Source organism: Gossypium hirsutum, chromosome A08 (genome assembly GCF_007990345.1).
Source record: "Gossypium hirsutum isolate 1008001.06 chromosome A08, Gossypium_hirsutum_v2.1, whole genome shotgun sequence".
Classification (NCBI taxonomy): domain Eukaryota; kingdom Viridiplantae; phylum Streptophyta; class Magnoliopsida; order Malvales; family Malvaceae; genus Gossypium; species Gossypium hirsutum.
This window is the reverse complement of record NC_053431.1, coordinates 11,155,729-11,227,817: the sequence shown is the minus strand read 5'-3', so window position 1 is coordinate 11,227,817 and position 72,089 is coordinate 11,155,729. Positions and strand designations below refer to the sequence as shown.

At 33.4% G+C, this 72,089-nt stretch overlaps 2 protein-coding genes, 2 long non-coding RNA genes and 1 other non-coding gene across 5 annotated transcripts; 1 reads left to right on the top strand and 4 right to left on the bottom strand.

Annotated features, from left to right (window-relative positions):
- Positions 1-47,718: 47,718 nt before the first annotated feature.
- Positions 47,719-47,791, bottom strand: TRNAK-UUU (transfer RNA lysine (anticodon UUU)). Its single transcript has one exon. It is a non-coding gene; the product is annotated as a tRNA-Lys (tRNA).
- A 97-nt stretch (positions 47,792-47,888) lies between these two features.
- Positions 47,889-51,198, top strand: LOC107950887 (pentatricopeptide repeat-containing protein At3g63370, chloroplastic). Its single transcript, XM_016885810.2, has one exon. It carries the CDS (start codon positions 47,921-47,923, stop codon positions 50,768-50,770), a length of 2,850 nt encoding a protein of 949 aa, XP_016741299.1. The 5' UTR covers positions 47,889-47,920; the 3' UTR covers positions 50,771-51,198.
- A 1,064-nt stretch (positions 51,199-52,262) lies between these two features.
- On the bottom strand, positions 52,263-56,125 carry LOC107950868 (calcium-transporting ATPase 12, plasma membrane-type). Its single transcript, XM_041075848.1, has one exon. The coding sequence runs from the start codon at positions 55,800-55,802 to the stop codon at positions 52,611-52,613; it is 3,192 nt and encodes a 1,063-aa protein (XP_040931782.1). The 5' UTR covers positions 55,803-56,125; the 3' UTR covers positions 52,263-52,610.
- Positions 56,126-61,234: 5,109 nt separating this feature from the next.
- On the bottom strand, positions 61,235-61,771 carry LOC121204961 (uncharacterized). The gene is made up of 2 exons (XR_005900138.1): positions 61,626-61,771; positions 61,235-61,353 (listed from the first exon to the last, which is right to left on the bottom strand). It is a non-coding gene; the product is annotated as an uncharacterized lncRNA (long non-coding RNA).
- A 5,053-nt stretch (positions 61,772-66,824) lies between these two features.
- On the bottom strand, positions 66,825-67,592 carry LOC121204960 (uncharacterized). Its single transcript, XR_005900137.1, has 2 exons — positions 67,447-67,592; positions 66,825-67,175 (listed from the first exon to the last, which is right to left on the bottom strand). It is a non-coding gene; the product is annotated as an uncharacterized lncRNA (long non-coding RNA).
- Positions 67,593-72,089: the final 4,497 nt, after the last annotated feature.

Sequence of the window (72,089 nt, the reverse complement as noted above, 5' to 3'; positions counted from 1 at the left end):
CACTCCCCAAATGGCCTATTTGCACTTTAAAGACCTCCAATTTTGTTTCTCTAGCTATTTAACATATTTGGGTAGTAAAAAAAAACTTTTGCCTTTGTTGCGATTTAGTCTTTTTTCGCAATTAAGCTCAAAAATGCTAAAATTAATTCACCAAAATTTTCATGCACTCATATAATCATGCTATAACACAGAAAATAATATTAAAATAATTTTTCAACCTCGAATTTTTGGTTTTGAAACCACTATTCTGACTAAGCCCTATTTCAGGATGTTACAATTCTCCCCCTTTAGGGACTTTCGTCCCCGAAAGTCTTACCGAAAATGTGGTGGAAGTCGCATAGACTCCATTATTCACAACATTACTAGAGAACTCCCCATACTAAGATTGAATTTTTGGTTCTTAACACTTCAATCTTTCGTACCAAAGTCATGAGCGGTTCTTCATCATACAACACATCAACTAAATCTTGATCTATATCGGAGAACTGATATACGCAAAGGGTACAATCCATACCGTCATATCACATATACACATAACACATTTGAATCTTCTCAAATTCGCATGGTAAAGCTAGTCAGTACATCACTGGCCTTATACTCTATTACCTCATACGGCCCAATAGTTTAACGAATTCAATTCTCAATTACTCTTAAATTTTGAAACACGGAAAGGAAACATATTGTAAAAAATCTAAACCAATCAAACAGAAAATGAAATGCGGTGCCAAAACACAACCACGCATTCAAAGTTTTCTATGAAATCTGACAATGTCAAACACAAGCAATTCAATTACTCTATTAATCGAGAATTTTGTACATGTTAAAATAATTTACAGATCTCATCAATTACTTAATCATAAACCCACATAACACTTCTCTTTTCTAGAGACATGAATTATCTCGATAGGAATTCTATAATACTTTTTCTCACCTCCATTCTAGTACCAACACTGGCTGAAGTAGTATTGAAGAAACTCAATATTCGGCTTTAGTTATGTTATTACTCCAAATATTCATGCCCAAAATTAGAGATATCGAGTCCCAAACTCGATCACTAATACATTATTTCTATGAGTTTTCTTGCAACATTTCTGCATAGGTTCTGGGTTTTCTGTTACACAAATCTTTACTCTAATATAATATCATTCATCAGGTCTGACCTGAAATTTACAACCAGATGTCGACTCTCACGGTACTCAATTAGCTTACAATTCACTAACACTTTTCTCAACTGCACAGGTTTGCAATGAAATTTTAGTTTTCAGTCTTGAATTCGGCTAAGACTGATCTTGTCAACAAAAAAATTCAACCGTGTAGCCATCATTCTCAAAGTAAACGGGGTTTTCTTAAACAAACACTTGTAACTGCTTTTAACCTTTCTCAAAGATCAACAATGACTAACTCGAAATCTTTCAATAGCTCAAGTCACTTATGTTACCTCAGACTCAGATCTCTATCCATGGCATCGGATATTGTAATCTATCACATTGTCTTATAGTCTCAAAATACATTAAGCTGAACTAAATTTAATACCTCGGTTAACAACACTTCCAACCATTTAAAACTCTGCTAGCATATATTAGACCATTTTAATTTCCCATGAAAGCGATAACTTTTTCAATCCGAACAATTTTAACTCATGTCATGGTCTTATAAAATATGCATTTTTTTTATTTAGACTACTCGTCTTTTTACCATGAAGAAAAGAAATTTCGTTCCCAGACCTGAAAATAAACTCGGACATAAATATCTCATTTAACCTTTCAAGCAAGTAATCCGCACAGATTGAATAACCGAATCACCTTCAATCATCAATCACTAATATTTTGAGAAATCTCTTCATGCTAATAACAGAATAAGTCGAACATACATCCCTTTTATGATTCTTTTATAACACAAATCAAAATTCTCTATGAACTGGTTTCGTTTAACTAGACCATATGGTCTCTTGCTAATCTCGATAGAAATCAAGATTACCAGTAAATGAAACTCATTACACAATCTGGACTTGAGCTACCACAATCTATAAACTGGCAAATTTCAACCCTTTTTTTATTACAAAAACTAGAAAACGTCACATCAATATCACCTTATTTTCGTGATCAGGCTAAAGGCATAATCATAATAAACACTTTTAACTCTGACCCAAGAATTTCCCATACAATGAACCATGTTTGACACATATTAACAACAGGAGTGACCAGAGATTCAAGACATTTACTTTCAAGATATGAAGACATACAGAATTTCCGAAATCATAGTCCAGATGAAATAAATAACAAAGATCTTAACGATCCCCCAGAGAAAAGAAATCTAGAAGATGATACTATACAGTCTCACTGGAATCAAATGCAACAAGGACCACATCCTATTCATACATATGTACCGAAATAGAGTACCATCCAGAAGAAACAAGATCATAGCTTCACGCACATTTCCCTCATCAACAATTTTTGTCATCACAAATCCCATATTATTCTTTTCACTAAAGAAGATCAGTTTTGAGGAGATCTCAATCATTACATTTTCTCGACCTTGTACCTGAGTAATTCGATTTACCAAAGTAAATTTATTCTCTAACTGTGACAGTGCAATACTCAAATAATCTTTTTGTCAATCTAACACTTTTCTAGCTCTTGCTTACTTATCAACTCATTCTCAATCTCTATTCATATTTATAGTTATTCCTCCACTGAACTCTTTGGTTTCACACTTGTGAGTTTATTCAACGCAACTTTCATCATCATTGCAACATCATCAAAATCATATCATTCACTTCAGAAAAACTAACATTCATATTCGTTTTACGCCAACTTTCCAGTTATCTCATTTAGACAAGTACACTTATGCATGCACTCTATAAATTTTGAATAACTTTACTTATCCCATTCATTTAATCAAACAAGTCAAGTACATAACATCATACAAGAGCCAACCAACATGGATAAGTATATTCCAATCTATACTTTCATCTCGCACATCATCGTATGCATATCATTACAAACAAGTAAATCAATCCAAGCAATTTAACACTTATACTCAGACTATGTGAACTTACCAACCATATTCATTCAAATAAGTATACATGAACATTCATTCTACTTGTATTTTTAGTAAGTTATCTAAACACATGCATTCACTTGAACAAATCAATCATATACACAATGGGATTGCCAATTAACAATAGATAAGCTCATTATGCCATGTACACATTCTATTTCATGTTTCTCATATCATAATCATTTACATATACATTTCACGAATTCTTATTCGTACCTTTCCAAGTTTCAACTCTTCATAACTGTAATTTATTGAATACTTTAGTACCATTATCTACGTGATCGGGTGTAGCTCGATTGGAGAGTACCTTGCCGACACAAGATAGTTCTCATTCGCGTCGGGAGACATCACACTATCACAAACTTGTGGCATGTATAGCTAGACTCTTACATTTGCTAGGTTAGTCCGAGAACCATCTAAACCATAGCTCTGATACCACTAAATGTAACACCCCTTACCCATGTCTGACTCCAGAACAGGGTACGAGGCATTATCGGACTTAATCATTCACATACATGTAAAAACCGACTACAGAATTTCTTTCGTATCCAAACTTTTTATGCACGTGCATAATGTCCCATACACTGGCCTACGAAGCCCTAGACAGGCATTGAAAGTAGTTAGCGACTAAACTGAGAACCTTAGAAAGTTTTGGGAAAACTTAGAAAATTTTTCCATGACACAAGGTTACACGCCAGTGTGGACACAGGGACATGCCCGTGTGCCTTCGACACACTCGTGCCTTCAAGCCGTGTAACTCTTTGACTATGACGTCAGTGAATAATTTGAACCACACGGCCAAGCAATATGTCTATGTGCTAAGGCTGTGTCCCCCACACGGTTGAGACACACACCCGTGTCTCAGCCCATGTGGCCAACACTTAGGCTATTTTCCAAGCCTTTATGTTACTCTTAATCTTTCACATCTTTATACACACCGAGGACACATATCATGAAACCATTTTAATGGTTTAGCATCTCATATTAGACATATTCATAACATGAACACCAACCATATAAGGCCAACAAGCATAATCACATCATCTCATCACAAGCATTAGAACATAGCATAGATAGATAGGTTCACAAACCATAATCAATATGAGACACACCTCTTGGCCATATACCAATAACTCAATAGACCAATACATTAGACTAATCATAATAACACATATCATAAAAACCTAGTCCCTATACATGCCACTCACTTAAACATTCTTAACAAATATCAATATTCTAAAGGTGATGGCTTAATAGTATGATACTGCCTCCGACAATCTCCAATCCCGAGCTAACCTAATAACACTAAAGAAAAGGAAGGAAGGGAGTAAGTTTTACAGCTTAGTAAGACCGTATGAAAATAATAAGCAATTTATCAACTTGCTTCTCAAGGCAATACAACCATATTTGTACTTTTATTTATGTTCAGGTCAATCTATTTTCTCGAGTTATAGTCATTAAATTATTTATATTTGGAGCTACGAAACTCCAAATTAAGTTCCAATAATTTTCCCTCAACTAGACTCAAATATCTTCTTACCATAAAATTTTCAAAATTTTTGATCAATCCAATAAATACAATTTATTCTTTAAAGTCACCCTTATTTCGCTGTCCAATAGTTTTGACCTCTCTTCACTAAAAAATCATTATCTCCCTATACGGGATTTGGATGATGTTTTCGTTTATTTATTTTGAAAATAAACTCATTGAGGATTTTAAACATATAAATTATAACCCATAACTATTTTTTTTATAATTTTTAATGATTTTCCCAAATCAGAACAGGGGATTTCGAAATCATTCTAACTTTGTCTCACAAAATTTCAAATATCTCATAATATGAAATTCTCTTGCATGCATCGTTTCCTCTATGTGAAACTAGACTAATTAAGATTTAATTTCATATGTATTCAGCCTCTAACTCAATTTCCACAATTTATGGTGGATTTTCATAGTCGGACTGCTGCTGCTGTCCAAAACCGTTTTAGTGTAAATTAATGATACTAAGTTTATCACACCTTATTAATTCATTTTCACCACATTGGTAAAAATACATATTTATACATCATAAGTATAGACCTATAATCACAAGGTCATCACAAAATCATTCTCATAGGCATGAGTTACGCATGTACATCTTCATCAAATGTGCATTATAAATCGAAATCATTTCTCTTGAGCTTGGCATACATACCTGTGTTACTTAACATGATCATATTCATTCCTTACTAATCATACAACATGAATTGAGTTCACATCTCATCAATTTCATGTAAGTACCTGTAGCACTCACAACATAGCCATAAGCTCTATCATTTCTACTTAAACCGTAAATTTCCCGTTGAACCATTTGGAATACTACAAGATAATCACTAGGCCTCAAATATAGGGTACGATGCCCATGCCATGTTCCAAACATGGTCTTACACTGGATCAAACATCTAAGTCGATGCCATGTCCCAGACAGGTCTTACACTGACTTTCATATATCGAGGCCGATGCCATGTCCCAGACAAGTCTTAAACTGGCTCTCATCTATTGGTGTCGATGCCATGTCCCAGACAGGTCTTACACTGACACATGTCAACCTGATGCCATGTCCCAGACAGGTTTTACACTAGCTTGCATATCTCGAGGCCGATGCATGTCCTAGACATGTCTTACACTAGCTCTCATCTTAATGCCGATGCCATGTCCTAAACATGGTCTTACACTGGCTCTCATAATGTGGCCGATGCATGTCCCAGACATGTCTTACACTAGCATACATCCATAACACCCAAATGTCATGGCAAGGATATTCAATCTATTCCTAGGGTTCAATCGAGAGTTTTTGCCACATTAAATCTCACCGTATATGCTCATAGGTACATTCAAGCATTATATACATAATCAAATATTTATTGCATAAAGACGACTAAGTTGAATTATTTACATACAACTTACTCATTTCAATGGAATATCACATCCCATCAAATTTCCAATGTATTCAGTCATCACAAAAATGTTATTAACATTTGGCATCACTTTCTCATACATAACTCCATCAACATATAATTCAATACAATCATAGCAAAATAGATATCAAGTATATTAACAATAACATGGATAACATGTTTATTTAGTCACACAGACTTACCTCGAATGCACTTTCGGCTAATTACTTTATTTTAGTCCATAACCTTGTACTTTCCGATTTAAGCCTGAATCTCGGTTTTATTGATCTATAATGATAAAATTCACTACTTTAATCATCATAATAACCAATACATTCCATAATTTATACTTTGGAAAAATGACCATTTTTCTCCTATACTCTCATAAAAATTATGATTTTACCCCTAAGCTCGTAAATCGATTTTTATCGAATTTTCTCCCTTACCAAGCCTAGCCGAATTATTTTTATAACCATAGCAACTCACAATTTCAATTATTTCACACATTTTCAACCTATTTAGAGACTTCACAAAATAGTCCCTTTAGGTGTTTTTCATGAACACCACTTCACAAAAGTTGTTTATTACACCACCATGAATTATTTTCTTCCATAAAAATTCAGAAAACAACATAAATATTCACATGGAAAAACCCTGGACTTTCAACCATTTTGCAAAATAATCTCCCCATTAGCTAGATTAAGCTATAAGGGTTCCAAAAATACAAAAAACATCAAAAATGACCATCAAAATCACTTACTTGTAAGGGAACTAAGTGGCTTAAAATTTAAACTCTCAAAACCCCATGTTTTTGCTGCCATTTTCTGTGGAAGAAGAAGAAGAAATGAAAAATATGACAACTTTTTCTTTATTTTATTTTATTACCAAAAAAAGTCACCTAATGTCCACCAAATTTGACTTTTCAACTTTCTTGTCCCCTCTGGCCGGCCAACACTTCCAAATGGCCTATTTTCACTTTAAAGACCTCCAATTTTGTTTCTCTAGCTATTTAACATATTTGGGTAGTAAAACAAAACTTTTTCCCTTTATGCGATTTAGTCCTTTTTTGCAATTAAGCTCACAAACGCTAAAATTAATTCACTAAAATTTTCATGCACTCATATAATCATGCTATAACACAGAAAATAATATTAAAATAATTTCTCAACCTTGGATTTATGGTTACGAAACCACTATTCTGACTAAGCCCTATTTCGGGATGTTACACTGAGTGTGAACAACTTAAGTGTTAGGTGTGAACATGATTAAGGCTAGTGTGAAACACTTTTTGTGTCGAGTTAGAATGGCCATTTTAGGTGTTATATAAATCGTGTAAAAGGACATTTCATGGTTAGACCATTTTTAATACAAAAAACTTTATTTATGAGATTCTTGTCTCGAAGGTTCTTAATCGAACCTCATTCGAACTTATCAAACTTTATGAGTTTGTGGCATTCACCAATTGTCTTATCATTCCATAACTCATCCCATGGTGTGGCGACTTTGATTATACTAAGGTTTGAGTATTTGCCAAGTTTAAGCGGGTCGAGTTCTATCATAACTTCAATTTCTTAAAGTGTTCAAGTGTTTTGGGTCAAGGTTTTTACTCTTCTTTAAACCATTCAACACGATGCTCCCCTTTAAGCATTTTTTTTAAATTTCCAAGTCTTAGGAAATCATATTTAATGGGTTGCCTAAACTCCAAAATATTTTCTTAGTTAAAGGGCTCAAAGTAAATCTGATAAGTTTTAGTCAATTATATGATCAAGGCTACAAGGTAAACTACTCAAGAAGAGGTTGCAAAGTTAGCAACGCTAATGGACAATGTGTCAAGAGGGGTGCAAGATCTTTCGATAATTGTTACAGACTGGTAAGAAATGAAACATTCAAGAAGGCATATGTTGGAGACTTAAAGTTATGGAATCAAAGGTTGGGCCACATCAATTACAAAAGCCTACAGAGACTAGTTAGACATGGGGCGACTCGAGGTCTCCCAAAGCTTATAGGATCTATCACAAGTCCTTATAGGATTTATATTAAGAATAAACAACATCAAATTGCCTATCCCATTTTAAGGCATGTTTCCACGACAAGGCCTTTAACGCTTTTACACATGGACTTGATAGGGCCTATGCGGAATGAAAGCCTTGGTGAAAAGAGGTATGTTTTCAGTTATTTTGATGACTTTTCTCTTTTCACTTGATTTGTTTGAAAAGAAAAGAATGAAAACTTTGATACCTTAAAGAGATTATGCCTCAAGCTCATTAATGAAAAAGAAAAATAGTTTGTTAAGATTATTCACATTAGAAGTGTTCATGGTAAGGAGTTTGAAAACCATGAATTTTCTAACTTTTGTAATCTTGAAGGAATAGTTCATGAATTCTTAACCCCTAAAAAACCTCAATAAAAGAGGGTTTTGGAATGGAAGAACAAGAATTTACATGAAATGGCACGACTCATGTTAAATTCAAAATATCTTTCACACAACCTATGGACATAAGCAATTGACAACTTGTTTTGTCTCTAATCGAGTAATCCTAAAGCTACACTCCAAGATAAAACATTACGAAATTTGAAGGGGTAGAAAGCCTATGGTGGCTTACTTTCGAACCTTTGGAAATTTATGCTATATACTCAAGGATCGTGATCCTAAAGGAAAGTTTGATGCAAGAAATGATTGTAACATCTCGATTTTGGGCCTACTTGGAATAGTGGTTTCGGGACCACAAATCCGACATAAGAAAATTTTATTTTTTTGTATTTTTATGGTCTATGATTTCACAGAATAAATTCATGAAATTTTTGTTTAAAAATTTTGACGTTCGGGCACTTAATTTAGTTAAAAGGATTAAATCGTAAAAAGTGAAAAATATGAGTTCTAGATGTTAAAGGTGTCAAATTGTTATGGACTTTAAATTAGAGGTCTTTATATAGTAATTTGAGCATTGGAAAATTGTTGGACAAAAATGGGCATGCGATAGGTGAAATAAAAAATTTTTAAGTTGGAGGCATTTAGGTAATCTAGTAAATAAATGAATTAAAATCCCAAAATAGCCAAAATTGGCCTCCATCTTCTTGCTCCAGCCAAAATCCCCGTGGAAGCCATGGCTAGGGTTTTTTTCAAGCTTCCAAGCTCAATAGGAAGTGATCCCTAGCCCCGTTTTCAAAGTTCTTTACATTTTTGAAGTCCCCGTAACTCGATTTACCTATTTCTACCATTATTTTCAGCTAGAGTTCATGTCTAAAAATTTACCCATGAATGACATGCATATGTTTTGATGCCTAATGGTAGAAAATGAATGTTGGGTGTTAGATAAACATCTTTTGTTAAGAAATTTTTGATGAAAACGTCCAAAAAGGACAGTTTTGAGAAAGTTATAAAATGTGTAGAAAGAGTGTGTTTTGATGAAAATTATGAGATGCTATAGTTATGAAAATGGTTTGGCTAGGGTTGGGTAACAAATAAATTAAGTACATTTCATTTTACGAGCCTAGGGGCAAAAGTGTAATTATAACAAAGTTTAGGGGCAAAAATGTAATTTTTCCAAAATATGATATTTGGACCACATTGAATAATGTGACTAATAATTAGGCTAAATGTGACATTATAGATCAAGGAAAATGAGGTTCGAACCTAGAACGGGGAAAAAATGAGGAATTGATGGTTAAGTCTATTTTTGATAACCTTGGTATCGAGGTAAGTTCATGTGTAAATGATACTACCTTATGTTATGTATTTTATATTTTGATATTGCATGAATTATACATTTGTTTCTATGAAATTTATCAATGACGATTTTGACGAAGTTTTAATAAATGAGAAATCTCGAATGAATCTTAGAGATGAATAGGGTACAAATGTCAAACCAATGAGGTTATTAAGATTCTGTATAAGACCATATCTAGGATATGGCCTCGGTATGTGATTTCGCATAAGACCATGTTAGCGACATGGTGTTGATATGATATTTCATGTAAGACCATATCGGGGATATGGCATTGAAACGATACTATATGTTTGAGATTTCCAAGTAACCCTTGGTATTCCGAATGATCCAATGGGTAAGTTCAAAATGAGAAGGTATGTGACTGTATTACGAGTGGTACAGGTATGTACATATAACTCATGTGAAGTGAATCTGATTTATGATGGATTATTGGTAAATATACGAATGAGTAAGACATGTATTTATACCATGATGGTTGGAATGATTTGTAAAAGTGTTATTGACTTAGTTATCATTATTTTACCCTAAAACAGTTTTGGAAAGTAGCAACAGTCTGACTTTGAAAATCCACCAAAAATTTTAGAAATTGAGTTAGAGGCTGAATAAAATATTAAATTAAAGCTTAATTAGTCTAGTTTCACATAGAAGAAGTGGTGTAAGCAAAAGAGTTTCATATTATGAAATATTTAAATTGTTGTGAGACAGAGCCAGAACGATTTTGAAATCCCCTGTTCAGATTTGGGAAAATCATTAAAAATTGTACAAAAATAATTATGGGTTATAATTTATATGATTAGATTATTTAATGAGACAAACAGAAACATCATTCGAATTTCGTATGTGGAGATAATTAATTGTTAATGAAGAGGGGTCAGAACTGTCAAACAGCAAAAAATGGGTAACTTTGAAGAATAAACTGTACTTATTGGATAAACCAAAAATTCTGAAAATTTTGTGGTAGGAAGATATGTGAGTCTAGTTTTAAGGAAAATTAACAGATCTTAATTTAGAGCTCCATAGCTACAAATATAAATAATTTAGTGACTATGACTCGAGTAGGCAGCTTGACTGAAATTTGAAGAAATAGTGGAATAATATGCAATTATAATTGTGATACCTTGAGAGCATGTTGTAAGAGTTTGGCAAAAACATATTAATAAAATTGCTTATTATTTTCATATGAACTTACTAAGCTTTATAGCTTACTCCCCTCCCTTTCCCATCTCTTATAGGTTAATTTTTGCTAGCTCAGGTTGGATATCACCGGAGATGTCATCACACTATCAAGATATCACGTTGGGTAAAAACGGATGCAACCTTCTTAAGTTTATGGCATGTATAGGGACTAAGTCATTTTGTGTATATGTCATTATAAGTTATCCAAATGAATTGGCTTGTAAAGGTCAATAGGTTGATGTTGTGGTAGCCCTTCAAATTTGCCTATATGGCTTAAATGGTCTTAAATCAAATTGTGTATAAATGTATGTGCCAATGCTTTGATAATGTGGATTTGTTATAAGGCATGAATGCTTGAAGTTTTAAATTATATCTTTTGGCATATTGATAACTAAGATATAAATGGATAAATTGGAGTTAAACCAATTATATATATATTACATGTGTTTTGGAAGTTTGGACTTGAATAAGAGAAATGTCATGTGCATGCATGTGTTGTTATGAGAATGCAATGCTTGAGCCTTGATTTGTGGATGTATAATTGCTCAATTAAGTATGTTAATTGCCATAGAGATGTATAAGTGTACGTATACAAATAAGAGTGACAAATGGCTTGGAAAATAGCCTTGTATTTGTCCACACGGGTAGACACACAGGCGTGTGTCTAAGCCGTGTATGACACACGGCCTGCCCCCAAGGGTGTGTAGTCCGGTCTTTTGTTCCATGCATCTTATACTTTAACCTCGAATTGGCCACACGGGCTAAAACACGATCGTGTCTCTCGGCCATTTGAGGGACACGGTCTTTGGACATGGGCATGTGCTTTGGCCGTGTGCCCCTAATTTGGTGATGATGTTATAGACAGAGAGTTACACGTGCTGAGGACACGGGTGTGTCCCAAGCCACACGGGTGTGTGTGACCATACGGCCTACCCATACAGGCGTGTGACCTTGTCTTATGGTGAAATTTTCTAAGTTTTCCCAGAGGTTTTTAAAGTTTCTGGTTTAGTCCCGAATCATCTTTGATGTGTGTATAGGGCCTCGTAAGCCCGTTTAAAGGATGCTATTCATATGTATGAATGTTTTTGATTTGGATAAAATTTTATGGCCTGAATTTGTGCAATTATATATTTTTAAGTTCGGTAATGCCTCATATCCTGTCCTGGCCTTGGACACGGGTAAGGGGTGTTACATTTAGTGGTATCAGAGCTATAGTTTAGTCGGTTCTCGAACTAAACTAGCTTATGTGATTCTAGCTATACATGCCATAGTACCACTCGTGATAGTGTGATATCTCTCGGCTATAACGAATTTGTTTTGTTAAGACAGGAATAACTTCAAATCGAGCCATTTTATTATAATGCTAGAAAATGATATTGAGATGATTGAAACATGATTATGATGTGTCAAAATTGAAAAAAGGTACGAATAAAAATTCATGATATATATATGAATTGTATTGGATAGTGATGAGGAAGTTGTATGTTAATAATGCAACTCTATCTTTATGATGTGCATTTGTATTGATATGGCATAAATTGCTTTGATTTGAAATATGAGAATACATGTTGAGAAATGGACATAGTAGGGATTTTCGTTGAGCATTTGGAATAAACTTGGATATTGGTACCCTGATATTGGGTGATATGTGTGCTAGTGTAAGACATGTCTGGGACATGCATTGGCCTCGAGATATTTAAGCCAGTGTAAGACATGTCTGGGACATGCATCGGTGTTGAGACGAGAGCTAGTGTAAGACATGTTTGGGACATGCATCATCCTCATGATGGACAAGCTAGTATAAGATGTGTCTGGCACATGGCGTCAGCTTGTTGCGTGTCAGTGTAAGACCTGTCTGGGACATGGCATCGACACCGATAGATGAAAGCCAATGTAAGACAATGTCTAGGACATGGCGTCGGCATCTTAGCCCATGTTAAGGCTATCGAGTATCCGATAGTATTCCAAATGGTTCAAAAAAGATTTATGGTTTATATAGAAATGAGAAAATTTGTGACCATGTTGTGAGTGATACAGGTACCTATTTGAAACGTATGGTATGCAAGCTCGATATATGCTATATGAATTGAATTGGAAAATCAAATTGAGTAGAACACATGAAATGAGTACAATCGTTTGGTGAAGAATTGACGGATAAGACCATAGTTGGACCATAGCACTACTTGTGGGTACATGTAAGACCATAGCTGGGCTATGGCATCGATATATGAGAACCCATGTAAGACCATGTCTGGGACATGGTATTGGCATCTTATTATGTGCATGAGATTTTGTGTAAGACCATAGTCAGACTATGGCATCAAGTGAACGATGTACTCCAACCCGTAAGACGTTCTTTAATTTGACAAATGTTGGTAAGTAAAATTAAAGCCAAGTGTTGGAACTTAATTAAATGTTAAATTTTAGTTCAAATAAATGAATTTGTTGTATGAAAATTTTGGATGACAAAGCATTTGTAGAATAAACGAGCATGTTAACTTGCTTGGAGTGCACCATGTGATTGTCATAATATTATTGATGATAAATGTTGAGTCCTATGTATGTGTTTGTGAGAGTTAAGTTAGAGGCATTACAACCTCACCCCCTTACCAGTGTTGCTTCTGTGACGAAATTTTTACAAGAATTATGGTTACTAAGATCATAAGTAGGAAACTAAAGAGTTCGGTAGTGAAGTGATAAGTAGTAATGCATTCAGAAATGATAATAGTTTGGAAAGTGAAAATAGTTTTGGATGGAATACTAAAAAGTGTTAAAGACTATCCAGATTTTGTAATGACATAGTTAAATAAGAAAATTTGGTCTCGGTTATTCGACTCAAGTGAGTATGAAGTTTAAAGATGTGTTTACAAAAAAAATCCGAATTGGTTTTTGTTAGTAAATATTGCAATACAGAGTTCACGATAATGAAACTAGTCAAAGAAGTGAAAATTGAGTTGATAAGATGTCTGTGTGTGACAGTTATGGTTAAATGGATTTTGATAACCTTATCGGGATATTATACGCATTCCTCGTTCTTAGAGATAAGTGTGCGATCGTTCTCTTTCTGACGAAACTTTTATTGTATAACATGCTAGCTGACTCTGATATTAAATGAAATTACTGTTAGTCTGATTGGGTCATCATCAGTATTATTTTATCTCTCTCTTCAGGACTCTATTCTAGTATGTTCGGAATTAAGTTGATGTGAAAAGTTTATATGAAACTATTCTTCTGTTTCTATCAAATGTTGTTTTGTCTTATGTAAAATATTTGGAAAGTGTATTATTTCCATTATGATGGGATTCTGGAAATTGTTGAGTATTGTCTTCTTTTGGTTTTCTCTCTGAAATTATCTAGATCTTCATTATTATTTTCTTATGAGTTATGTTCTCGGATTTCTGATGAGACATCGTACTTGAGGTTTCTTCATTCTTATTGTGCGGATTATCTGACATGACTCATTTCTAAAGTATGTTTCTTGGTCTGTTATGACTATGTTTACTATGATAGTATTTTTGGATTCGATGATAAGAATGTGGGATTCTAGTACTTGGATTTCTCTGATTTTGTGTCAAGAAATGTTATCGATGAAGGTATGTACGAAAAAAGTTTAAGCTTGAATTGTATAGTGGTTTTCTTTTTCCCGGTGAGTATGACTAAGGTCGGTAAGCTAATCGGAATATCTTGGTTTCCCTGAATTAATATGTTGCAGGACCTTTGATTAGCATGATATGAGAATGTTAAAAAGATTGTCTATTCAAGCTATTTTTCTCAGTATGTAGAAAAGGGTATTTTGATATATTATTATTTAATAATTGAGATCAACTTAGTTATTTCTATCAGAGTGAGGTAATTTGTTGAAATGTGATTCGAATTATGTGTGTATAAATATGTCTTCAGCTAAGGGAATAAATTTTGTGCATTCATAAGAATTTATATAGACGGATAGTCTAAAGGAAGAAATTTTATTCTAGAAATTTTATTCATAAGAAATTTTGTGCACACATGAAAGTTTGAATGATCTGTGCATGATAGCAAAGTTAAAAAGTTTTGAAATGTGTCAGTGAGTGGAAATTTAAATGAGTTCAGAATGAGACTACTTCTGATGTTGAAATTGCAAGTCAGATTTGAATTCTGCTATTGTTGTTGTTACTGTTATTGCATGAAAGAATTTGCGTACAAATGAATCCAGAGCCTATATAGGAAATCTTGTGATACGAGACTTAGTGGTAGCTCGTTTGTTCATCCTAGAGTAATGAGTTGTGAAGTTGTATTAAGTAAATGATTAGGTAGAAGTGTTTGTTACATGATATTTTTCAGTTCACATTCAGATATTGATTGGTCAGCAGATGAAAACCAAAAATCAAGTGTATTTAGGACTGATGCAGTCAGTGATGATACTAGTGTGCTATGAGATAGAATCATTATAGATTCCTTATCAAGATTATCTTATTCGGAAAAAGGAAGATGATAACTGGGTGGTGATTGAACAATTGACAAAGGAAGATCTGTATAATCATTTCAGTGTGTACAGAGTTTATTGACAAACAAATTGAGTGTATGCACTACTGTGAAAGAAATTGAAATCGTGATGATATGTTTTGACACAGTGTGCTAAAGTTTAAAGGTGACTTGGAAGGGATATTCAAGGTTAGAATTGACTTCTGATTTTTAGTAATTGGTGAAAGTGCTTCATAAGAGTGAAAGCAACATTTTCTGGTAAGATTTTCGGGGACGAAAATCCCTAAAGGGGGAGAGTTGTAACATCCCGATTTTGGGCTTAGTCGGAACAGTGGTTTTAGGACCACAAATCCGACATAAGAAAAATTTATTTTTTAATTGTATTTTTATGGTCTACGATTTCATGGAATGAATTCATGAAATTTTCGTTTAAAAATTTTGACGTTCGGGCACTTAATTTAGTTAAAAGGACTAAATCGTAAAAAGTGTAAAATGTGAGTTCTAGATGTTAAAGGTGTCAAATTGTTATGGACTTTAAATTAGAGGTCTTTATATAGTAATTTGACCATTGGACAATTGTTGGACAAAAATGGGCATGAGATAGGTGAAATGAAAAATTTTTAAGTTGGGGGCATTTAGGTAATCTAGTAAATAAATGAATTAAAAGCCCAAAATAGCCAAAATTGGCCTCCATCTTCTTGCTCCAGCCAAAACCCCCATGGAAGTCATGGCTAGGGTTTTTTTCAAGCTTCCAAACTCAATAGGAAGTGATCCCTAGCCCCGTTTTCAAAGTTCTTTACATTTTTGAAGTCCTCGTAACTCGATTTACCTATTTCTACCATTATTTTAAGTTAGAGTTCATGTATAAAAATTTACCCATGAATGACATGCATGCGTTTTGATGCCTAATGGTAGAAAATGAATGTTGGGTGTTAGATAAACATCTTTTGTTAAGAAATTTTCGATGAAAACGTCCAAAAAGGACAGTTTTGATAAAGTTATAAAATGTATAGAAAGAGTGTGTTTTGATGAAAATTATGAGATGCTATAGTTATGAAAATGGTTCGGGTAGGCTTAGGTAACAAAGAAATTGAGTACATTTCATTTTACGAAACTAGGGGCAAAAGTGTAATTATGACCAAGTTTAGGGGCAAAAATGTAATTTTTCCAAAATATGATATTTGGACCACATTGAATAATGTGACTAATAATTAGGCTAAATGTGACATTACAGATCAAGGAAAATGAGGTTCAGACCTAGAACGGGGAAAAAAACGAGGAATCGATGGTAAAGTCCCTTTTTGATAACCTTGGTATCGAGGTAAGTTCATGTGTAAATGATACAACCTTATGTTATGTATTTTACATTTCGATATTGCATGAATTGTACACTTGTTTCTATGAAATTTATCAATGACGATTTTGACGAAGTTTCGATGAATGAGAAATCCCAAATGAATCTTAGAAATGAATAGGGTACAAATGTCAAACCAACAAGGTTATTAAGATTTTGTATAAGACCATGTCAGCGACATGGCGTCGATATGATATTTCATGTAAGACCATATCGGGGATATGGCATTGAAACGATACTATATGTTTGAGATTTCCAAGTAACCCTTGGTATTCCGAATGATCCAACAGGTACGTTCAAAACGAGAAGGTATGTGACTGTATTACGAGTGGTACAGGTATGTACATATAACTCATGTTAAGTGAATCTAGTTTATGATGCATTATTGGTAAAGATACGAATGAGTAAGACATGTATTTATACCATGACGGTTGGAATGATTTGTAAAAGTGTTATTGACTTAGTTATTATTATTTTACCCTAAAACAGTTTTGTACAGCAGCAACAGTCCAACTTTGAAAATCCACCAAAAATTGTGGAAATTGAATTAGAGGCTGAATAAAATATTAAATTAAATCTTAATGATTCTAGTTTCACATAGAAGAAGTGGTGTAAGCAAAAGAATTTCATATTATGAAATATTTAAATTGTTGTGAGACAGAGCCAGAACGATTTTGAAATCCCTTGTTTAGATTTGGGAAAATCATTAAAAATTATAAAAAAAAATAATTATGAGTTATAATTTATATGATTTGATTATTTAATGAGTCTATTATCAAAATAAATAAACGTAAACATCATTAGAGTCTCGTATGAGGTGATAATTAATTGTTAGTGAAGAGGGGTCAGAACTGTCAAACAGCGAAAAAGGGGTAACTTTGAAGAATAAACTGTACTTATTGAATAAATAAAAAAATTCTAAAAATTTTATGGTAGGAAGATATGTGAGTCTAGTTTCAAGTAAAATTAACGGATCTTAATTTGGAGCTCCATAGCTCTAGATATAAATAATTTAGTGACTGTGACTCGAGTAGACAGCTTGACTGAAATTTGAACAAATAGTGAAATAATATGCAATTATAATTGTGATACCTTGAGAGCATGTTGCAAGAGTTTGACAAAAGCATATTAATAAAATTTCTTATTATTTTCATATGAACTTACTAAGTTTTATAGTTACTCCCCTCCCTTTCCCATCTCTTATAGGTTAATTTTTGCTAGCTCGGGTTGGAGATCGCCGGAGATGTCATCACACTATCAAGATATCACGTTGGGTAAAAACGGATGCAACCCTCTTAAGTTTATGGCATGTATAAGGACTAAGTCACTTTGTGTATATGTCATTCTAAGTTAGCCAAATGAATTGGCCTGTAAAGGTCAATAAATTGATGTTGTAGGTAGCCCTGCAAATTTGCCTATATGGCTTAAATGGTCTTAAATCAAATTGTGTATACATGTATGTGCCAATGCTTTGATGATGTGTGTCGAAACCATTTTTTAAAGGGATGTTTGAAAAATGGGGATCGACTTTTGAAAAATGAAAACAGGAGTCGCCACCAACCTTTTTAGGTGTGATTGGATCACCTTATAAAATGTTTTGGTCTACGAAAATTAAGAAAACAGGTTCAGGAGTCGGTTACGTACGACGAAGGATTAGCATCCTCGCAACGCCCAAAATTGGTACCAAATTGAATAGTTTTCTGTCTTAATGTCAAAATTTTGAAAGGATTTAAAAATAGGATCCATTTTTTAAAACCAGAATTATTTAAGTTGAAAAATCGAGATTCTTTAGCTCCGAAAGAATACAAACATCACATCCAGCATGATAGGACACGATATTCTTAAACTCTCGTAACTGAAATCATCTCGTGATTTACAAAATCTATTTAGAAGGATACTTTAGGCATTTAGACAAACGGGAAATCGCAACCCAGCATGTTAGGGCACTATTTCCCGAATTCCTAAATACGAAAAACATTGCCTCATTTTAGAAAAACTTTTGGATAAAATATGACAATTAAATGAAATATATTTTTTAAAAAAATGATTTGAATAAAATTTAAAAAATAATTTACTAAGAGTAATACTAAAAAATTATTAAAAAATGAAAGAGTTTGATATGATACTAAAATTATTAAAAAATTTAAAATATATAAAAAAATCAGGGAAACATGGATAAAATCAAAATAAAAAGGGTTGAAAAACGAAGATGAACAAAGAATAAAATAAGAACAAACCGTAGAAAATAAGAACGTAAGAGAGAGAAATTTGAGTGAAAGCTCTCAAAAATTTTTATTGTTTTCCAAAACTCTAGTGTGTTTACAATGAAGGGAGAGGCCTCTATTTATAGTTGAACCTCCTCAAATCCAACGGTACAGATCAATTACATCAACAATTAAGATTAAAAGGTATCTTCAAATTAAATCTCTAAGATTACAAAATCATATCTTCTAAGATTGCATATCATATCTAAGATTGCAATCATATCTAAGATTGTATCATATCTAAGATTGCATATCATTGAAGATTATATTTCAATATGAGTCAAGCTTGTAGATGGACCTTAAATCTTTTCAAGTAATGGGCCATTCCGATCGGGCCAATTTATATTTGTAATTCTGGACTGAACTTGGACTTCGTTTTTTTTTTGGGGTTTATTATTTTTGTTTTTGGACTTATTTCTGGGCCTGGGAAAAATTGAGTGTCTACAGGTGCCCCTCTTTGCTCATTGTTGTGTAACAGGAATAGAGCAAAGACTATAAAAGGACCAGTTTTGCTCGGGCTCGCCGAGTTTTGAGTTTTTGATCCTTGATCTTCTTTAAATGGCCTCTTGACGGCTTCAATCTGCTTCACTGCAACTCAGGAAGGCGATATCTGCTATCTTTGATCTGCTCCCCGTCTAATACAGAGACGCCAAATCTGTTATCTTCGATCTGCTCCCCATCTAATACAGAGACGCCAAATCTGCTTCTTCAATCTGCTCCCCGTCTAATACAGAGATGCCAAATCTGTTATCTCTGATTTGCTCCCCGTCTAATACAGAGATGCCAAATCTGTCATCTTGGATCTACTTCGATGTAAACACATGAAGGTCAGATCTGCTACGTCTTCGATCTGCTCCCCGTCTAATACAGAGATGCCAAATAATCTTGGATCTGCTTCAATGAAGGTCCAATCTGTTATGTCTTTGATCTGCTCCCCGTCTAATACAAAGATGCCAAATCATCTTGGATCTGCTTCAATGAAGGTCAGATCTACTGTGTCTTCGATCTGCTCCCCGTCTAATACAGAGATGCCAAATCATCTTGGATCTGCTATGCCTTCGATCTGCTCTCCGTCGAATATGGAGATGCCAAATCTGTTTCTTCAATTTGTTCTCTAACAGTACAGAGATGCCAAATCATCTTAGATCTGCTTCAGCGTAAACACGTGAAAGCCAAATCTGCTATGTCTTCGATCTGCTCCTTGTCAACGCAAGGATGCCAAATCATCTTGGATCTACTTCGATGTGAAAACATCTGAAGGTTAGATCTGCTATGTCTTCGATATGCTCTCCATCGAATATAGAGATGCCAAATCTGTTTCTTCGATTTGTTCTCTGAAAATACAGAGATGTTAAATCATCTTGGATCTGCTTCAGCGTAAACACCTGAAGGTCAAATCTGCTATGCTTTAGCCTGATACCCTACTGCTTAGGGGGTTAAGGCGCATCAATCTTCATTGTCCCTTGAAGGACATAACCTGTATAATGTGTATGAGTTCATGCCTAATGATTAGGATGCTATGATCGAAGTGAGTCAAATGCTCCTAATTAAACCTGTTATAATGCAAAATGTTTATGAATATGACCCCTATTCCAGACGTCACCACTCATTCTTTCGTCGAAGTTTATCCTTATTTCTCTCGAAGTATCATTCATACTCAGCCTGTGGGTTTATACCATTCTTCAAATGCTATGACCCACCAAAAATGTCTGTAAGATGATCCTCTCTTAGGATCGAATCATTTGATTTGTCCAATCATCATTTTGGACTAAAGAAAGAATTTCCTCGAGTTATTTCAAACCTCACTTACATGAATTCTTCGAACAATTGTTCTATTTTAGTTTCTTGTATTATCTAGAAATTTCCAGAGTAATGAGCAAAACTTCATTTGTGAAAATTATTTAGTTCATCTATCATTATTTTAATGCAACATACTTTAAGAATAATGGAAGATGAATTTAATCTTGAGAATAATTAGATTTGAATAAATTTTTCAAAAATACAAAGGAAATTAATCTGCAAGCCTATCTTTGAGAAGAAAAAGAATCTAAAGATAGCAAACAGAACAAAAGTTAGATGCCCTAGATATTGCCGCTTCAGCGTTTATATGTCAGCTCCATGAAGACTTTCTTAAATTCAACATGTGTTTAAAAGATCCAAAGTACTTTGTTGATGCCCCGATATTCAACGCAATCATATCTAAGATTGTATCATATCTAAGATTGCATATCATATCTAAGATTGCATATCATTGAAGATTATATTTCCATATGAGTCAAGCTTGTAGATGGACCTTAAATCTTTTCAAGTAATAGGCCATTCCGATCGGGCCAAATTATATTTGTAATTCTGGACTGAACTTGGACTTCGTTTTTTTTTTGGGTTTATTATTTTTGTTTTTGGACTTATTTCTGGGACCGGGCAAAATTGAGTGTCTACAATGTGGATTTTTTATAAGGCATGAATACTTGAATTATATTTTTTGGCATGCTGATAACTAAGATATAAATGGATAAATTGGAGGTAAACCAATTATATATGTGTTTTGGAAGTTTGGACTTGAATAAGAGAAATGTCATGTGCATGCATGTGTTGTTGTGAGAATGTCATGCTTGAGCCTTGATTTGTGGATGTATAATTGCTAAATTAAGTATGTTAATTGCTATTGAGATGTATAAGTGTATGTGTACAACTAAGGGTGACAAATGGCTTGGAAAATAGCCTTGTATTTGTCCACATGGGTAGACACACGGGCGTGTGTCTAAACCGGTATGTGACACACGGCTTGCTTCCATTGGCTTGTAGTCCGGCTGTGTGTCCCCTGCATCTTATACTTTAACTTTGAATTGGCCACACAGGCTGAGACATAGTCATGTGTCTCGGTCGTGTGAGGGACATGGCCTTGGGACATGGGCGTGTGCTTTGGCCGTGTGCCCCTAATTTGGTGATGATGTCATAAACAGAGAGTTACACGGGCTGAGGACACAGGCATGTCCCAAGCTACACGGGCGTGTGTGACCACACGGCTTACCCGTACGGGCGTGTGACCCTGTCTCATGGTGAAATTTTCTAAGTTTTCCTCGAGGTTTTTAAAGTTTCTGGTTTAGTCCCGAATCATCTTTGATACGTGTATAGGGCATTGTAAACCCGTTTAAGGGACGTTATGCATATGTATGAATGTTTTTGATTTGGATAAAATTTTATGCCCTGAATTTGTGTGATTATATATTTTTAAGTCTGGTAATGCCTCATATCCTGTCCTGGCATCGGACACGGGAGAGGGGTGTTACACTGATGATGGGATCCTTGTTGGATACTCTACAAAAAACTGTGTTTACAAGGTATACAACATTAGAACCAAGACCGTTATGGAATCTAGTAATGTAATTATTAATGACTTTCCAGGTGATAACTAAAATTGAAAAAGAAGCATCAGATGAATTTCCTATCCAAATAGATGTTTAGAAAATTGTCCATATAAATGTTTAGATAGGTATCAAGACAACAGACTAGATAGATGATGAAACAAAGTTTGAATAATTTAATGATGATTCAAAACTGATTCCTTTTAGCATGAATTATAAGAAACCATCCACCAAAGAATCTAATTAGAAGAATGAATTAAGGGAGAAGAATAAGGAGCAAGCAAATTAACTTTCAAGACATGATCAAAACAAGCTCTTGTGTCAACTGTTGAACCTAAGATAGTTGAGCAGGCATTGCAAGATGAACACTAGTTGAATACTATATAAGATGAGTTGCAACTGTTTGTTCAAAACGATGATTGGACATTGGTTCCTTGACCTGGACGATGCAATGTGATAGGAACCAATCGAATAATGAAAATAAAAATGATAAACATGGAAATATTACTAAAAAAAATGCTCGATTGGTAGCATAAGGCTACACTTAGGTGGAATGTGTGGATTTTGATGAAACCTTTGCCCCATTAGCCATGATAGAAAATGATTATAAAAAAACTATCATTATTTAAAAAATAACTAAGAGTTATTAAAACTAATAAAAATTATTAAATGCAACATCCAAAATGAATCTGGACAAATGATTGTCCAGGTTAGAACAAAGTTATTAACTAATTATAAAAACTATTGAAAAATGTATAAAATTAATAGGATTTTAATAATTTCCTTTAGTTTTCAAATAAATTTATATAATTATTTTAAAATATTTTTAAAAATGGTTTACTTTAAAGATTTTTTATTCTTTTAAATATTTGATGTGGTAAAATGACATTTCAACAAGAAGTACACGTGACACACCATGTGTTGTTGTCTAAGTTCATATTGTTGTCTAGTTGCTTCGTTAGCCATGTCATAACTTAATAATAGAAGTGGATAAAACTTTTAATAAAAGGACTGACTTGCTTTTTGATCTATATATAAAGACTAGTTTGTCCTTTTTTGAGTAGAGTGGGTAAAATGCAATTCAACTCTTAGTACAAGGGCTTCCATGGTAATTTCACTTAATCCTACTTATCCTTTAATCTCACATCACTCGCATAAAATAATTTTGAAAAATCCAAATCATCACTTAACAATACAAATGGATGGAATCTCCCGAAATCTCAAAAACATAAAAATTTCAAGAAACGAATTTAAAATCACGTACCAATTGAGAGATTAAAATTGAAAGGCTTTGAAATGCTATTCTTTCTTCAACAATTAGAAAAGATAAAAGAAGATGCTAAAATTTTCTTTTATTTTTATCTTATATACTTAGATTAATAGCTAATTAATATTAATTAACCCAATTAAACCTTAATTAATCAAACATTAAGCATCATTAAGCAAATATAAGTGGAAGATGATGTAAATATAAGTGGAAGATGACATCATTTTCCACTATTCACTAATAGAAATTGGCTCAATTGTTTAATTGGTCTCTTAGCTAATTAAAAATCTATGGTGATTAAACTTTTAGCACTTTTTTGGTTTAATTCTTGTACATTAATTAATTGTCAATTCATCAAAATTATTAGACTAAACTTTAATTTACCATTATACTAACATCGTAAATATTAAAATAATAATATTTACGGACTTAATCATCGAAAATGAGATTTTAAAATTACCATTTTTAACGCCACTAAAAAATAGGTTGTTACAAAAAAGTATAAATAAATTACAAATAAAAAAAGAAAAACATATTTATTAAAAAATATAAAAAAAGGTAAAATATATCAAAGATTCAAAAAGTTTGAGAAGTGAAGTCGGACATCCCTATAGGATATGAAATTGACAAAGTTATCTCATTTGGTTTAATTCAGTTTGTATTTTCAATTACTGGACTAAATTTTTTGAGGCTTTATTCGTTTGACATTTCAAAGTTTGGACTACTCAAGTTTAGAAGTTATTAATGACATTTCAAAGTTGACAAATATAAGGTGAGAAAAAAACTTTTGTATGTTTTTCATTTCACGAGAGATTTCATATTGCATTGTTTTCTCTACTCGAATATTAGATCTATATATTTTTAAAAATAAGAAAGATTCATAATAATTTTTTTTGATAGTTTAAAAAACTGTTAATTTTTTAGAAAAAGTTAATTAAATAAATAATATATTAATCTTAAATATGACACTTAGATAGTTGGGTTTAAACCAACTTAAATTTTTTACCACGTCCACGAAGGTGACATTAGTTTAAAATGAGCACAATGACAATGATGTTAAATACTCTTCTTGTTCAACGGGTTCTAAGAATATATTAAGTAATATTAAAAAATGAATTTTTCAAAATATTTTCCTTTTTTTAGAAAATTTTACAATTAGAATTATGTAATACCCCAAAATTATGCTTTCTAAGAAAAGTTAAATGAAATTATGAAAAATGAAATTTAGTAAGGGCTAAATTGTAAATTTTTAAAAGTTGAAAGACTAAAAGTGTAAATTTACCATTTTGAGAAAAGGGGGCAAAAATTTAAGAAATATTATAAACAAAAATATTAAATAAAAGATAGATATGAGAATATCAGTATTTCTATTACATTTTATACTTTTTCATCATACTTACAAGTAGTATACTCCACTATATATAACTATGGAGATTAGACTTTTCATATTCTAATACATAAATAAGAAAAAGGGGTTACAAGGAGATGAAAGATGAAAGGTTGAACATCTATTGAATGACATTCATAACACCCCCCCTTGGATGTTCATTGTATAAAAGATAAGCCTCATTAAAAAGCTTACTAGGAAAAACCTGTGGGACAAAAACCTAGTGAAGGAAAAAAAAGTACATAATCCTTTGATATACAGTATGTCACAACCTTAAAAGAAAATGTAGTGAAAATTTACTCCTCTTCATGTAAGCATCACTAAAAATCTTTAAAACGACGCAATTCAATGTTGAAAATTAACTTCTCAAATGTAGCAATAGGGAAAGCCTTAGTAAAAAGATCTGTCAAATTCTCACTTGAAAGAATCTGTTGAACATTTATATCCCCATTCTTTTGTAGATCATGAGTGAAGAAAAATTTTGATTATATATGTTTTGTTCTATCACCCTTAATATATCATTCCTTAAGTTGTGTAATGCAAATTGTATAATCTTCATATAAAACTGTTGGAGCTTCTTTTTCAGAGCATAAACCACAATTTCTTTGTATGTGATGAATTACAGACCTTGGCTACACACATTTACGACTAGCCTTATGGATTGCCAAAATCTCAGCATGATTAGAAAAAGTAGTAGAAATTGTTTGTTTCATAAAACACCAAGAAATTGCAATACCATCATATGTGAAAATATAACTAGTTTGTGATCTAGCATTATAAGGATCAGATAAGTACCATGCTCTGCCAAACCAGCCAATTCTATTTTGGGTAGGTTAGGGAAAAAAACTCATATTTCTTGCACCTTAAAGATAACAAAAAATATGCTTAACCCCGTTCCAATGTTTTCGGGTCGGACAAGAGCTAAATCTTGCTAATAAGCTGATAGCAAATGATATATCAGGTCGTGTATGAGTAGCAAGATACATCAATGTACTAATAGCACTTAAATATGGTACTTTAGGACCAAGAAAATCTTCATCATTTTCCCAATAATGGAAATGGTCTTTATTTACATCAAGTGGCTTAACAACCATTGGGGTGCTCAACGGATGCAAATTATTCATGTAAAATATTCTTAGCACTTTTTCTATATATGTTGTTTGATGTACAATGATTCCATTATCTAGATGCTCAATCTGTAACCCTAGACAAAATGTAACATCCCAAAAATCAAGGGTTAGTAAAACCGGGTTTGTGAATCGACAGAGAGTGATCATGCCTTAATTTTTGAAATTTATCTATGCATTTTTAGGAAATAAATGAGGTATTGGTTTTTTGGTTAAGTGTTAGTGAAATTTTCCTTGAAACCCAAGTTCAATTCCCTTCTCTCTCGCCATTTTTATTATTTTGCAAATTTTGTCTTAAACCCTAGTACGCGACATGCCTTGTTTTTAAAATAAATATTGCAAAATTATTTCAAGAATAAGGAAAAATCCTAATGGTTAAAAGAAATATGAGAAAGCATGGAAATTAAATGAGGTCCCAAGTACGTAACATGCCTTGTTTTTAAAATCCCTTGTTGTTTTAATGTGTGTGCCATCCATACCCTTTAACCCTAAGTATAAATATAAATTTTTATTGTATTTTTCAGCCTTTAATTCAAATTTTACCTACCCTAGCCTTTCACCCTCTTCCTCTCCTCTTTTCTCTTCAATTTTCTTTCTTTCTCCCATCGTTGTCGTCGCCTACATCTAGTTTTACCATTCTTTTCTTTTTCTTTTTCTTTTTCTTTTTGCCACAAGATTTGTTAACATATTCTCCACCATATTGCTGTCATTTTTTATCTTTAAAATCAGCCCCAAATCTGAAATATTTAACTCCAAGATCAATCTTGAACATTGCCAAGAAAGTGCCATTGCCGTTTCTCTCGACTAGCTTGGGTAAGGTCTCTTCTCTCTTCAATTTCTTAATTAATCTTAACCATTAAAAACCAAAATTTCCAGATCTGGAATTTGGGGGATTTTAAATTATTTTAAAGGTATTTTTCCAGATTTTAATTAGATCTCAAACCGTTTTAAAATTCAGCCCCAATTTTGGCCACCGCGAGTTGTGGTGCATGCACCTATGGGCAAGAAAAGGGGTTGTTTTGTTTCTTGATTCTTGCATATATTTTTCAAGAATTAATTTGAGTTATTGAACCCTCATAATCATATTTTAAACCCATTTCAATTAGGGAAAAATGTTTTTGATCATTGGCCATTCGGATCCCACAAATCGTGAAGCTTAAATGCAATTAAGGGTAACTAGTTTGTTATTTTGACATAGTTGTTGGGTGAAGGTTATGAATTGATTAAATGAAGAAATTTATTCATTAATTAAATATTTATTTTCCAGTATATTATTGAATTAGGTGCTGACCCAAACACCCCAAACCATCTGTAAAGGCGAAGAACGATTGTACGTATGGTTTGCATCGATACAGTGTAAGGAATCTAACTAGTTTGGATTCATAAAATAGTTATAATTTCAACGATTGGTTTGAACTCATAAGTGGGTGTTTTGGGGATGTTTTAATGGTAAATTTATTGAATTTGTACTGAATTTTGGTTTAGTTTCGTTTAAGGAATTATTAAGGAAAATTAGAAGATTCGCTAGTGCGCTGCGGGAAAGCGAAAAATAAGGTGTGGGCCTTAAACTCATAAAATTGTTTGAAAATGTTAAATATCATGTTATATTTGATAAATTAGCTTGCTGATTGGATTAAATTAATAGTCAAATTATTGATTTTTTGAGTGGCCGAACTAGGTATGTTTCGAGCCTTAAAAGACTGACATGTTGGCAAAATTGCTAGTTTGATAGTATGAATATTTGATTGAGTTTGTAATTACATATTTGAGTTAAAAGATATGAGAATGTTTGACTGAATGATACAATGTGTTGAGATATTAAGCTTATGTATGATTAAACGCATGAGATATTTGTTATATTGTGTACTGAAAAGGGTGCTATTTATGCACAATGAAAATCCGTAAAGTAGGTGAAATTGAACGATATTGATTGATACCAACACAATGGTAATTTGAAAGATCGGAACACTGTTTCCATTTACTGAAAGTATGTGATTATTGAGGACATGCTGAGCATGTCAAATGAATGTGAAAAGTATTAATATATGATTATGTACGAGATTGTGTGACATATTGCATATGCATTAGGTTAGGATATTGTGGTTGACGGAGGAGTTCCGTGGAGTACCGGTGACATATTAAGTCCGTATTATTCGTAATTAGTGCACTGCACCTGGAGTACTGAGGGGATTGGTGATTTTATCGCGTATTGTATGTTATTAGCGATTGCATCACACAATTTAATATCCGGCAGATTTTCTGCATTATTAATTATTTGGTGGTTTTACCACATCGAGCTATGCTCATAATATCTTAGAGTTTGGCAGACGGGTTCTGGGGAACTCGTGGTGTGTAGCAGATGGTATGGGTAGGAACCTTTTTGCATTACATTATGTGCACCAAATATTCAAATGTTATTGATTTATGCTACGCATTATACTTTGTTGTATTGAATGGTATCCAAATTAATGATTTTTAATCGAATGAATGATGACCTATGCTCATACACTGTTTGACATAAATTTGATAATGGCTATGTAATGACATGAAATTCCTATGATAGTTCTTTTTTCTTCTGTTAATGTTAATAGATAGTTTTATTTTCTTCTGTTAATGTTAATATGTTTCATTGTATTTGATGTTTTTGCCCATTTAAACAATTATTCGACTCACACTGAGCTTTTCATAAGCTCACCCCCAATAGTGTTTAACTTTTCAGGTAAACCTCAAAATTAGGACCGGGCTTGGCATTCGGAGAATCACCTTGGACCTCAGACTATTCTTAATAAGTATTATTAAGTCTTTATTGGTTTTAGCTTGTAATTTTTAATTATCTCTAATCTGTGGTAACTTTTCTTTTGGGAATTTTTGCATGCATGAATTACTCAAGCATAATAACCGGTTAATGCATTATATCAGGCTTAAGTAAAATTTTATATTGTTCCCTAGTTTCCACCACATTGCAAATGAACTTTTTTTGAACAACAAATTGATAAGAAAATTAATTTTCCAAAATGTCTTGTAAAATGGTTTTTCGCTGCATTAGTTTAACTTCGAGTTTTTTTTAAAGAAGAGCGACAAGTAAACGGTTTTTCTAAAATAGCACTGTCAACAATAAAATAAATCCTAAACATACATGACCTAATGAGTGAACGCTTTTAAGCTAACTCAAATTACAAATACGGTTTTCTCTAAAATGAGTTTTTTTTAAAGTCTTAAAAAGTAACTTAAGTTAGCTTAGCCATTTTGGTGGCTAATGTAGCCTTCTTAATCTAGCCATGACGTCTAGGTTGAGTTTAGGAGGTTACACAAAATCTTTTCTTTCCAAGGTCTTTCATTTTAAATTATTTCTTTAAGCACTCAATTGTTACTAAAATCTCTTCAAGAGTCCCAATGATATTTAAATCATCAACATACACAGCAATTATAACAAATCCTAATTTAAACTTCTTTATAAAACTGCATGGGGAAATGGGATCATTCTTATAGCCTTCCTTCAATAAGTATTCACTAAGGCGGTTATACCACATGCACCTAGATTGTTTCAATCCATAAAGGGATCTGTTTAATTTGATTGAGTAATGTTCTTGAAAACATAAATTAGATACTTCTGGTAGTTTAAAACCTTCTGGAGTTTCATGTAAATGTTATTATCAAATGGGTCATATAAATAGGCTATAACTACATCCATTAGGCGTAAAACAATCCCTTTTCTTATTGCCAGACTAATCAAGAAACTAAAAGTAGTTGCATCCACCACATGAGAGAATGCCTCTTCATAATCAGTACCAAGTCTTTGTGAAAATCCTTGTGCAACCAAACACGCTTTATATCTCACAATTTCTTCTTTTCATTTCTCTTTCTCACAAAAACCCATTTATATCTAACAGGTTTTACACATTCAGGTGTATGAACTACATGTCTGAATACACCTCTCTTCGTAAGAGATTTCAACTCCACCTGAATTGCTTCTTTCCATTTTGGCCAATTATCTTTTTGTCTACATTCTTCAATTAACATTGGTTCATGATCCACATTGTCATTCAAAATATCTAGTGCTACATTACATGCAAATATGTCATCGACGCGATTTGATTTCGGTTCCAATTAATTCTTGACATGACATAATTTGTTGAAATCTCTTCATTATCACGTATTTGAGATTTTTTTTATCTTCAATCATGTCTAAAATCTCTTCAGGAGATCCTTTTAAAGCCATTGCTTCCTCGATCTAACCATTATCTATTTTTACTCCTTTTTTTGAGGATTCTTATCTAGAACCTACTGCTCTAACACGCTTCAAACGTGCTTTAGACTCACTAGCAATCAATTGAAGATGTTTGATTAATGATTTAGCAATACCGTTTTGTGTATGAGCTTATGCTACAGGATGTTCAACACTTATTCCAAGAGACATACAAAAATCATTGAAAACTTAGGAATTAAATTCACCAGCATTATCAAGACGAATTGTCTTGATAGGGAAATTTGGAAAATATGCTCGTAATTTGATCAACTGAGCAAGTAACCTTGCAAATGTCATGTTTCGAGTTCATAACAAGGATACATGCGATCATCTAGTCGAAGCATCAAGTAAAACCATAAAATATCTATATGGTCCATATGGAGGGTGTATATATCTCCTTCTATCCATTCTAGAAAAGTGATAGATTCATAATTTATCTTGGCTAGTAATGGTCGAATGATTAATTTTCCCTGAGAGCAAGCATCACATTAAAAATTATTAGCTTGAAGAATCTGCTGACTCTGCAATGAATGTCCAACTGAATTGTCAATAATTTTTCGTATCATAATTGAACTAGGATGGCCTAACCGGTCATGCCAAATAATAAAGTCACCAGTAAAATTCTGATAGCATGTGCTACAATTGTACTAATTCTCGTGTAGTACAAACTAAAAGAGAGTGCAGACAATTTCTCCAAAATAAATTTATTTCCTTGAATTATACTCGTAATTTGAAGATATTCATCGTTCCCTTCTGTAACAACCCGTTTTCAGTGAAATCAGAAAAATAGTTTCAAGACCACAAATTTGAGATCGAAAAAATTTATTTTAATATTATTTTATAGTCTATGGTATGATAGGAATGTCATATGAATTTTATCGATTACATGTCTAATTTGTTAAAAATGACTAAATTGAAAAAAGTGCAAAACTTGCTAATTAAAAGAAATGGTGATTAAATAGCTTAACCAATAAATAAGGAGAGATTTAAAGCACAAATATGCCAAAAGCATATGGCTGGGGTGGCATAAGCCTTAAAAAGATGACAAAATGGTGTGAACTAAGGGGAAAATTGGAAATTTTGCCAAATTTAATGAAATAAATGAGAAATTAAAGAATTCTAGAGAAATCATCATCATTTTCAGTTTAAAAACATAAATTGAAGAGGGTTAAGCTAGTTTTTCAATTCTTGCTTCATCTAAGTCAAATCCTCATCCGTTTCTTGAAAATTTTATGTTTTTTTTATTGTTACAATTAGGTCTAAGTAACCTTTACCTTGGTTTTTTATTTTATTGAAAATTTTTGGAGTTACCATTGATGAGTTTATATGATTTTAGTTATTAGAAGATGAATTTGATGTGTTAATGGTTATTTAAAAGTGTTTTATTAAAGAATTTTGAAGAAAACATGATTTATATTAAATTGAAAAAATGTTGAATTCACGGAAAATTTTGAATTTTATGGAATTCATGGGATTGCTATTATTATGAATGAAATTTCTAGGCTTGGAATGAAGATTAAATATCATGAATTTCATCTTCCAAGTCTAGGGATGAAATTGGAATTAATTAAAAAGTATAGGGGCAAAATGGTAATTTTACCTATGATGTAAATTGAATTGAATTGAATATGAAATGTATTAGATTGATGTTAAATTTACTCATATAGATCTGAATAGACCTAGTACGGAATTAGATCGAGGAAAACACAAAGTGTCAGATTAGTAGATTTTCGTACACGAGCAAGTGTCGAAGAAAGTTCGTGTAACTAGATTTTGTATATTACATAATTGAATTAAATGTTGTATTTATAATGCTAAATTATGAAATTGGTATGTCTATAAAATTAATCATAAAATCCAATAATGCCCGGTAAATTTTAAATCCCATTTGAATACATGAAAATCGATTAGATACAAGGCTGGGATTTTGTACTGGTTGTGGTCTTGCATATGTTGCAGACACACTATAGCTCGAAAGAGCATCCCATTATTAGCTCTCATGAGCTTCCTATTAAATGGCTCTTATGAGCTTCCTGTTATAGCTCATTGGAGCATCCCAATAAGCTGTGATTCTACATGTGTTGTGGGCACACCTTAGCTCTTTTGAGCTTCCTGATTAAAGGCTCTTTGTGAGCTTCCTGATTAATGGCTCTCCGGAGCTTCCCGATATGGCTCGCTTGAACTTCCTGATATATGGCTATACGGAGCTCCCCGATTAATAACTCTTCAGAGCTACCCATTTTAGGCTAGTATGAGTTTCCCAAATACGGCTCTTAATAGCTTCCTGCTTAGCTCGGATAAGCTTCTTGTTTATGTGCTTTTATAAGCACTCCCGGATATAAGTTGATGGATTTACCATATTGTATACTTCATATGTACTGCCCATGTATCCATCGATATTTTAAAATGATTTAACCGGTAAAGTTCTTGTATGAGATGATATGAATTCAAGATGAGTGATTATGAGAAATACTTGATATACAAAAATGTGATATGTATATGTTCATTGGAAACTAGAACTGATAAATGTATGTACGTGGAAATGGAATATTGATGAGCTCATCTATATTTCTTAGTATCTATATGAATTACAATACTAACATGCTTGATAAAGATGTATATGTGTTTAGGTCATTGATTAGATTGATTTGGGTGTTCTATGTAAGCTTATTTTAGATGAACGTGATTGGTAAGTTAAATTCATGTTATACGAATTTACTAACCATTAAATGCTTACTTGGTTTTCTTTTCTTTGTTTTATAGTACTTGGAAGCTTGTGACGGTTGGACGTGGTCAGAGCAACATCATACTATCCTTCAACTCATTTTGGTATAAATAGCAAACTATTTTTTGGTATAATGGCATGTATAGATTAAGTTGGCCAATGATGTCATATATATATAGTTGGTTGTAACTAGCCATTGGAATGGCTAGTGATGGTATGTTTGATGTATATGTAGGAGGTTATATCATGTTTAATATATATGTGCTTGGTATGATAGATTGAATTTTGATAAACTTATATGATTATACAAATAGGTAAGTTCGAATACTCAAAATACATGTGATGATATATCATGTATAAGAATAGTTTTGGGTTTGGTTTTAATGTCTTGAATTGGTTGGTGAAATTCAAGTGTTTTTGTAGGTTGAAAGAAAATTTGGGTGAGAAAAGTGGCCTTAAAAATGGCCTATTTTCATCCACACGAGTAGAAACACAGGCGTGTGTCTCAATTGTGTGTGACATATAGTCATGCGCACGAGCATGTGGTTTGGTCGTATGTCCCCTGCATCCTTAAAATTGAGAAATAAAATGTCCAAGTATTTTCATACGGGCAAAGACATGGGCGTTTGTCTCAGCAGTGTGTGGCACACGGCCTAGCACATGGGCGTGTGACTTGGCTGTGTGACCCCTGCACCTAATTTTTGAAAATTAAATTGTCCACACAGCCTAGCACATAGTCGTGTGGATGACCATATGACCCAATTTAGAGAGTTACACAGGCTGGGACACGGTCGTATGCCTCACATCGAATGCCCACGCGGTCTGGGATATGGGCGTGTCATGTGGCTGTGTGAGCCAATTTAGAGAGGTATTTATATTCTTCAAAGAAAATAAATAAATGTCACATAAATTTTCATAAAAGATAAAATTTTCATGAATAGTTTAAAACATAATATAATAATCATGTTCTTAAAAACATAACAAACTTGCGTAAAATTTATTCTTTAAGACTATAATAATAAAATTAAAAGATCAATTATTCCCTTCAGGGGTAGTGAAGAAATCAGCAGCTTCCAAATAGGTTGTACCAACGATGCCATAATCATCTTTGTCATTCTCAAAAAAAAAATTGTCTCTATTTTCTTCCATCTATCCTTTAATGATTGTTGATATAGTTCTACAAGATGCTTTGGTGTACGACAGGTACGGGACCAATGGTTTTTACCTCCACAACGATAACACAAACTTTCCACTTTCCCAGTTATATTATTATCATTCTTTCCATCATTATGATCCCACTTCTGGTGAGTATTCCTGAAATGACCACCTCGTTCACGTCCACGTCCTCGACCGAGACCACTACCATGACCATGTCTTCGACCACGACTACTAGTGTGACCTTTATCGTTTCCTTTATATGATGTCGCACTCGCTTTAAGGAATGGAGTAGAACCAATTGGACGTGACTCATGATATTTCATTAACAGTTCATTATTTTGCTCAACCACAAGGAAACAAGATATGAATTCAAAATATTTCTTAAAACCTTTTTCACGATATTGTGTCTACAGGACAACATTATTTGCGTGAAATGTGAAGTAATTTTTTTTAATATATCCTTATAAGTTATGTTCTCTCCTCATAATTTCAATTGGAAAGTGGTTCTAAATATAGCCGAGTTATATTCACTCACAGATTTAAAATCTTGTAATATCAAATATAGCCAATCATAGCGAGCTTTGGGAAGTATTATGGTTTTCTAATGATCATATCTTTCTTTTAGACTATTCCAAAGGACAAGTAGATCTTTAACATTCAAATATTCAGTCTTTAGTCCCTCATGGAGATGATGGTGAAGAGATATTATAGCTTTGGCCTTATCTTGACTAAATGCTTTATTTCCTTCATTAATAGCTTCATTAAGGCCTTTTGCATCTAAATGTATTTCAGCATCTAACATCTCGAATAAATAGTTCTTTCCAGTAATATCAAGAGCCAAGAATTCAAGTTTTGCAAGGTTTGACATTAATGATATCGTTTGATCCAAACTAACAAAAAATGAAAGACTCTTGGATTGATGTAAGTGCTCGTGCTGATAATGTATTATAAACAAAAATAATAGATAAAAGCTGGATATGAGAATATGATGATTTCTATTGCATTGTATACTTTTTCATCTTCTATTGCATTTTATACTTTTTCATCATACTTACAAGTAGTATACTCCACTATATATAGGGATATTCTAATACATAAATAAGAAAAAAGGGTTACAAGGAGATGAAAAATGTTTAAGAAAGATGTAAGGCTAAAGGTTAAAAAAGATGAAAGGTGGAAGGTCGAGGGAGATGAAAGGTTGAACATCCATTAAATAAGATTCATAACAAGAAATATTTTTTTATGAATGTGACATGGAGATATATTGATATGTGGGAAATTGAAAATTGAGATAGAGACTAAATTAAATAAAGTGAAAAAGTATAGTGACTAAAGTCCAATTCATTTTTATGGAGGAGAGACCTAAATCCAATTTTTTCATCTTTAGTTTATATTTAGAGACAAAATGATGGGATTAAAATCTTATAGCTAATGAGGTGGAAAGCTTTTGGAGATTATAGAAATTAAGGTTGAAAAGTGTTGAAATTTGATTGGATGATAGAATAAATGGACTAAAGTGAAAAAAAAATAGAAGAAGAAGAAGGAAAAGCGTAGAATTTTCTACACAATTTGAAGGTTGAAAAGCAACAGCTTGGGGCAACTAAAATAAAAGGAAAAAAAAGGACTAGAAGTGTAATTATATCAAGAATATGTCATGAATCAAAAATGGAATTGTAGAGAAAATCTAGGGAAAATTAGTAATTTCTTAAATAAGAAAATTATGAGAAAATATCATGGTTTTTGGCAAAATATGAGCTATTGGATGAGATTGAAAAATAAGATGAAATCCTAGCTATTTGATTAAAATGATTAAAGTTAGATTTTATATATTAAATAATATTTTATTGTTAAACTAGTTGAGATATTTTGATGGAAAAATGAAGAAACTTCTTCATGTTTTATATAAGTGGTTCATGACACTTTCAAAAAAAAAGGGAGAGAAACTTTAATTTTTATACAATTAAGTCATTTGTCATAAAATTTCACAATTTCACCCCATAACCTTGAAAATTTCCAAAGCAAGCCAAAGAGGAAAGATGAAGTATAGGTTTAGAAAAGCTTGTATAACATCTTGGAGGCAAGAGATACGAAACTAGAAGTAAAGAAAGTAGAAAGGAAAGTGAAAGATTGTGATGAAAGAGAAAAGAAGCAAAGAAAGTGAGGTTTTGTTTAAAAGAAAGGTAAGCATTTAATTGAAATCAAGTTAGTTTATTTTAATTTGAATATTTTGGTATTTAAATTTTAATATAAAAAAATATGGTTATGGATATTAAATTTAGTAGTGAATATATAAATAAAGGCACATTAGTTATGTAAGAAATGACAATGTGATTATTTAGTGATTAGAAAATTTCATGAAACTAAGGATTAAATTATAAATAGTGAAAAGTTATTTATTTGTCATAAATTGATAAGTGAATAGATGTAGTATAGTGAAATTATTATAGAAAGGACTAAATTGTAAAGTTTATAAAAGATATTATGTGAAACCAATATTGTGATTAAAGACTTAAATGAAGTATTATGTGATAGTAATGAAGTGTAAAGTGATATAATATGTAACACCCCTAGCCCATATATGTAGCCAGATTAGGGCTACAGCGCATTACCAAAACATAACATCATACAATGAACAATTTAATTCATAAATAAAATCACAAAGTAAACATAACAATGTCAATCCAAAAACATACATACAGTCCCTTATAAAAGCACTCAAGGCACAAAACAGATATTGGAAATGATTTAGGACTAAATTGGAAACATATGAAAATTTTCCAACTGCAGGGGTCACAAGGCCGTGTGACTCATACGGCCAAGAGACATGCCCGCGTCTTAGGTCGTGTGGGTATTCGAAATAGGGACCCATGGCCATGTCTCAGCCTGTGTTCGTACCTGTGTAACTTACTGACTTAGGTCACACGGCCAATCCACACGCCTGTGTGCCAAGTCGTATGCTAGGTCGTGTAATAGCCTGACTTGCAACCCTTTTAAAGCTACAAGAGACACACGGTAGTGTCGTCTGGCGTTGTGTCATACACAGCTAAGACTGTAACACCCCTTACCCGTATCCGAATTCGGGACAAGGTAAGGGGTGTTACATTTAGTGGTATCAGAGATATGGTTTAGTAGGTTCTCGGACTAACTTAGCATGAATAAGAGTCTAGCTATACATGCCACCAATCCGTGATAGTGTGATGTCTCCCGATGCGAATGAGAACCATCTTGTTTAAACAGAGGTACTTTCCAACCGAGCTACACCGACCATGTTAAATGTGAAGCTAAGGTATTCGGGTAAAGTACAGTTAAGATGAGCCTAAACTCAGAAAAGTATGAATAAAAGTTCATGATATATATGTGATAACATGTGAGATAAAAGTTTATGTTACGAGGAATACTCATGCTTGTTTGATATTCATATGATGTTATGCACTTGACTTGTTTGATTAAGTGAATGTGATAAAAAAAATTCATAAAGGTATGAATAAAGGTTTATAATATCATGTTACAGATAAAAATGTCATTTTCTCGATTGGACGTTGAATGTTGATAAATTTTAACAATATCTTTAAATGAGACAAAGGATTATAATGTAATGAACTTATTTAAGTTAAATTGATGGATTGATTCATATGAATGTAATGATATGTATATGATGAAGTGCCAGATAAAAGTTTTGATTGTGACATATTTATCCATGTTTGTTTGGCCCTCATAAGATGTTATGTGCATGACTTGTTTGATTGAATGAATGGGATAAGTAAAGTTATTCAGAATCCATAGAATGCTGCATAAATGCACTGGTTTAAATAAGATAACTGAAAAGTTCATGTCATACAAATGTGAATAATAGTTTGCCTGAAGTGGATGATATGCTTGTGAAAATGTTACTATGATGATGAAATAGTGTTATATGTATATGTGTATGAGAGACGAATTAGGGACCTTGCGACCCTACCCCCTTACCAGAGTGGTGTTTTGTAAAGAATTTTATAATATCAGTGTTGAATAAGCTCACAAGTATGAGACCAAAGAGTTCAGCTGTAGAATGATTATAACTATGATTAGAGATTAATTGGATTGACAAGTAAAGACAGAGCTAGTAAAGTGTAATGTCAAGAAGCGTATTAACTGGAATTTTTTCAGAACCAATCTTCTTCAATGAAAATCATAATATGGGATTTTTAATAACAGAAATAGTTGGAGGAATAAATCTTGACAAGTAAGATATCGGAATGTGGCAATTATAGTAAGCAGATTATGACTACCTCTCTTGAGGTACTCTATGAGTTCATTTACTCTCGAAAGTATTACTGGGGCTATCTATTTTTAGATAAATTTTTATCGTGCGAAAATGTTTTCTAATCTTGGAATAAGATGAAAGTATTGATAGTCTAACTGGTATATAATTTGTATTGCTCTATTTTCCCTCTGGCATTCTATTATGTTCCGTCTGTTGGGATTTTATGAGATAATGTACCTGATGTTATGATTCTGTTCCTTCTAATGGATGCACTGTTCGATATGTATATATATGGGAAGGTACATTATCCTTATTGCATTTAGTTCTAGTGGGCCTGAGTGATATATTCTTCTGGACTTCTTTCTTCTGGGAAATTATTAAAATCTTCCATATTTTCTTATGAGCTTTGTTCTGGGTCTTTCATTATGATATTGTGTCTTGGATTTCCTTATCTTGGATTTCTCTATCTTATACTTCTTAATCTTGGTTTTCTTGTTATCTATATCCGGAATTTATCAATCACGGCTCATATCTACAGTGTGTTCTTCAGTTGTGATAATCATGTCAAATGTGATTATGCTTCTGCTTTGATCATAGTAATGTGGTAATTCTAGTATCTGGATTTCTCTAAATCTTTGTGAAGGATTTGACATCGGTAAAGGCATAAGTGGTGAAATTGCTAGTATCAGCTTGTATGATGGATTTCTTTTCTCAAGAAAGTTAATCAAGTTAATGCCTTCGATTGGGAACATTTATACTACCTTGAGCTAATGCAACTGAAATGAACTTTGATTAGTATGATGAGTGAATTTTGCATGATTACATGTTAAATCGTTTTGACAACTGAAAGGAAGGATTTCCTGAAACTTTATCAAGTAATAATTAAGGCCGACTTGGTTGTTCAGTTTGTATGGGTTATTGTTTGAAAGATTTAATGGGATATTTATGTTCTAAATTTTTTCCCAAGTTTGAGAATAAGATTTTATCTCTCCGGGTAAAAGACAGATAGTCTGAATGAAAGTGTATATATCTTAGAAGAATACAATTTAAAGTTGCTTTGAATGATAAAGTTTTTGTCCTGTGAAAGTTGAATGGTCTACTACATGTTGGTAACAATTTGAATATATGAGACTATTGTTAACCGAAGCCTTGAAACTGGTTTAGTCTGCATTGAGCAAAGACTTCTCGATTTTCAGTGATGTGTTTTAAGACAAGAAGGGTAGTGTGATAGCTTAAAGTATCTGCTGTCATAGAAAGACTTAAGTTGAGATAGTGTAGCTGACTTGAATTATTAAAGGATGATAAGATAGTTATGGTATGATCTCTGAGAATGAGATAACTATAGATTTCATATTAGAATTATTCCTATCTTTGAGAGAGAAAGATGTTATATGACTTGTTGTTAAGTAATTGATGAATCTGCAAATCATGTCGGTAAGTACTGAATTTCCGCTCATCAGACTTATGGGATTAAGTATCTTTGAGATTGTTGAATTTCTTAAAATGCTAGTTTTTTTAATCAGATTGAGATCCGGGATTTATATCGTGAATTATTGAAAAAGCTAATTGAGGCTCTAAATTTTAATGATGACCAGAGTTCGAACTAGTGAACTGTCGGGCTGTATAAAATGATAGAGAACTTAAGGCCATAATGATCGGGCTAGCTATGCCATTTGAATCCGAAAGAATTCAAGTATGATGTGTATATACATATTCTATGACGGTATGGGTTCAACCCTTGTATACATGAGTTCTCTGATAGAAGTCAAGATTCGATTGATGCGTCGTATAACATAAAATTGTTCATGACTTTAGTATAAGAAATTAAAGAGCTAAGTATTAAACATAGCCTGAGTAAAGGTTCTTCAACAATGATTATGAGATAGTGGAGTTTATGTGAAAATCGAACCACTCTTCTGGTAAGATTTTCGAGGACGAAAATCCTTAAAGGGGGGAGAGTTGTAACATTCTGAATTAGGGCCTAGTTGGAACAGTGGTTTCGAGACCATAAATCCGACAAAATAAAATTTATTTTTATTATATTTTTATTGTCTACAATTTCATAGGATGATTTCGTGAAAATTTTGTTCGAAAATTTTGACGTTTGGGCACTCAATTTGGTCAAAAGGACTAAATTGTAAAAAGTGTAAAAATTGAGTTCTACATGTTAGAGGTGTCTAATTGTTATGAAATTTTAATTTGGAGGCCCTTAAATGGTAATTAGACCATTGGATAATTTGTTGGACAAAAATGGACATGAAATGGGTGAAATAGAATATTTTTAAGTTAGGGGCATTTTGGTAATCTAGTAATTAAAATGAATTAAAAACAAAATTAAAAGCCAATTTTCTCCATCTTCTACCCCATGGTCGAAACTTGCATGGAGAAGACATAGCTATGGTTTTTCAAGCTTCCAAGCTCGATTATCAAGGAAAATGAGATTCGGGCATAGATTGGAAATGAATGAAATTATGAACTAAATCAGAATATATAGTCGTACTAGAACCCGAGGTAAGTTCATGTGATTTTAATAATGCAACATTGTATTCAAATGCTAATGCTTCGATATTACATGAGTTGTAAGTATATATATGTGAATAATTTGATATTATGTGATTATTTTAATGATATAACATGTTCTTGATGTTTTGCTATTATGATGAAAATGTTGCAATGCCATGTGATTATGAGATATTGCTATGTGAATGAAGCCACAATTCGAGTACGTCCGGTAAAGGTTTGGAAGTTTGATGGAATATGATGTTTCTTTGAAACGAGTAAGTTTGTATGTAAATAATATTTCGATTATTTTATGTTATTATCTTTTGTTATTATATAAGATGTGGCTGCCTATAGAATGATCAATTGATGTAAACTACGAATCGGAATTGACCAAGAACGAGTTAGTAAGATTTTAAAAAATGAAGAATTTCTTGATCAAACCTTTGGAATAGAAGAGATACAAATGATCTGTTGTGAGTCACGTGTGTAGAACTAAGTGCAGGCTACTACATGTACCAGATTGATAGGTCACATGTGTAATACTAAGTGCAGGCTACTATGCGTACCCGTTAACTTCAAATAACGTGTGTAGTACTAAGTGCAGGCTACTACGTGTATCAGATGGTTAAGTCAAGTGTGTAGTACTAAATGCAGGCTACTACGTGTACCAAATTGATAGGTCGCATGTGTAGTACTAAGTGCAGGCTACTATGTGGACCAGAGAGCTTCGGTTACAAGGGTGGTATATGCACAAGCCACTGGGTATCTGTTATTATTCCTATGAGTTCAACGGGAAATTTTCTAAGTGAAAATACATATGTACATGACTATGTTATGAATAAGTGCAAATATATCTATGTGAAAAGTTGTGAGCAATGTGCTCGATAGTTGAGCGAATCTTTTGGTAAGATAGAATGGAGTAAGTGAAATTATGTAAAAGTGAAATTTTGTAATAAAATATTTTTGGACAGCAACAGTTGTGTGGCTTTGAAAAATCACAAAAAATGGTAGAAATTGAATTAGAGGTTGAATAAGATATTAAATTAAATATTAATGAGTCTATTTTCTCATAAAAGAAACGGCGAAGGCAAAGAATTTCATATTCTGTGATAATTGGATTTTTGTGAGACAAGGTCAGAATGATTTTAAAATCCCCTGTTTTGATTTAGGAAAATCATTTAAAATTTTTAAAAAATAATTATGGGTCATAATTTGCATGAGTCTAGTTTTTAGGAAAATTAGCGGTTCTCAATTTGGAGTCCTGTACCATGAGATAAATTATTTTTAGTGACGAGAGGTTGGGACTATCAGACAGTGAAATAGGGGTATATTTAATGAATAAACTGTACTTACTGGCTAGGCCAAAAATTCTAAAAATTTTATTGTAAGAAGATATATGAGTCTAGTTTCAGAGAAAATTAATGGGTCTTAATTTGGTGTTTCGTAGCTTCGGATATAAATAAATTAGAAACTATGACTCGAGAAAACAACATGACCAGAAAATCAGCAAAAGTGTAATTATGATTACATTTTCATGGAATCATGTTGATAATTTGCTTATTATTTTCATATGGACTTACTAAGCTTTAAGCTTACTCCCTCTTCTCCATTTCCTTATGTGTTCTCAGGTCAGCTCGAGGTTGGAGACCGTCGGAGGCAGCATCACACTATCAAGCCAACAACTCCAGAGTATTTTCATATGTGTATTAAATACTTTCAAGTGAGTGGCATGTATAAGGACTAGTTTTTATGTTAGATGTTATGATTAGCCAAATGTATCGGCTTATATTGATTTATTGTATATGGCCATGAGATGTGGCTTAAATGGTTATGGCTTGTAAGCCTAATTATTCTTGCTATGTGTTAATGTTTGTGATGTGTTTATAATTGGTTGTTATGAATGATTAGTACAACACATGTAAATGATGAATGCTCTAAGACCATTCGAGGTGGTTGTGGCCATGGAATGAATGTGTGCCATGGTAGTAAGTTGATAATGATTGAATATGGAAAATTGTAGAATGTGAATTGGAATGTCTAACTAGGTGTAACATGAGTGTAGGTAATAAACACATGTATGACAACATGTAAGTGCTTTAACGGAATTTTACTAAATGGTGATTAACCATTAAATTGATGTTATAAAGTGTGTCTATAATGTATATAAGTATGGGAGAGAATTAAGGACAACATAAAGCTTGGAAAATAGCCTAAGTGTTTGGCTACACGGGCAGAGACACGGCCATGTGTCTTAGCCGTGTGGAGGACGCAGCCTAGCACACGGGCGTTTGGCTTGGCCTTGTGGATCAATTTTTTTTGCTGACGTCATAAACAGAGAGTTACACGGCCTGAGGATACGAGCGTGTTGAAGACACACAAGCGTGTCCTTGTGTCCATACGGGCGTGTGACCCTGCTTCATGAAAATTTTTCTAAGTTTTCCCAGAGCTTTCTAAAGTCCTCGATTTAGTCCCGAACCACCCCGATGTATGTTTTAGGCCTCGAAGGCCTATATAAGGGACGATCTACATGTGTTTGAAAATTTTTAATTTGGATGAAATTTTATGGCCCGGTTTCGTATGTTTGTGAATGTTTAAGTCCAATAACTCCTCGAACCCTGTCCCGGCTTCAGATACGGGTAAGGAGTGTTACAAAGACACACGCCCGTGTAGAAGAAAAGTAGGCCATTTCCAAGCTATTTTTCTCACCCAAACTCACAATTCATGCTCAAGCCATTTGCACCTAAAAACAAACATTCAAAACTCACTTACATATGCATATTAAAGCATTCGCATCAATTTAACAACCACACAATATACCATATAATCTTAATAACTTACCAACTAATTTATCAACCAAAATAACATATATACAAGCCACACATAATGGCTAAATTCATTGAACAAAACACCTATACATGCCATTATAACCATGATTCAAAATCTTCAAAATATACCGATATAACCAATGGATAGTGTGATGGATCTCCAACTATCTTCCAAACTGCACGAACCTCCGATTAACTAGAATTATAAGAGAAAAATCACACAAGTAAGCATAAAATGCTTAGTAAGTTCGTAAATCATTAACATTACTTACCATTTCATTATAAAAGCATAAAAGCAAATAGTGAACATATCTAACATTGCTTGGCACAAGCCTAAGCACCAACAACAATTCACAAGTATAATTAGCATATAAATTAACCAAACTCATTATACGACAAAGAGTTTCATTAAGCTTTCCATGAAAACATTCCTTCTATTGTGAACATACTAAAGATTTTTAATCAATATCTTATCATAACTTTCCCATGCTTTCGTGATATTATAAGTCAATGCTTATACCGATGGTTCACTTTTTGTATACTTGTTGAACCACTAAAATAGTATCGGATACACAGGAATCTCGCACACTAAGTGCCCAAATGTGGTCAAACCACTCTAACTCATATCTCATATCAATGTTCTTTCTTGAGCCATAAATGGGTCTGCTCACACAAGCTGTCAGTCAAGACGTAGCTACATGGTGCTGCTCATACAAGCTGTCAAGTAACCGTAACATATGCCGAAAACTCAGCCACCGATAGGACGTACGAGACCAGCACCTAGAACACGGTAACCCCTAATGACATGTCATTTGTATCCTATATATTCCTAAGGCTCAAATGGGATCCAAAAATCGCCAAAACTTCGTTGGATATTTCCGTAGAGTCATAATGCGAAGAATATAACATAAAAGTATTTAAATCGAATATAATTTAATGCTAATTAAATATACGAACTTACCTCAAACACGTACAGAAAAAAACGATTGATTAATCCAATACTTTTTCTTTTTCCCGATCTAAATTCGTACGTTACTTTTCTTGATCTATATAATCAAATTTAAATCATTCAAAATTCATTCTAAACAATTAAATCCAAAAATCATATTTTGGAAAATTTATACTTTTGTCCCTGTAATTTTGAATTCAATACAATTTAGTCCCTATCTCATGAAAATAAAAATTCATGCAATTTAATCCACACCATGCTAGGCGAATATTAACTTAGTCCATAGCAATCCCTTTATTTCATTTATTTCACATTTTCACCATGAATATTTTTCTATTTTTTTAAAATAAAATCCTTAATTGACAATTTCATCAAAAATTCGTATACAAAAGTTGCTCAAATATCATCAAATATTCATTTTCATCCCTTAAACATCAAAAACAACCAACATACATTCATGGTAAAATCCTAGACTTTTAACAATTTTGCTAATTAGTCCCTAGGCTAGCTAGATTAAGCTATAACGACTCCAAAAACATATAAATCATTAAAAATAGAGCAAAAATGCACTTACATGCACTAGGAATGTTGGCCAAATGTTGAATGATCAAAAATGGTGTCTTGCCCTAGTTTTTTTTTTTTTTTGTAGAAGAAGAAATTCTTCTTTTATTCATTTTTATTTTAAGTTGATTTATTATTTACTTAATTAACCTTAAGTAATAACCTTTAAAACTATGAAAAAAAAAGTTCATCTTCGTCCACTATTTATCTTAATGGTCTAATTACCAGTTAAGGCCACTTATATTCTAACTTCATGTTAAATTGACACCTTCTCTAATAGAACACAAGTTTTGCACTTTATGCAAATTTAATCCTTTTTATCAAATTAAAAATACAAACAATAAAATTTCTTCACGAAACTTTTATACGACACCACTAACATGTTGTAGACATTAAAATAATAATAAAATAATTTTTTAGATGTCGAATTTGTAGTCCCGAAACCACTGTTCCTATTTTACTGAAAACGGGTTGTTACATAATAATTATTGAATTTTCATGAATTTAAGGACTAAAATGTAAAATGTTCAAAAATTACTATGTGTGCTAAAATAATGAAACAAAATATTTAAGTAAAGTGTTATAAGAAAGTAAAGTGCTTAATGATAGTGAATTGAAATCTAAAGTGTGAAATGGTGTGAATATATGTTATGTTTGTATTTTTATGAATTATGAATAAAGTGAATATGTGAAATAAAAATGTAGTAAATGTGTTTGTGTGATTCAAAGTAAATAAGTCATATGATACAAATGATATATTTGTGATATTCAAGTATGTTATATGAAAGTGATATGTGAATAAATGCATTAGTGGACTTATAGGAAATATGATACATGATAATGAAATGATTTTAAGGTTGAACAAAGGGGATTAGGAGAGGAGAAGTGGGTTATGTGATGTGTTTAATGGAGTTTTGTTATTAGAGTTCCATTAAAGGTCAAGAGTTCTGTTTTGACCTAATGTATCGAAATTATTGAAATTTTTTAAGACTCACTAAGGACTGCAAAAGTGTTATGTGAAAGTAAAAGTGTTATAATGATATATGTGTTTCAGTAATACATGTGAATTAAGTAAAAGTGTTATAATGATATATGTGTTTCAGTAACACATGTGAATTAAGTATTAAGTGAAACATGTGACTTAAGAGTTTATGTTATGTTTGTGACATGAGACAAAGATTTATGTGAATGTGAAAGTTGATTAGTGACTATATGTGTTAAAGTAAAAACTATAAGTTAGAAAATTAATTTAAATGATTTTATGTTTTCGAAAATGAATTGAAATTTTAAGCATATTAGTGAAAGAAACTATGTGAATAAATATTATTAAAATTTTACTTGAATTGTATATATATCAAAATGGTAAGATTGAATCCAGTTGAGTACTTACTAGCTATTCACGTAGCTTAACGCATTTGTTTTAAATGCATAGGTGATAGATAAGTTTTGAAAAGAGTCGAGGATTGCTACTTCGGTTTGAATCACATCACTCCTCAACTTCAAGTTCAAGCAATTTGGTATATATATTTTGGATTTAGTTTAGCATGTACTTAGGTTTATTAGTAAAAAAAAAAGTGAATTATGTATAAATAATAATGTTTTGTTCTATAAGTTACCTTGATTATAATGAAACAAGAATATGTTTAAGTGGTGAGTTTAATGTTTAAATGTAACATCTTTTACTTGGATTGGGTGAGGGCTATTACAAACTAAATTGACAAATTTTGTAAATTTGAGACTAAATTTATTGAATTTTTAGACTTTGAACTAAAAGGACAAATTTTTGTAAACATTGAGGACTATTTGTTGAGTTTTTTTAGATTTAGAATCAAGTTGATAGAATGTGTAAACATTTTAAGGCTAAATTTGTTATTAAGCCAATAAAAATGGCCAACATCAGTTCTTCATCACTCGTTTAATAACAACATCTAATTGGAGAGTGATTAGAATATTTAATTTCGAAAAGTTGAGTGGTTAAATAAAAAAGTTAGCAGTAGAGTGGCTAAAATAGAACTAAAGATATAGTTGGATGGCTATTCTTTTATTTTACCCTAATACTTTAAAAGAAAATATTTGATACACTAGTAGTGAAGTTTTTATACTTCACAAGTAAGATTAGGGAGTTGAGAAGTGTCCTATAAAATATAGTAAAATATTAAAAAATTATATTTAAAAAAGAAACACATATAACTTTTTAAAACTATTTATAAAATAAAAAAATACACTACCAATATACTAAATATTAACCCTTACTTTAAACATAAATAAAATAAAATAAACCTCAAAGAATGTTCTATTTTTTCCTTTTTCTCTTCTCCACGTGACCAGATCTTGAAAGACAACAAGAAAAAGTAAAATTGAGCTGATGAAATTATCAACAAAAGGCCGTCTGTTTGAATCGAACCCACGACCACGTGATTAAAAGCCGCGCGCTCTACCGGCTGAGCTAAGACGGCTTGAGATTTCATTAGTTATTATTCATTATATTAATCAATTCGAAATGTTATTCCATAACAATACCATTGATCATGCGACTGCAGTCTTATCTTACACTGAGCGTCGTCCTGTCCTGCACTTGCCCTCTAATGCCCGCTTCTTTGGTTCATCTGCACACTAATAATTGCTCTTCAATTTTCGCTCACCCCCCTATGTTAATCCAAACACAAATAAACCCTACTCTCAAAATCCCATCTTTTTCTCGTAAACCCATCCAAACCCATACTTTAAAGGATATTTGCCTTCGAGGAAACCTCAAGGAAGCATTTCAATCGCTACCAGTTTCATCCAATGATCACCCGGACGAGACTTATGCCCCGGTTCTTGAACTTTGTGCTCAAAAGAAAGCTCTTTCTCAGGGGCTACAAATTCACGCCCACATGATAAAGTCTTGTTCCGTCTCCGAATCCATGTTTTTAGCTACTAAGCTTGTGTTTATGTATGGAAAATGCGGGTCAGTTCGGAATGCGGAGAAAGTGTTTGATCAAATAGGTCAACGAAGTATTTTTACTTGGAATGCTATGATAGGAGCTTATGTTTCAAATGGGAAACCTTTTGAAGTTCTTCAAACCTATAAAGAAATGCGGGTTTTGGGAGTTCCTCTTGATGCTTATAGTTTTCCTTCTCTGCTTAAAGCTAGTGGTTTGCTAAAAAATCTCTATTTAGGGGCTGAAATTCATGGTCTGGCTGTCAAGTTTGGGTATGATTCTACTGTTTGTGTTGTCAATTCTTTAGTTGCTATGTATGCCAAATGTGATGATCTTTTTGGAGCAAGGAGATTATTCGGGAGAATAGATCAAAAAGACGATGTAGTTTCATGGAATTCTATAATTTCAGCATATTCTTCAAATGGAAGATCTATGGAAGCATTGGAACTTTTCAGGGAAATGCAAAAGGCTGGTCTTGACTCTAATACTTACACTGCTGTTGCTTGTCTTCAGGCTTGTGGAGATTATTCCTTTAGGAAATTAGGTAAGGAGATACATGCTGCTGTGTTGAAATCAGCTCAGCTTCTTGATGCTTATGTTGCTGGTGCTTTGGTTGCTATGTATGTCAGATGTTGTAAGATGAGTGAGGCTGTAAGAACTTTTAACAAATTGGAAGAAAAGGATAAAGTAGCCTGGAATTCTGTGCTTACTGGGTTTATCCAAAATGGTATGTGCAGTGAGGCTTTGCATTTCTTCCATGATTTTCAGAATGCTGGTGAAAAACCTGACCAGGTTACAGTAATAAGCATCTTGGTAGCTTGTGGGCGAATGGGTTACCTATTGAATGGTATGGAATTGCATGCTTATGCAATAAAAATTGGATTTGATTTAGACTTGCAGGTTGGAAATACTCTTATAGATATGTATGCAAAGTGTTCTTGTGTGAACTACATGGGCTATGCTTTTAATAGGATGCCCGATAAAGATTTAATTTCTTGGACTACTGTCATTGCTGGCTATGCACAAAACAGTTATGCTTTAAAGGCTTTTGAATTGTTCCGAGAAGTACAATTAATAGATATTGATGTTGATCCCATGATGCTAGGTAGTATACTGCTGGCTTGTAGTGAACTGGCGTGTGTGTCCCAAGTGAAAGAAATTCATGGTTATATTATGAGAAGAGGCCTGTCTGATGTTGTGCTGCAAAACATGATTGTTGATGTATATGGAGAATGTGGAAACATAGACTATGCTGTGCAAACATTTGAGTCAATCCAGTTTAAAGATGTTGTGTCTTGGACAAGCATGATTTCTGCATATGTCCACAATGGGCTTGCTAATGAAGCTCTTGAACTGTTCCATATCCTAAACAAAACTAATATTCACCCTGATTCTATTGCATTAAAAAGTGCACTCTCTGCTGCTTCCAGTTTGTCTGCCTTGAAGTATGGGAAAGAAATCCATGGCTTTATTATTAGGCATAACTTCTCCGAAGGATCAATTGCCAGCTCTCTTGTGGATATGTATTCTCGATGTGGAATGGTTGAGAATGCACACACAATATTTAAGTCTATTCAAAGTAAAGATTTAGTCCTATGGACAAGCATGATAAATGCATATGGAATGCATGGCCATGGAAAAGTTGCCATTGATTTATTCAATAAGATGAAGGAAAATCTCACTCCAGATCATGTAGCGTTTTTGTCAGTTCTATATGCTTGCAGCCATTCAGGACTGACTGCTGAAGGTAGACAATTTTTTGAGATCATGAAATATGAATATCAATTGGAACCATGGCCAGAGCACTATGCTTGTCTGGTTGATCTCCTTGGTCGGGCAAATTGCTTAGAAGAGGCATTTGAATTTGTGAAAAGCATGCAGATGGCACCTACTGCTGAAATTTGGTGTGCACTCCTTCGGGCTTGCCAAGTACACTCAAATCAAGAACTAGGAGAAATTGCAGTGCAGAAACTTTTGGAGTTAGGGTCCACAAATCCCGGACATTATGTGCTTGTTTCTAATGTCTTTTCAGCTAAAGGAAGATGTAAAGATGCTGAAAAAATTAGAAGTAGAATGAAGGAGCGAGGCCTGAAGAAAAGTCCTGGATGTAGTTGGATTGAGGTGGGGAACGGGATTCATACTTTCATGGCAAGAGACAAGTGTCATCCAGAGTGTCATCATATAACCAAGAAATTGGATCAAATCACGGAAAAGCTGGAGAAGGAAGGAGGTTATATAGCTCAAACAAAGTTTGTTTTGCACAATGTGGAGGAAAATGAGAAAGTTAAGATGCTATATGGGCACAGTGAAAGATTAGCCATTGCATATGGTCTGCTCAAGACTGCTGAGCAAACCCCCATTCGGGTTACAAAGAATCTACGTGTCTGTGGTGATTGCCATACTTTCTGTAAGTTAGTCTCTAAACTCTTTGGACGGGAACTACTTGTGAGGGATGCCAATAGATTTCACCATTTTGAGGATGGGGTTTGTTCTTGTGGGGATTTCTGGTGAATGTTACATCCAATTATTTGAATTGGACTTTTCGACATTCTTCTTGCTGAAGGTATTGGAATCATTCTCAGTTGATCAAGCCGTTTTTCTTTATGTCATTCGTTCTGGTTCAAATCTGCTAAGAGCGAATAGAATTATGATCATTACCCTGGTGGCAGCGCCCCATTTCGAAGGCTGATATGCCAAAGCTGCTATCAAGATTGCCAATAATGATTCAATTGCAAGATATTACTAATATACCCCTGTTTTGGATGGAAATTGCATGCGCCATGCTAGAAGAAGTGCCTAAAATGGGGATGAATATGTAATCATATTGACTCCTGTTTTCGCTCATTGCATGGCTGATTCATTATTGTTGTATATTATGATTTTAACACGACTGGAAACAATGAATTCATATTGAATGTAGATATTTTAAATGTTTTGTTTCCACTAGAGTAAATCAATACCTTCACAAAATTTGCCCCATGAAAATGCAGTGAATCTGCTTGATGATAATCTCTGGTCAGCATTTAACACAATCTTCATCGCTCTGCCGTGCCGCAGGTGGCTGCTTGTGCTAAATAGAAAGTGATGATGGATTATGAAAGTGAACATGTTAATGGAGAGGGAGGAAATGGACCAAAAGGCTCCAACGGGAAAAAAGTGCCTTGCGATGAAAATCCTCTCCACCATGCCACAACTTGTACTCGAAATGGATGACCGTGCACAAGTTGGACATGTCTTGTGTTTTGGTCTTAAAGAGAAGTTATGAATCTCGCCTTCTTCAACTTTAACTTTCAAAACGTTTTTATGAACAAAATAGCAAAGTCCAATGAATCAAAGTGAAGAATTCATTGCAGGTTAGAATTATACGTGGATGTTATAGGTACATGAAAAAAAATTGAAAAGAACTTAAGAAATGAGCAACCTTTTATAACAAGTTTCCAGTTTCATGTCTTAAAAAAGGCGGGTCCTAGCTGAGGAAGCTTCCCCAGTTGCCACTTAATATATATATACATATATATATTATGTGTATATCAGTTTCTCACATCGTTACTCCACTGAAATACCCTCTCGCTCATTGGGTCTCGGCGATTATTGCTTTCCTTTCCTTTTTGTCACTGTTTAGATTTTAAAGCTCTCAACAGACCTCTTCATTTACCTCCAGAGAATGATAATTTCTCTCTTTTTCCTTTGTATTTCCTTTGCTTCATTGTTAGAATGTCCATTTGTAGAACCAAATTCAATCATTTTTTTTCTCTCTCTCTCTCTTCACATCAAACCCACCACTCCATAAAAAACCATGCTGCTGCTTTTAACCCAACAAATTTTCTTCCAGTTAGAGAAGCGTCTGTTGAAACACAGTGCTCGATTGTGTCTATTAAAGCTACAAATGCAAAACTATTTTGTTCGGAGGATCATTTTAGGTAGCTTGTCTGTAGAGAACTGCCGACTTTATTACAGATTTCAAATGCTTGATAGTAGAATAATGGAAGAGACTCTAGGTAGATACATTAAGGGTGTTTTATTTTTACGAGAATAAGTACAATAGGTAGCACATATGATCCTGTTTCAGATTTAGAAAGGAATAAGCCATTACTAAAGAGTCAACTAACAATTGGCATGGAACTAGAAACATCCTAGGTAAAGATAAGAGCAAAGCTCCATGAGGTTAGATTGAATCTGGGACCAATGGTTCCAAGGCCTTTATCAGAAAAGTCATTTTACATATACATACATAAATATAAGTTAGTAGCTCTTAAAGTATACGAAATCTAGAATCATGATCTCCTTATGTTGTCCTTTGTGTCAGTGAAGTGATTTTGAACTTACATCCTTGTTCTTTCAGAACATGATCTTATTGCACTTCTAGTTCCATGCCTGCAGATTGAAGGTTTCTTGTGGTAGATGACTTATTTAATTGTGAAGATGATTTTGATCGCTTGAGATAACTGAAGAAGGGTTTGTCCGAAACAGGTATGAGCTTCACAACCCATGCAATTGGCCATGAGAAAGCTGCGAATAAGATACAAACCCCCCACTGCCATAGTTCCAATCTCTCAGTATCTGCAAACTTCTTTAGAAATTCCACCATAACCACCTGAAGAATGATGGTTATGCCCACGATTCCCAGAAACAATCTGTTCTGAAGAATGCCTTGGAAGACGTTTTGCTTCTCCAACTTCCTTGCGTTGAATTCGTTGAAAACTTGGCAGAGAACGAAAGTATTGAAAATCAGTGTGTCCTTTACCCTCTTAGGCACATTGAACATAGATTCACCTCTAAATTGCAAGATCAAGAGAATAGCTATCTGGTATACTGCTTGGGCTAAAAGATTCCTCCACATGACATTAGTAATGAGGGGCTCAGTTCGACCGACGGGCGGCTTCTTCATTAGTTCCTTGGTGGGCCTATCTGTTGCAAGGGCTAGAGCACCTAAGGTGTCCATGATGAGGTTTACCCACAGCAATTGAACGGCTGTCAAGGGAACCTCACCAGCAGAAACTGCTGCAATGAAGTTAATTACAAGAGCAGCAACATTAACGGTAAGCTGAAATTGAATGAATTTCTGTATGTTGTTATATACACATCTTCCCCATCTTAAAACTGTGGCAACTGAGCTGAAATTATCATCCAATATGACAATGTCTGAGCTCTCCTTTGCCACCTCAGTGCCTTGAATGCCCATCGAAAGTCCAATATCGGCTTCTTTTAGCGCAAGAGCATCATTAGTGCCATCACCTGTGACCGCAACTACATCACCTTTCTGTTTCAAGCACTGTACCATCAGAAGCTTGTCAAATGGAGAGGACCTTGCCATCACCTTGATCTTCCCGATCTTCTCCATTCTCTCTTCAGGTGTGTAATTTCGAAATTCAATACCTTCTATAGCTTGTCCACTTTCTTCATTGTAATCAGCTCCTAGAATTCCACATTCTGCAGCTATAGCTTTTGCTGTGAAAATATTGTCTCCAGTAATCATTTTGATGTCCACCCCTGCAGATTTACAAGCTTCCACAGCTTTTTTGACACCTGGGCGACATGGATCCTTCAAACCAACTATCCCTAGCAAGGTTAGACCATCTTCTTTTATTCTTTGGTGTGTCTTTTCGCTATCATCAACACATTCCATCTCTTTTTGTGAGACTTGCTTATGAGCAAAAGCAATGCATCGTAAGCTACTAGCGGCCATACTTTGGATTATTGTTTCAATTCTGCTCCTTTGGTCTTCATCCATGGACCTTATGCCCCCATTGCTCTCATAATAGTCTGAGCACATGGCTACGATTATTTCTGCAGCTCCTTTCCAGTGTACATGAAGAGTTTCATCTGTTTTTCTCCTTACTGAAACCCCACTTCTCTTTTTCTCCGAGTTGAAAGTTTCAACATGGAGAATGCTGTATTTTTGCTTCAATTTTTCCATATCCAGATCCAAACCTAAGGCAGCCCAAGAAAGAATCGCCTTTTCTGTTGGACTGCCACAAAATTCAGGTAGGGATCCGGAGACGGGTTTGCAAACACTACCAGTTGTGTTCAAACCAACACCTTGGTAGAATAATTCAAGAACAGCGTGGTCAATGATGTTGGAATGATCTTCCTTGATGGACTCTTGGCCGAGCCAAAACTGGGTTACCTTCATCTGGTTTAGAGTCAAGGTTCCAGTTTTGTCAGTACAAATGATGGTAGCTGAGCCCATCGTTTCACAAGCTGAAAGTTTTCTAACCATTGCCTGATCAGCCATCATTCTTTTCATTGAGTAAGCAAGTGTAAGAGTGACAGCCAATGGTAGACCTTCCGGAATTGCAACTACCACAATAGTTACTGCAGCCGAAACTATACGAACAACAGCATTTAAGATATCATCTACGCTGGTCTTGCTACCAATATACTCCGTGTTCCCATTGTCATCTTCTGTATTCCCAGTGAAATAACGAATTAATAAGACTACAAGGACTAGAAAGGCAACCGCAAGACCTACCTTTCCGATAGAAGAGGTAAGTCTGTCAAGTCGTTCTTGTAGTGGAGTTCTTTCGTTTTTATCACTGGTTATCGAGCTCATCATTTCTCCCCATGTAGTATCCATTCCCACGGATGCTACAAGCATTTGACCATAACCATCTGCCACTTTCGAACCAGAAAAAAGGAACGGGTTCCTGGTGGCATCTACTTCCATATGGTCACTTTCTCCTGTCATGCTCGATTCATCCACTTGCAGTGAATAACCGTCCAAGAACAGCCCATCTGCTGGAATTTGATCTCCAATCTTCAGGAAGACAACATCTCCAACAACAAGATCAAAAATAGATACTTGTCGACGGCGGCCACCTCTAACAACTTCGACTTTGATATTGTTACTTATTTTTGATAGCTTGTCAAATTGAGTCTCCTGTCTGAAGTTACTGAGTGCAGAGACAACAATCACAAGAAAGACGGCAACGAAAATACTTCCGCCTTCATACCAACCCTCTGCTGCACCATGCTCTTTGATACCAAAACCAAGAGAAAGAGCAGCACAGACCAGGAGGATAAGAATTGTGGTGTCCTTGAAAGCATCCAGGACAAAATACAGTAACCCTTTGGGAGGTGGCTTGTGGTAAGTATTGGTACCAAACATCTCCTGTCTTTTCACAACGTCTCGATCATCATCTCGGATTCCCTTTTCAGGATTTGTTCCAAGAGCAGCGGCAATGCCTTCGACTCCTCCAAGCTGGTGAAGAGAAACCAAGTCCTTTTCTTTCACGGTCTCCACAAGTCTCTTCCGATCAATTTTCGGAGCAAAGGAGGAAGATGAAAATTTTTCACCCCAATGCGGAGAGCTCGAGGGTTCAACATCTAGCGCAACGTAAGGATGCAAATCCGAGATGATCGAGGGTTGTTCAATACCTCTCTTCGATATTATCTCCTTGGCAAGAGAAAGCATTACCCGCACAGAATATATCGATGCATAGGCAATCCTCCAACGCTTTTGAGCGGTGGTGAAGCCAGAGGTGGTGACTTTGAAAAGTAATGTACCGCAATCGTACATTTGATTGCCGCTACTGCTAGACATGGTTGTTGCTGGGTTTCTTTAACCAGTTGGAACAAATGCTTGAATTGGAAGTCTGCTTTGTGCTTTGATAAGAGAATGAATTTCTTTCAACTACAGACAGACAATGCCTAATTTATAAGTGGCATTGTAAGGTTTGGTCAACAAACCGGCCTTGCCCCATGCAGCATGTTACTGACCAGGTTCGGCCCTAGTCATTATCTATGCCATTTATTTGACAACTAAGAGTTCGTTCCCATAGGTGAATTTATATTCGGTGAGGTTAAAATTAATAATGATATCGAGATTAATTACTATAGTGATGAGATTAAATGTGTTTGGATTTAACTGTAATTATAATAATGAGTTGAGAATAAAAAATGACTATTAAAAATATTAGATTAAAAATAAAATATAATAAAAATTTTAAATTATTTTATTTTTATGAAATTATTAAAAGTATATGACATTGTAATTTTATTTAATAAAATAATAATGTGTGCCATAATATCTTTTATAATTTTTTTATTCATTTAAAATTATTTATTATATAAAATGATAAATATTATTTATTTTTTTATAGTTAAGTCATTCCTTTAAAAAATGCCAAAGTATTATTTTCACAAATAATAACACCGTATTTGGATGAATTTTTAACAATCTATTTGGATATTTTATTAATAAAATAATATGTATCAAAACATTTTTAAATTTTTTATTGATGTAATTATTTATTGTTTATTTAGCTAATTATTTTATAATTAATTTTAATGATATTTAACCTATAAATTTTACTTTAAAAATATATAAAATTTTAATAATTAATGTATTTTATACTGTAATTTAAATTAAAAACACAGTTCAATATGAGCAAAATTACAAAAGAAGCTTGTAACCTTCAACATTGAAAAACATTATAAAAGGCAGAGATAATTTTAACCCAATTGCACCATTTTGCTTCAATTAAAAATAAGTAATACGTTGCATCAATCTCACAATACATAAACATTAGTTGAAGTGATTTTGTGAGCAGAAAGGTGAGAACTGCAGAAGGAGCCTGAAACTAGCCTAAAGAAATTGCTACTGTTTTGTGTTTTAGCAAACAAGACTGAAGAAAATGGTTTCCCACATTTTGGTGAATCAAAGACTAAGAATGGAGTTAAAATGAAGTGTGAAAATTATTGGGGACAATATAATCTCTGTGAAATCTGCCGTACTATTTGTACTTTCTTTCTTTATTCTGTGTAAAATACGCGGAAATGATTAAGCTGATTGCTAGTTGTAATTGGTTGGATGATCATGTGGCCAACCCTAAATTAATAAGCGAAAGAAGGAAAGAAAGAAAGAAAGTGGTTGCCACTTTCATATATCATGTACATATAATAAACAAGGTGATCCCACTTAATAGGAAACGCGGCGTTCTCCCACTTTTATATCTATTTTTTTTAGATTTTTCTCTTACCTCTTAAAATAATTAAAATATTCACTTCTTTCAATTTTATAAATTTTTAATTTAGGTATTAACATTTGAATTTATTCCTGTTTTAGTCACTCGCTGTTAAGTTAGTAATAGAAAGTCTTTTTTAACTGGTATAATAACACATTTAATCCTCAATAATAATATATTCTATCAATTTGGTCTTAGTTCTAAATAATTCAATAAATTTAACCCTTCATATTTACAAATTCTATCAGTTTGATCCTCATACTTTCTAATTATTTTGAATTAGGATCACATTGATAGAGTAAGTATTGAGGACTAAATATGTTATTATATCAGTTAGAAAAGGGATTTTTGTTATCAATTTAACGGCGGGTGACCAAACTAGTAATGAATTCAAATGTTTAGTGACTAAAACAGGAATGCAGGCATAATTGGGCGGTTATTTTATACTTTAGCCAAAAGATAAAAGTCTATTAAATCAATTTTGATTAACTATTTAGTTAAATTAATGATTAAATTTTGTTATTAGTTCCTATATTTTATAAAAGATGTCGATATAATCTTTGTATTTTAATTTGATCATTTTTACTCTTCTACTTTTTAAATTTTACAATTTCAATCACCTCCAAATGATAATTGTTAAATTCATTAGGTTAAATTTTGCGCCAAGACTAAAATTTCTAGGTTTGAAAAGTATAAGAACTTAGAATGATTAAATTTGATAATATGGATTAACTCTACAACTTTATGTATGGTACAAGACTAGTAATTCAATTTAACCAAAAGAATTTAACAACTACTTTTTGCGCCAAGACTAAAATTTTAAATTTTGAAAAAGTACATGAACTTAAATAGACAAATTCAAAAAGTATCGAGACTAAAATTTATCAAATTAAAGTATATTGATTAAATCCGCAACTTTCACAAAATACAAAGACTAATAACAAATCTTAATCTAAATTGATTAATGTCTCGATTAGGATAGTTTTATACATTGATTATCAATTATTAAAATTTATCATTAAACTAACCAATTCAAATATATTTATTCTATATAATAAATATATAGAGTTTATCAATTAAGACAGTCGAATTGGTTGATGATAAATTCATTCGATTAGGCCAATTAAAATAATAAAAGTCGATCAATTCAATCATAATAAGAGGATTTTCGATTAATTATAAAAATAAAATTCAAATTGACCACCTAAACATATTTCTTGCCTTAGATATAGTAATATACATATGTATTAACTCTTGTTAAGTTGAATATTAAAGAGCTTGATATTGTTTAAGTAAGATTTTAAAATCGAAGTCACGAAGAAATTTGTGTAACTATTAAGCACCATACATATATATACACATGTGATATTTTGATAGGTGCTAGGTTTATAATTGATTTAATGCAAAATTGAAGTTTCTTTTTAAGTTTTAACTTGTGTATCATCTTATGGATTGTGTCACTATCTAGAGCCGCCATTATTGAAAACCTATGAAGGTTCATATCATCATCATCAGTGCGTTGATTTTATGCTTTATATATCTTAGTAACATGGACCCAGTAAAGAACTGGTACATGGCCGGTTTGCCTTTACCCTTGGGTTTTGTTCTTTTTAATAATACAAGACAAAATCAATTTCATATTTATTGGTTAGCCAAAGACAAAAGTTTGATATCATACATTTTTGCACATATGAAATGAATTTGTCATGCAAGACAACTTAACTCACAAGTAGCAATTTCATTTTCCTTTAAATAAATAATTTGATAGATGACTCATAAGGAATAATTATTTTAGCCCATATCCTACCGCCCATCTCTTCTTCTCCACCAATAAAACAATTATCAATTTTAACATTAAGTTTTAAAAATTTAAATTAAAATTTTAAAAATTTTAGGATTTAATGAACAATTTTAAAACTTTTGAGACACTTAAATGGAATTTTCAATATATATATATATAAATTGAAATGGTTTATACTATTAGACATGTGATCCACCACACCACCAAGTTTCACGATCATGATGCCACGATTGGTGTTTAACAGAAATGAAGAGCCCTTGAGTCATTTTGTGTTTTCATTGCTTTTCTTCATTAATCTCCAACCCATATCTTTGGACCATGTTACAAATTTTAAATTAATCCTTGAATTAAAATATATTTTAATTGAATAATTGAAATAATATCGTATCAATTAAGCACTTAGGTTAGTCTAGCTATTAGCTTCGACATTGAATGTCAATTTAAATTTAATGTAGATTGTTATAATACTTACTATTACTGATCCACAATCCGAATGGGAACTGGTCAAATTCTACACAGTTCACATATTAAGCTAGCATTATACTAAGTGCTCGTAGAAGAGGCACTTACACCCTTATGCGAGATCTTATGTGTTAAACCTATAGTAGAATAGTATTGACATCCATGAACAACAATCATATCATATAAATACACAACTCCACCCACCTAAAGGATACACAGAAACATTTAAAACAATTGATATTTAAAATATGTAGAATAAGTTACAAACACTTATCTACCTACTCCATGAATATGTTGAATCTCATTTTTTAAAAACAACAATAATAAATAGCCGTATAAATTTTGAGGACGCTATATGTTTTTATTAACACATCATATCCAAGCTATCTGTATAGTCTGCACATATATTTACAATTTGATTTATATGTTCTAAATATGTTTTACCTCATATTCGAACTAGCTTTTAGCAATAATATTGATGACTAGATTGATAGAATAACCCGATTAATGTAATATTAATAATTTGAAAATTCAATTAAAATATTTTGAAGTTTATGAACCAATTTAAAATTTAAATAATAATTTAGACACATTTGATGCAATTAATATTTTCAAAAATTTCCTTGGAAAAACTTTGTAGCTCTAACAAGATTCAAGTATAGAAAGATGTTTTTAATGCAACGAAGAAAAACCCCTAAATTTTGGCTTGACTTCAATCAAATCCTATTTTCCAACTAAGCAAGTAATTAACCAGGAGGAATTTCTTGTCCCATTAGTCTAAAAATTCTTGTTTCTACAGAGCATTTTAGGGTTAAAAATCAAACGTAATAAATCAAATAGCTACTAAATCAACCGAGCAAGAATCAAATTTTATAGAACTAAACCAAAATTTAATCGAACACTACAGTTGTACGATGAAATCAAGGCGCCTTACACGCCAAAAAGAGGTTGGTCATTGTCGTCGACAATATTGCATTGCCTTTAACGTGATGGGAAGGAAATAAGGATAGTTTGACTCATAGGAACCACAACCACCCTTTGTTTAATGCAGGAGTAGTTGAAACTTAGCTCAAATGGAAGTTTCGTGGTAATTTCTTGAGTGAAGAATGAGGACATTTAATGAAAAATAAATAATGATAACGTAAGCCATCCAGGGCAACTTCCTTGCACTTTCCCACTTTCTGTAGTGCGTGCTGTCAACACCATTGCCGACTATAGATTGTCGTATTGGTATGGCGCTGACTGTGTGATCCCATAGGGCCAGTAAATGCTGCAAAATATTTCCTCCTTCATTTTCTTATTATAGATGGACTTGTTTTATTTTCTTATTATAGATAGACTTGTTTAGATAGGTTGGCTGGCAATTGCTATGAGTCATGCTTTCTTTTGTCTGAAGCGGTTTAATTGCGACTTTAGTCCCTATACTATGACAAGATTTATGATTTTATCTTTAAACTTTAAGTTTATATAATTTTTTCCTTGTACTCAAAATTGAATTATGAATTTTTATAAGAGCTAAAATATTATTTTAATATTGTATTAGTTTGTAGCTTTACGGTTTTTAGAAAGATTAAATTGTAATTTTTATTATTTTGAAGGTCAATAATTTTATAATTATTAATGTAAAGCCCAAAATCTGCCCGGGCCCATACCAGCAAAATAGACCCAAATAATAAAATACAACAAACCCAAAATTCAATCCCAACTACCCAAACCTTAAGCCCAAACCTAATAGCCCATAACAAACTTTCAGCAACAGCAAACCCTAGCCCCAACTGCCCATGAGCGCCGCATGTGTGCCGCGCCATCTCCCCGTCTGCCACGCCCACTCGCACGCCTCTGCCACCATTGTCGGCCATGGCCACCTGCAAGAAGCCAAGTAGAAATAAACAAATAGAAAATAAACAATGGTAATCGGTTATAAAAAACCGAAAATCTCACCATTGCTTGGGGGGGATTTTTGGTATAAAAAAACAGCGTTTTGAAACAAAGAAATAAGAAGAATATAGATCGAATTCTGAGAAAGTTTTTTAGGTGCGAATCTTTCGTTTTTTTTTCGTTATTTGGTTTTTATTTTATTTTATATATGCATTTGATAAATCAAAAATAAAAAAGGGAAAAGACGGAGAGTTCTTACCGTGGCGCCGTCGAAGCTCTTCTTCTCTCCGCCCAAATCGGAGTTGAGGAAGAGTGGCTCTTAGTTTCTCAAGCGGTGGAGAGAAAAAGAAAGGGGGCTAGGGTTTCACATGTTTGCTTTATTTTCTTAAAGAATGGCAGATTATAGTGATTTGAAGGTTTTATTTTTTTAAAATATCAAACGGCGTCTTGTAAAGGAAAGAGGGCTGTGCATTATTACCCTAATGGGTATTTTACACAGTTAGTCCCTCCAATTCTGTGACAGATGCGACGCACTCTTTTATTTCTTTTAATTTCGGCCACGTAATTTCTCGCATGTTCCAATCTGGTCCCGTGCAAATCAATGCGCATACGGGATGGGAAATATTGCGCAACCGGTCCCCCATGCCCTCAGTGCCTTTTATTTCAGCTCCTTTACCACCTATTTCATATATTTGCAGTTTAGGACCTGATTTTTTTATTCTGTTTCAACCATGTCCTCGATATATTTAGTTTGTTTTTAATTTTTTTAAAAAAAAATAGGCTATTTTATTATTATTTGTTTTAAGTCCTTACATTTATTATTTAAATTTGTTTTACATTAAACTCATCTATATTTTTCATATATTTTTGAACTGTTTCTTTTATCATTTATGATTTTCTTTTATATATTATCTTATTCTAGATTGTTTTAGATTAACTAGTATTTGTCTCAAGTCTTATATTTTATTTATTTCAAATACATGTGTACATTTTTATTTTTATAAATACATACACGTTTATATCTTTACATTCACATATAATATATACATCTTAAATTTTTACATATATGCATACATTTTGTGAAATATATCTGTATGTAAATATTTTATATAAACATGTACTTATTTTCATATTTTTACAATTTGTATACATCTCCATATATACCTATATACATTTTATTTTCATGAATATAAATATACGTACCTTTTATCTATATTTATATGCATATATTCTTTATATTTTATGATCTTAAACTATGCATACGTCTATATATTTTTGTAATACACATACATACCTATATCTTATAATTTATATATTTATTATATTTTGTAATTTTAAAATATGTATAATAAAAACATACATGTTTTATTTTATTTTATTTTTCTTTTACTCGATGTTTATTTATTAATTTGGCTACATGTTTATTATTATTTTAAAAGGACATTTTAATCCTATTTGCTTATTCATTTGTTATGATGCGATTGATCCAACTCTTATTTATTTATTTCATTGTTAATGTTTGTTTGTATTGTTTATCCTTAACTTGCTGCATTCATTATTGTTTCGTCACACATGTTAACACCATGCATCAAAACCTTTTTTCCTAAATAAGGCAATATTTCGCGTTTGGAAAATTCGAGAAAACGTGCCCTAACGTGCTGGGTTTCGATTTCTCGTTCGACCAAATAGCCAAATATCCTTTTTAAACTTTCAAAACGAGGCAATGTTTTGCGTTTGGAAATTCGAGAGAACGTGCCCTAACGTGCTGGGTTTCGATTTCTCGTTCGACCAAATAGCTAAATATCTTCTTAACTTTCAATCAATATTATTAGAGTTTTCTTTAAGGATCGTATTTTTAAAATTCTTCAAAGTTTTCAATCTTCGACACTAAGACACCAATTAATCAACTAGGTACCAATTTTGGGCGCATCGAGGGTGCTAATCCTTCCTCGTGCGTAATCGATTCCCGAACTCGTCTTTCTGAATTTCGTAGACCAAAAAGTGTTATTTTAATAAATCGAATCGTTTATTAAAAATAGCCATTTTTCTAAGGTGACCCGATCACACCTTATCAAAAAGGATTGGTGGCGACTCCTGTTTCATTTTTACTTTTCAAAACCCAAGTCGACCCCGTTTTTATCCAAAAAATGGTGTCAACAGCTTGGCGACTCCACTGGGGACAATAAGAGGGTCAAGCCACGTGTTGATTATTTCTTGTCTTTTTGTTGAAAGTGGAAAATTCGATTTAAATTTACGATCCTTTCATTGCATCTCTTTTGTTTTGAGTTATATTTTTTTCATCGTGTTCTGTATTTTATTTTATACCTCTGCACATTGCATTGCATGACCGCTGGTCATACCCTTTTAAGTGGGAGTGAGAAACTACGCCTTCGTGAGGTTTTCACCTCCGCATGGGATAGTGAATCGCTTTCGGGATACATCCGTACCTATGTCTTCGTGAGATTTTCATCTCCGCATGGCCATAGGGAAATGTATTCCCCTGAACTGAACTCGGTCCATATGAGCCTATAATGGGTGAGGATCGAGGAATCTGCTGGTTCAGGTACCCTTACTTTAGAACCAAACCACATATAGTGAGCCGTAAGAACCCACCGAGATAGAGCTATTCCAAACCCTAATGCTTACCGAATAGATGCTTTATTTATTATTGTTTACTTTAAATCCTAGCTCTGATTTGCTTTGTTTGTGATTGCATGGCATTTTCATTTCAAAAGAGGTGTCGATTCACGTTCAGTATAGATAGAAAACTTATCATGGAAAAGAGGTTTCTTGATAAAGTAGAAGACAATGCAGCTGTACGAGTGTGGGCTGAGACGATGTGGAGAGAGAAAGGCGATAGTCTTGTAGAAGGGTACGTATCAGAGTTATGGGACTTCACCCGTATCAGCGTGATCCAAAATGATCTTCGAGAAATGAAGGAAATATGGGATCAATGGGACGATGGGACCAAGCAGATGTCTTACTGTGACTACGGGGACTTGCCTTACCTACTTGGTGTCAAAGTGGACAAGCATTTATTTCGAGCCCTAGCCCAGTTTTGGAATCCTGCTTACAGTTGTTTCACTTTTGGAAAAGTGGACTTGGTGCCCACCGTGGAAGAATATACGTGGAAGAAAGGAGGTTAAGAGCTATCCGTCATGGTCAAATGTACCAGAAACGAATGATGCGAGCTTACAATAAGAAAGTTTGTCCTAGAAACTTCCATGAAGGGGACTTGGTACTGAAGAAGATCCTTCCCATACAAAAAGACTTCAGAGGAAAGTGGATGCCAAACTGGGAGGGACCTTATGTAGTAAAAAAGGCCTTTTCAGGAGGGGCATTAATTTTAACTAGGATGGATGGCAAAAGCTTGCCCAATCCTGTGAATTCGGATTCAGTGAAGAGGTACTTTGCCTAAAAAAAAAAAAGGGAGAGGCCAAGGCGAAAACCCGCAAAGGGCACCTTGAGACCAAAGGGGTTTTGAATTGAAAATCCACGATTGGGCAATTCAAATTTTCGATCAAAGATGAGGCATAGAGTAGTTTTGTCTTCTCCGAATTAACAAGAAGGAAAGATGCTACATCTTGGGGCATCAACAAAGCCTTCTAGGACTTCTAAACACATATCAAGTTCAAAAGGGTCCTTAAGAAGTTTGGGGCAGAGAAGCTCATGCTACGATATCTGGGGCACCTATTTCCATTTTATTCATTTTTGTATTTTTGACAAAATACATCATCTTGATTAATTTATTCTCGTTTTGTATTCTAGCAAAATTTGCTATCTTGATTAATTTGTTCATTTAGAGCTTTGCTCTCAGCAAATTTTCATCTTATCCGTTGTGATAATCTTTTTCATCTTATTCCTCTCGTATCTCAGCAAAATTTGCTATCTTGATTTGTTTGTTTAGAGCTTTGCTCTCAACAAAATTTCATTTTGTCCATTTTGATAATCTTTTTCAAGCATTTTTCATTGAAACAACGATTAATGGACTGACAATACACATACAGAAGGAGTTCTGCATATTACTCTGAAAGTTTCTAAATAATACGAGGACCTGAAATAGGACTATTGTTTAGAACTAACCAAACCTAAGGGTTGGAAACATTTGAGAAATGATAGTCTAAATAGCATCTATTTCTTTAGGTTTTCTGTCAAAGGTACTGGCTGAACAAGAAGGCATCAGTGATAGAACCTTGATGAACAATGAGGAATGACAACCTAAGCATTAAAAATAGATCATTCTCATGACATTCTACAAATATGATACATACACATCTAGTTAGGAGCATTTGATTCATTCTGATCATGTCATCCTAAACACTAGGCGTAAATAGGTCCTATCTTCCTATATTGGTAGGAAGTGGATCAAAGATGCAGATCTTGTCTTCCCATATTGGTGGCGAAGTAGATCGCAGAAAGCAGATCTTGTCTTCATGTATTGGCGTGAAGTATATCGAAGGTAGCAGATCCTATCTTCCTATATTGGTAGGAAGTGGATCGAAGATGCAGATCTTGTCTTCCCATATTGGTGGCGAAGTAGATCGCAGGAAACAGATCTTGTCTTCATGTATTGGCGTGAAGTAGATCGAAGGTAGCAGATCCTATCTTCCTATATTGGTAGGAAGTGGATCGAAGATGCAGATCTTGTCTTCCCATATTGGTGGCGAAGTAGATCGCAGAAAGCAGATCTTGTCTTCATGTATTGGCGTGAAGTAGATCGAAGGTAGCAGATCCTATCTTCCTATATTGGTAGGAAGTGGATCGAAGATGCAGATCTTGTCTTCCCATATTGGTGGCGAAGTAGATCGCAGAAAGCAGATCTTGTCTTCATGTATTGGCGTGAAGTAGATCGAAGGTAGCAGATCCTATCTTTCTATATTGGTAGGAAGTGGATCGAAGATGCAGATCTTGTCTTCCCATATTGGTGGCGAAGTAGATCGCAGAAAGCAGATCTTGTCTTCATGTATTGGCGTGAAGTAGATCGAAGGTAGCAGATCCTATCTTCCTATATTGATAGGAAGTGGATCCAAGATACAGATCTTGTCTTCCCATACTGGTGGTGAAGTAGATCGAAGAAAGCAGATCTTGTCCCTGTATTTGGCAGTGGAATAGATTGAGGATTGCAGATCTTGCCTTCCTGTATTTGGCAGCGAAGCAGATCGATGATGGCGGATTTTACCTCCCTGACTACAGTGGAGTACATTGAAGCCAATAACTCTATCTCCCTGCATTCAACAGTGGAATAGAGTGAAGAGCACAAATCTTATCTCCCTAAGCAGTAATGGAGCAGATCACATTCAGTCTTATATCCCTAAGCAGTAGTGGAGCAGACGAAGAAAACAACAAATCTCATCCCCATGGAGTTGCAGCAAAATAGATTTAAGTCATTGTTTCTCTGGAGCGCAGTGAAGTGGATTGAAGCAACGAGACACAGCAGAACAGAACGAGGCTACTTGAAGAAGAAAAGCACCAAAAGAAGCCAAGGCTCGGCAAGCCCGGGCAAATTTGGTCTTTCTTGGTCTTTGCTCTGTTTTCGTTACACGACAACGAGCAAAGAGGGGCAGCTGTAAAGCCCAAAATCTGCCCGGGCCCATACCAGCAAAATAGACCCAAATAATAAAATACAACAAACCCAAAATTCAATCCCAACTACCCAAACCTTAAGCCCAAACCTAATAGCCCATAACAAACTTTCAGCAACAGCAAACCCTAGCCCCAACTGCCCATGAGCGCCGCATGTGTGCCGCGCCATCTCCCCGTCTGCCACGCCCACTCGCACGCCTCTGCCACCATTGTCGGCCATGGCCACCTGCAAGAAGCCAAGTAGAAATAAACAAATAGAAAATAAACAATGGTAATCGGTTATAAAAACCGAAAATCTCACCATTGCTTGGGGGGGATTTTTGGTATAAAAAAAACAGCGTTTTGAAACAAAGAAATAAGAAGAATATAGATCGAATTCTGAGAAAGTTTTTTAGGTGCGAATCTTTCGTTTTTTTTCGTTATTTGGTTTTTATTTTATTTTATATATGCATTTGATAAATCAAAAATAAAAAAGGGAAAAGACGGAGAGTTCTTACCGTGGCGCCGTCGAAGCTCTTCTTCTCTCCGCCCAAATCGGAGTTGAGGAAGAGTGGCTCTTAGTTTCTCAAGCGGTGGAGAGAAAAAGAAAGGGGGCTAGGGTTTCACATGTTTGCTTTATTTTCTTAAAGAATGGCAGATTATAGTGATTTGAAGGTTTTATTTTTTTAAAATATCAAACGGCGTCTTGTAAAGGAAAGAGGGTTGTGCATTATTACCCTAATGGGTATTTTACACAGTTAGTCCCTCCAATTCTGTGACAGATGCGACGCACTCTTTTATTTCTTTTAATTTCGGCCACGTAATTTCTCGCATGTTCCAATCTGGTCCCGTGCAAATCAATGCGCATACGGGATGGGAAATATTGCGCAACCGGTCCCCCATGCCCTCAGTGCCTTTTATTTCAGCTCCTTTACCACCTATTTCATATATTTGCAGTTTAGGACCTGATTTTTTTATTCTGTTTCAACCATGTCCTCGATATATTTAGTTTGTTTTTAATTTTTTTAAAAAAAATAGGCTATTTTATTATTATTTGTTTTAAGTCCTTACATTTATTATTTAAATTTGTTTTACATTAAACTCATCTATATTTTTCATATATTTTTGAACTGTTTCTTTTATCATTTATGATTTTCTTTTATATATTATCTTATTCTAGATTGTTTTAGATTAACTAGTATTTGTCTCAAGTCTTATATTTTATTTATTTCAAATACATGTGTACATTTTTATTTTTATAAATACATACACGTTTATATCTTTACATTCACATATAATATATACATCTTAAATTTTTACATATATGCATACATTTTGTGAAATATATCTGTATGTAAATATTTTATATAAACATGTACTTATTTTCATATTTTTACAATTTGTATACATCTCCATATATACCTATATACATTTTATTTTCATGAATATAAATATACGTACCTTTTATCTATATTTATATGCATATATTCTTTATATTTTATGATCTTAAACTATGCATACGTCTATATATTTTTGTAATACACATACATACCTATATCTTATAATTTATATATTTATTATATTTTGTAATTTTAAAATATGTATAATAAAAACATACATGTTTTATTTTATTTTATTTTTCTTTTACTCGATGTTTATTTATTAATTTGGCTACATGTTTATTATTATTTTAAAAGGACATTTTAATCCTATTTGCTTATTCATTTGCTATGATGCGATTGATCCAACTCTTATTTATTTATTTCATTGTTAATGTTTGTTTGTATTGTTTATCCTTAACTTGCTGCATTCATTATTGTTTCGTCACACATGTTAACACCATGCATCAAAACCTTTTTTCCTAAATAAGGCAATATTTCGCGTTTGGAAAATTCGAGAAAACGTGCCCTAACGTGCTGGGTTTCGATTTCTCGTTCGACCAAATAGCCAAATATCCTTTTTAAACTTTCAAAACGAGGCAATGTTTTGCGTTTGGAAATTCGAGAGAACGTGCCCTAACGTGCTGGGTTTCGATTTCTCGTTCGACCAAATAGCTAAATATCTTCTTAACTTTCAATCAATATTATTAGAGTTTTCTTTAAGGATCGTATTTTTAAAATTCTTCAAAGTTTTCAATCTTCGACACTAAGACACCAATTAATCAACTAGGTGCCAATTTTGGGCGCATCGAGGGTGCTAATCCTTCCTCGTGCGTAACCGATTCCCGAACTCGTCTTTCTGAATTTCGTAGACCAAAAAGTGTTATTTTAATAAATCGAATCGTTTATTAAAAATAGCCATTTTTCTAAGGTGACCCGATCACACCTTATCAAAAAGGATTGGTGGCGACTCCTGTTTCATTTTTACTTTTCAAAACCCAAGTCGACCCCGTTTTTATCCAAAAAAATGGTGTCAACAATTAACTTATAAATTTATCGATTTTGTACTTTTATAATGTTATTAGAAAGTCAAATATGTTATACCCTCACCTTGGACCCCCTCACAGGATTATTTCACAACTAAAGGAACATGACAAAACTCAGCCTTGTAGCCTTGCCACAAGAGCAGTATGCCTTACCTAAACATCTCATCACGCCAAATGGACATAGACGATCTTGAAGAGATATATGAGAAGGAGTTCTTGATGTTACCCATTTATCCATCACATCTCAACTTGATGAACGCTTTGTCTAGTTCCTTAAAGTCGACTTTAATAATACCATTAGCTAACCACTTTACCATTGCACCTATAAGATAAGGAACTCAATGTCTGGGACCCATGACCAACCAACCCCTTTTTATCAATACCTCTCCTGAACACTAGAGTAAGAGAGATCATAGGATATAAAGTACACACTCTGCTAAAAACTCAACCTTTTCAAATCAATATCCTATCAGTAGTTGTCCACACAACGTATAGTGTAAACAACCCTAATTCTAGCAACTCTTCATACCCTTCACGACATGAACCACCCCTATTGTACTATCCAACACATTGTATAAAAATTGGCGTCGTTTGTGAGAATCTAACAAAAAAAAGTACGTCTTTAATCCTTACCCTTTGAAGGTTATAGTCACCGGGAGTAAGAAGACAAAAAATCCCTTCTATGACCAGTATTGGAATGAATTTAAGGGTTGGGATTAGAACAATGAGATGGAGTCTTATCATCCCTCTTATCTGTAATTTCAATGATGAAGTAGTGAACATGCTCACCCGTTTTCTTTCGACCTCCAACAAACCATCAAGAGGAAGAATATTATCTTAGTGAAAAAAAAAGAACGATTCTCGGCCTACTGTTCAACAATACTGGGATCTATAAGCCCAAAACAGAATTTTTTGGGTTCAACTTTAGAAGTATCCCTAAGAAAAAGCCCCAAGAAGCTGGAAGCAACAAAAGGAAAGAGAAGAAGAAAGAGAATCGTCTCAAGATCATGGATAACTTTATACTTGACAACACAAACATGAAATGAGGAGACAATCAAATTGCCACTTCACCTAGTAGACAAAAGACGAGGCCACAGTAGGATGTTGTAACTACTGACACCCAAAACACCTGAAAAGGGTATTGTTTATTTCCTTTCATCATTGCACTTCTTTAAATGCTTCATAAGGAGAAATCCTCAATGAAAATAGAAGGATATTGGGGACTCTACCACTCATGTGATCTGACCCATAGAAGAGGGAGCTCATGGTTGAATATCAACATCATAGTGATGTTGGCCACATTACCAATGATTATCTCAATTTAAAGGATGCCATAGATGAAGCTATAAGGAAGAGATAATTGGAAATATATGTAGAAATGAATCCACATTCCCTAGAGAAAGAAACAAAAAGAAAACTATGATAGAGTATCCTAAAAGTACTAAGAAATTGGTGTAAAAGAAAGGGTACACTTAAGATACAATAAGGGGATGCACAAGATTTTTAAGAAAATAAAAAGAAGCTCAATGCACCCTCTTCCAAAGCATTTGAAGAAAATTTAATGTTTAGCTAAGTGCAACAATGATATAAAGAAGCCATAACACTAGAAAAAATAAAGAGACATACGATGACCTTATCTTAAGATCTATTTATTGGAACAATAACACCTAATAGTGCCCTAAGAAGGAATTTGATGGGAGAAGAAGATAATCACTGATAAAGCTGACTCTCAAGGTATGTGAAGGTGATGTTCTTTTCTCAATAGGAAACAACATGATAATCGTATGATGATTCCCTTCCTTTGAAAAAAGGTGCCTCCTTAGGTCTCCTCATTGGATGAAGGTGTACTTGATGCTACATCACATTATCACAGATTAGAATAACATGAGGAGAACCACTTGAGTGGAAGAAAAAAAGCATTTGAGAGAAAAAAAATGCCTTTTTGGTTTTTCCATCCTCAACAAGAACTTGCCCCTGGTTGCTAAGACTTTGTGCCCTCAGTGTAATAATTTCATCATTCTACTTGTAATATTTGGACTAATTGAATAAATAAAACTCTATAATTAATTTATTATATCTTTTTATAATTGTCTTCAATGATTTTTACATGAAAAGAAAAATGAATAAGCAAATATTAGCTAATTTTTACATTGAGTATATATATAATCGTACGTTGAGTATTGTATACTCAGTAGTGCTAATATAATTCAAATATATTCCATTAAGAATAAATTAAAGTGAGTATATATATATATATACATATCAAGTATCAATACTTTAACGAATACTACTTTAACTCATCATGTTAATTTCCAACTTGTTTTTTTTTTCATTTCACATTTCAATATTAATTTCAATGCTTATACATTTTGGCCCCTACTATTTGACGATAGACATTAGGACGGATACTCATATTTATATATCGAGTAAGTCCACAATCCTTTGGGAACTAGGACTACTTTATTTTGTCATCCCATATTACCTAGCAACGATGTCTTTTAATATTTATTTATTCTATCATCTCGGGCTGCCTGGTAACGATAATTTTCAGTATTTTTCCACATTGTTTATTTAGCCATCCCGAATTACCCGGCAACAATGGTTAGTAAATCACTATATCAATGACCCTATGACACGTCAATATACCCGAATTATGTCTAACATCGTATTTACTGTTAGAAGTTGTGTGACCCAAATTCCTGTTAAAATAAAATACATGTGGCAAAATAGGGGGAT

Coding starts and splice junctions, on each gene's coding strand:
- LOC107950887 (XM_016885810.2), top strand. CDS start 47,921: ATGCCCGCTTCTTTGGTTCATCTGCACACTAATAATTGCTCTTCAATT.
- LOC107950868 (XM_041075848.1), bottom strand. CDS start 55,802: ATGTCTAGCAGTAGCGGCAATCAAATGTACGATTGCGGTACATTACTT.